The 71,741-nt window shown below is 45.1% G+C and overlaps 1 protein-coding gene and 1 pseudogene across 3 annotated transcripts; one reads left to right on the top strand and one right to left on the bottom strand.

Moving 5' to 3' along the window:
- Positions 1 to 30,011: 30,011 nt before the first annotated feature.
- LOC129495645 (60S ribosomal protein L9-like) lies at positions 30,012 to 34,039 on the bottom strand (annotated as a pseudogene).
- Positions 34,040 to 36,140: 2,101 nt separating this feature from the next.
- Positions 36,141 to 54,353, top strand: LOC129495647 (translation initiation factor IF-2-like). 3 transcript variants are annotated; one of them, XM_055303290.1, is made up of 2 exons: positions 36,141 to 37,050; positions 53,967 to 54,353. In XM_055303290.1, the coding sequence occupies exons 1-2, from the start codon at positions 36,605 to 36,607 to the stop codon at positions 54,106 to 54,108; spliced, it is 588 nt and encodes a 195-aa protein (XP_055159265.1). In that variant the 5' UTR covers positions 36,141 to 36,604; the 3' UTR covers positions 54,109 to 54,353. The 3 variants fall into 3 exon arrangements, 2 of the variants coding, with proteins under 2 accessions (XP_055159265.1, XP_055159266.1); XM_055303291.1 differs by lacking the exon at positions 53,967 to 54,353 and adding an exon at positions 39,471 to 39,932; XR_008661579.1 differs by lacking the exon at positions 36,141 to 37,050 and adding an exon at positions 53,005 to 53,890.
- Positions 54,354 to 71,741: the final 17,388 nt, after the last annotated feature.

The raw sequence follows: 71,741 nt of genomic DNA, 5'->3' as shown, positions 1-71,741 counted from the left end.
TTTGGGGGCTCTCTGAAATGTAGCAGGATCAACACAGTTGCACACAAAACAAGGCATAATCCACTGGGTTAAATTAACGTTAAATCAGAGATGATTGGATTAATTGCTATTACATTTTATCTTCTGTGCACATGTGCTGTTGGCAGGCTTTCAGAGCCTTTTTAAAATTAGCTTAGAACTGGATGGAAATGGTACAGGTGCAAATGATTTGTGCACTGGGTCTTTTAAGTACACAGTGGGCTCGTAAGAAGGTGCACTTTTTTTTTTTCCAAATCATATTTTGGATGTGATTTACGAAAACTGCACCAAGACTAAACTTGGCATCGCAATATAGAAGCTATAGATGTGTTAAACGGCAAAAGGACCCTGTTGGCTAGAAGATGACTTGGAAAGTGGATCTCCTTTGTATTGTGGCCTTGGCACTGTCTCCCTGTTCAGTTTGCTTCCTTTACATGCTTTTCGGCCCTCACGGGAGTCTGGAGGGTTCTGGAGTTTGGGGCAGCCGAGCACTTAGTGTGACATCTGCTACCCCAGAATATATTCTTCAAAAGCCACATCCCTTCCACAGATTTTATAGGTAAAATGTTGACACGATGGTTGTTAACAGGACGAATCTGGGTAGCAGAAATAGTGTGGAATATGCAACTGAAATATGGAATGATCAGCTGAGGGGCACAGAGTAAAGATAATCAAAGGCTAGTATCCTTTTATGTGCTCATTTGCCCACCAGCCGGCGGCCTAGGTTCACTGCCAGGCTGACAGTGTGAAAACCTGCTAAACCACTTGGAAGAAAGCATTAGGTTTTTATGTTTTAGGAAATGGGTTGAATCAACAGCTCCTTTTTAAGACCGCTGTGTGCACAGCACTATACGCAGGTACCGTAGAGGAGACAAGAATTCCATTCTGGGGCTGACCATATTTTGGATAGATGCAAACACTTGGGTGAGAGCATGGGCTCTTCTCATCCTTGACCCATTGATCTTTGCCGTAAATACCGGGCCCAGGAGAGCAAGCCATGACTTGGCAACAGGATTTCCCCCTCCTGGGCAGTCTTCCTTCCTCAGGTCTTTTGCATCCCATGCCTTTGCCTCTGTCTTATGTCCCTGACCTGAGTGTCTTGGTGTCTTTTGTGGCTTTGTCACCCTTGCCTCTACTCTAGGCCGTGTCAGTTCCCAAAAGAAAGGGTGTTATGATATATACAAATGTCCAAATGCATCAGTTGGGAATTGGGCTCATAGGAAATCTTTTCAATTTATTAAAATCATTTCAATTATTTACATATAAGTATGTATGTATGTATCACCTTTTAATTTATTCTTTTGAAAAGGTAACATATATGTGATTAAGTTCACATGATGCCAATAGCTACCCTGAAAAGAAAGTTTCTTTCCCGTCCATGACTGCTAGAGTTCCAATTCCTCATTTCAGAGACAACCACTGTTGTCTGGGTTTTATATTTTAGTCGTTTTTCTAGAAATATTATATACGTATGTAAGTGCCTATACATGTGCGCTCTATCTTATTTTTACAATGAAATGATAGCATCTCTGCACTCTTCTATATTTCCTGCTTACTATTTGCTTAAATATATGGTGGAGATTGTTCCCTCTTAGTACACGTAGAGATACCTTATTCTTTTTAAAATTTCCATCGTGTTCCTGGATGTGCTGTAATTTATTGAGCCAGTTCTCTACTGATGAGCAGTTAAGCTGCTTTTCTGTCTTTTGCTTTCATAAATAGTGCTTGAACCTAATTTTTAATATGCATTATATCTAGACAGCAAAATTCCTAGAAATGAGATTTTATGGATATTATTACATAATTTCTATTTCTTTTTGCATGAAGAAAACACACTTCAGAAAGGGGCGCAAAAGCACATGTGCAGCTCAGTGAGTCATTGCCAGTGGAACACCATATAATCACGGCTGAGGTCAAGAAAGACTATTGCCAACACCCGAGAGAGCCTCTTCCTGGCTGCTTCTGTTTCTTATCTGTTTCCTTCTTTCACTTCCTTTTTATCCTATAGTTTTTCTTGCTTTTGAACTTTGTATAATTGATTTACACAGCGCTATAAAGTGGATATTTGTGTTCCCTCCAAATTCCTATTTTGATACCTGCCTTCCGATGTGACGGTGTTAGAAGGTGGGGCCTCTGGGAAGTTATGAGGTCATGAGGGTGGAGTCCTTATGATGGGATTAGTGCCTTTTTAGAAGAGACCTTGGGGAGCTCCCTCACCCCATATCCATATGAATATACTTTTATTTTCTCTGAAAAGTTTGTGTAGTATATATTTTGATTAATAGTTCTTTCTCAGATGAATCTTTTGCAAGTAGTTTCTTCCAATCTGTGGCTTGTCTTCTAATTCTCTTGAGTTGTCTTTTGCAGAGCACTAGTTTTAAATTTTAATGAACTCCAGCTTATCAATTATTTCTTTCATGGGCCATGCATTTGGTGTTGTATCAAAAAAGGCATCATCATACTCAAGGTCATATAGGTTTTCTTCCATGTTATCTTCTAGGAGTTTTATAGCTTCACATTTTACGTTTTGGTCTGTGATCCATTTTAAGTTAATTTTTGTGAAGAAAGTAAGGTCTGTGGATACAGGGTTTTGTTTTGTTTTGTTTTGTTTTTTTCCATGTAGATGTCTAGTTGTTCCACCATTTGTTGAAGAGACTATCTTTGCTCCTTTGTCAAAAATCAGTTGACTATATTCATGCGAGTTCTTCTCCTGAGGTCTCTATTCTGTTTCATTGATCTATTTTTGTATTCTTGTAATACTTTACTATCTTGATGACTATAGCTTTACGGTAAGTCTTGAAATTGGATAGCATCAGTCTACCAACTTTGTTTCTTCTTCAATATTGTGTTGGTTAGGGATCCCTGGGTGGCTCAATGGTTTAGCGCCTGCCTTTGGCCCAGGAAGTGATCCTGGAGTTTTGGGATCAAGTCCCACATTGGGCTCCCTGCATGGAGTCTGCTTCTCCCTCTGCCTGTGTCTCTGCCTCTCTCTCTCTCTCTCAGGAATAAATAAATAAAATCTTAAAAAAATATATTGTGTTGGTTATTCTGAGTTTTTGTCTTTTCATATAAATTTTGGAACCAGTTTGTCAATATCCATAAAATACTTGCTGGGATTTTGATTGGGAGTTGACTCTATAGATCAAGTTGTGAAGAACTGACATTTCTGACAATATTGAGTTTTCCTATCAATGAACTAGAATATCTCTCCATTTATTTAGTTCTTCCTCATATAGATGTATATATTTTGTCAGATTTATACGTAAGTATTTAATTTGGGGGGAGGTGCCAACACAAATATTGTTATGTTTTTAATTTCAAATTCCACATGCTCATTATTGGTATATTGGAAAGCAATTGATGTTTTTATATTAATATCCTGAAACCTTATATATATCCTGAAACCTTTTTATATTAGTATCCTGAAACCTTACTCTAATCTCTAATCACTTACTTGTTTTAGGAGGTTCTTTTTTTTTCTTTTTTTGTCAATTCTTTGACACTTTTTAAATTTTTTTTAAAATTTTTATTTCTTTATGATAGTCACACAGAGAGAGAGAGAGAGGCAGAGACACAGGCAGAGGGAGAAGCAGGCTCCATGCACCGGAAGCCAGATGTGGGATTCGATCTCGGGTCTCCAGGATCGTGCCCTGGGCCAAAGGCAGGAGCCAAACCGCTGCGCCACCCAGGGATCCCTGACACTTTTTACATAGACAATCATGCCATCCATGAACCAGGAGAGTTTTATATCTTCCTTCCCAATCTACATACATTTTATTTCATTTTCTTCCCTTATCACATTAGCAAGGCTTCCCAGTACAATGTTGAAAAGGAGTGGTATTTCATTATACTTTCAATAATATCTTCTTAAGATCTTTTTTTTTGCAATATTATAATCTCTTTAATGTTTTGGTATGTTATTTATATCTTTTCTCTTTTTTTCTTACTCTGTCTTTGGAGAATGTTATCAAATGTTTTGATTTTTATAATGAAACAATTTTGGTATTGTCGATCCTCTTTATTATATATTTGTTTTCTATTTTCTTAATTTCTATTCTTTTAAGTTCCTTTTACTATATCTTTTAAGTTCCTTTTACTATATTTAGGTTTATTTTACTGTTTTAGCACTAACTTAGTGAGATGAATGTTTAGCTTATCGACTTTGTATTTTCTTCTTTTGTAATGAATACTGTACATTTCCCTCTGAGAATGGACCTAGCTGCATCTCACAGTAGTTTACCATCAGTTAATCAAGTAATAAGTATACTTATTATAAGTATTATACTTATTATTAATTCACACAGATATAGAGATTTTCTAATTTTGTTGTCGATGATTTCAAGCTTAATAGAATTATGTCATAGAACATATTCTGATCATTTTAATCCTATGCAATTTGTTGAGTTTTTTTTTTTTGTTGGCTCAGCATTCGATAAATTTTTATCAATGTATGGTATGTGGCTTAGAAGTTAGATTTTGTGGTTGCTGGTTACTGTTATCTACAAGTCAATTACTTAAAGTCTATTAATCATGTTGTTCAGATCTTCTGAGCACTTACTGATCTTTTTACTTCTACCATTTACTGAGAAGATTGTTTCCCACTATGATTATTGGCTTTTCTGTTTCACCTTGTAGTTCTGTTTTCTTTATATATTTTGAGGTTATGATATTAGGTAAATACAAATTAAGAATAGTTAAAGGGACACCTGGGTGGCTCAGTGGTTGAGGGTCTGCCTTCAGCTCAAGTCGTGATCCCCCGGGGTCCTGGGATTGAGTTCCGCATCAGGCTCCCCGCAGGGAACCTGCTTCTCCTTCTGCCTATGTCTCTGCATTTCTCTCTGTGTCTTTCATGAATAAATAAATACAATCTTTAAAAAGGAGAATGGTTTAACCATTTCATTGACCCTTTCATATATTTCCCACCCAGTCTCCAGTTAGTGTTTTATTTACTTTGATATTAGTATAATTTAATCAGCCTTTTTGCTTTATGATTGCATGTTGTACCTTTTCCATTCCTTTATTTGCAACTTTTTTCTTATTTTGTGATGTATTACTTATAATCATCATACAGCAAATTTTAGAAGTTCCATATGACCATTTTTGTCCTTTAATAGGATTATGTTATATAATCGCTGATACATTTATGTTTAAATTTCCCATGTTATATATGTTTTCAATTTACCTAACTTTCTTTATGCTCCTATTTTTTTTCTTTCTTGCCTTGTGTTTTGCTAGGTTATTTCTTAATAATGTATTCTTGCCCCTCTTCCCCCATCATATCACCTTGGTAGCTGCATCTATTCTTTCAGTGCTTATCCTGAGGCATACAATATTTATCCTTAAATTATCAGACTCATATTGTTTGATTCTTTTTATCCATTTTCTTGATATGAGAGGGATCTTAAAATACTTTAAGTCCATTTACTCCTCTGTCAACATTTATACTATTTTTTGCCTTGTATCTCAATTCTTGTGCACTACTGTTTTGCCTTTCTGTGTTTCATGTTTGTTATTTTCTTCCTTTTTTTTTTACTTTCAAAAACAGAAAAAGAGACCCCCTCTTTACAAAACTTACATTCCTGTTGAGACAGTCAACATACACATAAATAACCAAAATGGATAGCATGTCAGGTGGTGATAAATATTTCAGAGAAAAAGCGGGGAAGAAGGGCACAGAATGTTGGGAAATGGGTGGAATTTTAAATGAGGGTAACTGGGGAAGACCTCCTCGAACAAGTGAGCTTTGAGCAAAGACCTATGGAATTGTGAGGCTAAGCCATGAAGAAATCTGGTAGTAGGGTATTTCCAGGTACAGGGAATTGTAAATGGAAACTCAGGAAGAATTGCACCTGACACATGCTAAGATCAACCAGGTGGCTGGTGTGGCTGGAGGTAAACGAGTGCGGGAGGGTAGAAGTCGACGATGAGAGGGGTAGTGATGATTTTATAATGAGGTAGTGAGGTGGGCAGGTGGGATGTCTCTAGGGCCTTGTCGAAAAATTTTTGGCTTATGATTATGACATAAAAGCCAGCTTAAGAGTAGTGATGGGAGTTGAATGCAAAATGCAACTTACTTGTTTTCTTTGAGCTTACATTTTTAAAGGGCTTCTTATATGCCAGGTAGTGTATTAAGCACCTTACATGCCAAATTTTATTTTATATTCAATGTAAGAAGAGGGTAGGTTTCACACAGGTTATTAATCTTACCCAAGCTTATAGGCAGCAATGCTAGAAGTCAAGGCCATGTGGTTTCTTAACCATAATTCTATATTTCTTGGACTCTTATTGTTTAATGACAGAAAATTTACCACTTTATCTGGAGAGTTCTGGCTCTGAACTCTGTGGATGGGCTTTCCCACTTCCTCTTCTTTCAGGACACAGAACATTAGCAAATGATCCCAAGAGACTTGGTTAGTTTGCCATGTAGGTCATTTACCTGTTCTCTGTTTTAATGACACATGCTACACATATGATTTTGGGTCATTTTCTCTTTTATAAGCTATTGCCAGTATACAAGAATGGACAAAGACACCATGGATAGATAAATCCTAATTAAACATCATTACTGGGGAGCCTGGGTGGTTCAGTTGATTAAGCATCTGCCTTCAGCTCAGGGTCATGATCCCAAGGTCTTGGGATAGAGCCCAGCATTGGCTCACTGCTCAGCAGGGAGCCCGCTACTCCCTCTCCCTCTCCCTCTGCCCCTCCTCCACCACTCGTGCTCTCTCTCTGGCTCCGCTCTCTCTCAAATAAATAAATGGATAAAAAAGAAAAAAAAACATCATTATTTAAAAGAAACCATGTCCTATAGGGGACATTGGTATGTGAGTTATTTTAATCTACTATAAGATCTTTCATCTACATGAGGGACTGTTATGTCCCTGTTTTACTTTAGGTAATACAAAAGAAAGAACCAAATGGGTCGACAATGCAAGAAAATTTGTCCCTGAACTAATCCAATACTATATTTATATGTCACAAATGAGTAGCATATGCATTCTTCAGTTTAGCATCTCCGAGGGAGGGGTGTTGGATAACCTGACCCCTGTGGAACAGTCAGGAGGTTGGGCGAGTCATTTTATTTTGTACACAATTTTGCTGGAGAGCTGCAGATTTATTGATGTAAGGTAAAATATTAGCTGGCAGGTAAAAATAAGCCTATTAATTAATGTGATTAGAACAGCAGCTGGAATGAATTGCAGTGTTTGCAACATCAATGGAATTAGTAGACCTTAAAATATTCAGGGAATCAATTAAAAGTCTTCTCTGGGATTCAAAAAATGTGTGTTCATGCACTTAACTTTAAAATGAGCACCGGGAGAAGAAATGGCCAAACCTTCTGTTAGAAAAGCGTTTAAAGATTCCGAGGGCGTCTGACTGTTCCTGGGCCCAGCCAGCTTCTGAAGGAAGCCCTGGTGGGCTGAGCAGCAGGCATCGTGGAACGTGGGCTCCCGACTTTGCTCCTGAGAATGAAACGAGAAGCACGTGAGAGCAATTGAAATGGGCGTCCTGGCCACACTCCCTGAAGGTTCTGTAACCTCGTTAACCTTTGAGAAGAGCACAGCTTCCAACCAGGATGAAAGACTAAAAAAGAAGGTGATAGTTTCTTAAATGTGCTCTTTCTCATGGTCACCCCAAGGACCTTGAAAAGTTTCAAGCCAGAAGTTTTGAGCTGAATAATCTTGTATAAAAGTCCTTGGGAAGAATTAATTGGACAGCATAATATATAAGCAACTGAACACAGATATTATCTAGCATTCCCAAAACTAGATTAATTAACCTCCATTTCCCCACGCTTACAAATAAGCTAGATAGGCTCTTTAAAGTTATGCTTTTATGTTTTTACCTCCAGGGAAGAGCCAAGGGACACATCCATTGTCCTTATTGTTCTACAGTCCAAAGTTGAGTTTCTCATCAAATTAATGTAAAAGGTAATAAAGCTGAGGAGATGATTTAGTTTAGGCCATGGTTGTCTAAGACACCCATTTGAATTTGGGGGATGCATTCGTGCCCTATTTCATGTCTAAATCTAAAAGATATGTACCTGTTCATACATCTTCCCCCCTACCCCCTCATCCTATCAGTAGGAAGCTGGGCAGGGTCAGAAATCCCACAAGCCACAATTACTGCGTTTGTGAAGATGACTTCAGGATTTCTGAACCTGAAAACTTTACTGGATTCTTTTGCCCATATGGCTTCAAGTTTCATTGTTACCCCTATGCCCAAGTAGTCAGGGTCCTGCCTTGATCCCAATCACTTATGGACATCTTCTGGTTGCTCTTACTGGGGACAGAAGACAGTGAGGAGATGGCCAAGGAGCTGTGCCCACCCAGTGCCTAGCTCCTCTCTAGACCATACTCTGGGGGACTCAAAATTCCAGCTGAAACCTGTGAGCTGCCTTTCAAGGCAACAGTTTGTCCTTACAAGGGTGGACTGTGGTGCAGTACCCATGGATCTAAGGGGTTGACAGTGGGGGGAGAGTGAGCATAAGGAGGAGGGGTGAATGGAGCTTAGACATGCAGGATGCACCCGGGCCTCTAGGCTGGCAAATGATGGGGGCTAGGGAGGATGGGACGACTGATGCTTCCTACACAGTTAGGGAAGCTCTATCAGTCCCGGCCTTGCTAAATTGCTGCAGCCAGCCATGATCACGGCCACATGAGAAGAACTGGCTATGCCTTGGATCCCTTAAAAAAGGCACCAAAGACGCAATTGGCCTTCTCACCAATATTCTCCTGCTGGTTTCCTCAAAAACTGAAGTACCCACCTGGCATTTTGCTGCAGTGTCAGAGACAACAGGGGGGTAATTGTACTATTTATTCTACCTTTGTTCTAGTCTCAGCAACTTGTCTCCTACTTTAGCATCTCCCGAGGTTTCTATTTGGATATTCCTTTTCTGTCAATGTCTCCCTCTTGTGATCCAGGCATCATGTATCACCTCTGTTCCCACCACAACACTATTCAGGTTTTTTCTTGCGGTATAGCCCCAATGATCTTCCACTTCAGCCGCACTGACGGCTTCTATTATATTTGCCTTAGTCTAATCCACGAGTGCTTGTGATGATGACGATTTCAGGTAGAAGGGGGGGTGCCGTGGAACCACACTGTGTGGTTTTTATGAATAGCAGAGAGGAGAGAGAAGGGAAAATCCAGTGTATATTCTCCAGTGGAGACTTTGAAACCACAGAATCTCGGCGCTGCAGATTCTTTTAGGGTTTTTGATATCCATCAATTAACCATTTGAAGACCCATAAGAAGAGAAATACACTCCCTGTGTGGAGCATGAAGGAGAGAAAATTATTATTATTTTTTTCTGACAAAAAAAATAAAGAGTGGGTAAACATCTTAGCCAAGAGCTCAGATCCTGATGTGAGGACGGGGATAGGTAGGTAGGAGGTAGGTTTAAATCCAACCAATTCAGAAAACAAGATGAAACAAAATAATTTGAGACCAAGAAAGCATGCACAGTTGAGTAGCGAAAACAATACATTGAGCTGTCATGGGATAAGAGGACCCACTTCTGTCTCTCATCACCAGCTGCCTATATGACCTTGAGCAGCTTACCAACTATGTTCGCCTCTAGATGCCTCGATTGTACGATGGGCATGAGGTCTTCCTCCTGCCTTACAGGGTGCTTGCAAAGGTGTGGTGAAGCAGGGCCTCTGAGAACACGGTGTCCCCTGGAATGTGCTGTGTTTCCGTGTCAGAGCCCCATGTGCCCTCTGCAGCTGAGACATGTGACGAGTCTCGACCCAGTCGACCCTGGTACACACGCTGGTGCTCATGCTGTTTGCTCTGGTTTTCCCCACAAGCTGCATGTGGTCCCCAGCCTGTACAAGTTTGCAGGCTGAATGAGAAGAGGGCGGGAAGACATTCTGCTGTGGTCACACAATCCTCTCTCTCACGTTCAGTTTTATTTTGCAAATAGAGATCCACTTATACTCTGGTGAGCCAAAAAGATCACACCAGCTCCTACAATGGGAAGGAAAAGTTCTATATCTCCTCAAGAGGCCTGGTGGTTTGGGGGCCTGGGATAGCAACTTGGCCATTACCCAGCTGTGATGGGTCTCGGGCATCATGACTTAGTCTGCCTCCCTATTCCCCTCTTTCCTCAGCTATAAAATCAGTATTTTAAATGACATGATTTCTAGGATCTCTTCCAGCTCCACTTCCTAGGATTCTAAATCTAGCATACACATGTGTTCAGGTCTTCTTTTTCTTTTTAAAATGATGAAATAAGTAAAAGAAAAACCAAACAGAACCTAAATAATCAAAATAATTAATCGATTAATGAACTATTTTATTTACTAACAATTGTTTCTTGAGTATCAACTTTATGCTAGTCTAGGTACTGGGGATATGGGGAAGAAGAGAAAGAAGATCCCTGCTTTTCCAGAGCTACTCCTTAGTGAGAAAGACAGCAAAGAAATAAGTGAATGAAGAGATATTGAATATATACACATGCTGTAAAATTGGAAATGTTCACCAATGAACCATACATTACCCGTCTCCCAAATCCCCAGATTTCTGACCAAGGGTCACCCTTTTGAGTAGATTTAGAGCATTGGGTGTGCCTGGGTGGAAACAAGGAGGGGAAAATAAAACTGAAAGGGGCTTAGAGAATTCTGAATCTTTGAAATCATTAACTCTTTCAATTTTGGGTAGCAAAAAAAATCTACACACAAAAATGAGCAACTCTTAGATGCAACATCGATTAGACAAGGTCTGTCTATGGGGAAACACTGAATAATATGGTCATTGACGTACAGTGGGTCACTATTTAGGCATTCATTTGCATCTTGACGCAGTATATTGCTGGGAGAAAGATCCTAAATGTGATGGAACTAATTTGAAATCTTACAAAGCCTTATTAGCACAGTAACACAAATCACTATATACTTAAAGTTTAAAAAATAGAGAGAAAACAATACATGTACAATGCTAGTGAATAAAACAGAGGAGTGAAAAGTACGTAAGAAATGGTTTTGAAGGGAGGCACCTGGGTGACTCAGTGGTTGAGCATCTGCCTTCAGCTTGCGGCGTGATCTGGGAGTTCTGGGATCAAGTCCCACATGAGGCTCCCTCATGGAAGCCTGCTTCTCCCTCTGCCTGTGTCTCTGCCTCTCTCTGTGTCTTTCATGAAAAAAATAAATAAAATCTTAAAAAAAAAAGAAAAAAAGTCATAGTGGAAGAGTTGTAGGACAGCCGGGAAGAAGGCGAAGATCAAGGGAGGTAGGAAGATGTAGATGCTTCAGAAAGAAGACCTGATACACAACTAGGAGATAAAGAAGTCTCCGAGATCTAATGTGCCTGCACAGGGATCATGGACAACAATATTGTATCATAAGCATATAACTTGCTAAGACAATAGATGTTAATTATTCCCACCACAAAGAAAGAAATGATGCTTCTGTGATGATAGGGGTGCTAGCCAACCCTCCAGAGACCATCATATTACCAGATCAAAATGTATCAAGGCAACATGTTGAATAACCTCAAGCTTTACTCAGTGTTACATGTCCAATCTGTTTCAGTTAAAAAAAAAAAGAAAGAAAAGGAAGAAGACCTATCTAAAATTCACAAGTTGTGAGGAGAAAAAGGCAAGACATGGAAGAGCGAGGAAAGCAGGTAGGGCAAATTAAGATATTTTTCTGATGGCCAAGAAGAAGGAAAACCCAGGAAACTGCAATTGGTTTGGGGAAGCAGTGTGACCAGGGAATGGTTGGTCCTTGGTGCAGGTGACAGACTGCAACCTCCGATTTACACATGAGAATCTGTGGGAACCAGACATTGGTGTGCTAGGGTGTGCCAAGCTTTTGGACATCTGCCTTGGACCTACCAGCATTTTTAGCCACACTACATCTTCTTTTAAGAGAAGCTTAAGGCTGTTGTTTTGCATTTGGCAAATCTACCGTCAGGTGTGGATGGCTCGCTGATGTTTTAGGACCAGCAACAATCTATTTTCCTCACCAAATGCTCAATGAGAGGTTTTATACATATAAGATGGATTTAAGAAATTTCCCTGCAGAGGTTAATGTGCTTAAAGGTCAAGACAGGTGGGGGTGTGTTTTGGAAGAATGTAATATGAAGCCTTTAAAAAATATAAATTTGACAGGTCTTTGCCAGCTTTATTGTCTCAAATGTAATGCTTTACTTTGTGTGAGATTCGTATGCCAGCAAAAGAAATCATTACTGGTACTTTGAAGAGAAGAGTTGTTCCTGAAGCTCCTGTAATGCTAAGAGTACGATATGCACGGACAGCAGCGAAGCCATAACTCAGTCTTGTGTGATTATGATGTTTAAGTAGAAAGCAAGATTCGGGGAAAGTGTTTTGCAACAATGTCCTCTCCAAATAACAGAGTATTTACTGGTTCACCAAGAAAACGCCAGTGTTCAAAAGGACTGTGGGTGTCACACGCAATTAGTGTGTCTACGAAGGCTCTTCTGCAATTCCCAGAGAAGACAGGAAAATGTTATATAGAATGTGAAATGTAGGGGTCATTTCAAAAGTAATGGATACTGACACAGAGCTACAAACAATTGTAAGGTTTACACATCACTCAAAGAAATTGGATTAGAGCCAGAGAAAAAGATGTTTTATATTACACTTAAAAAAAAAATCTCGAGGGCATTTGGTACAAGACAGCGTAATATCTACCTTCTTTTGAAATGTGATGTACATGAAGGCAGAGGGCTCTGTATCATTTTTTGAGGTAAGATGTTACCATTTTGAGCATATTTCTTTCCAAAAGACTTCACACTAACAATACCCTGTATGTATTAAAATGATTTACAAGTCAAAGTGCCTAAATCCTAGTGTTCAAACTGTCTCTGTCTTCTGCTGAGAGCTTGCTCATCAGATGAATCTCAGCCTTTGTCTAAATTCTCAAAGAGGAGCAGGCTGCCATTTGTTTTTCTTGGAAGCGCATTTAACCAGTCTGGTGTTCTGACTTAGTCTTGGGATAATATTTGTGGCATCGGTTGGCTTGGGAGAGTGTTTGACTCTCCCAACAAGGAACTTGCCTCCCTATATGTGGACCTTGTCATGCTTTGAGTGGTGGCTTCCAAAAAGATAGGTTTATGTCCTAATTCATGAGATGAGATCTATGGATATTACCTTATTTGGAAGAAGGGTCATTGCAGATGTAAGTAAATTATGGACCTTGAGATGAAGAGATCATCTTGGATTTACCTGGGTAAGACCTAAGTCTGTTGCCAAATAGCCCTTGTGAGAGAAAGGCAGAGGGAGACCTGAGACAGTAGAAGAAAAGACACCAGAGGCTGGGACAGTAATTAGACATAGAAGAGACTAGAATGCTGTAGCCACAAGCCCAGGAAATCAAGAAATACCAGCAGCCATCAGACACCAGAATAAGCAAGGAATGATTCCTCTGAGAGGCTTTAGGGAGTGTGGCTTTGGTTTTGAGCTTCTCGCCAGCAGAACTGTGAGAAAATGATTTTTATTTTTTAATCCCCCCAGTTTGTGGCAGTTTGTTACATCATCAGTGGGAACCTTACATAACCTTGAGCTTCTGTGGTTCCTACACACCAAAGTAAAAAGAGGGTGCTGTGTGGGACATGGTCCAGCTGTGCTTGTCCTCTATCCTTCTGCACTCGAGATGATGAAAACCCATTGGGAAGAGACAACAAAGGCAGAGAAAGTAGTTCTAAATTCCAAATCTCAGACTGTAAAGGTATCTTTAGGTTTGTGGTGTTTTTTTGTTTTGTTTTTATTTTTAAATTTATTTTATTTATCTATTTTTTTAAAGATTTTATTTATTTAATCATGAGAGGCAGAGACACAGGCAAAGACACAGGCAGAGGGAGAAGTAGGCTCCATGCAGGGAGACTGACATGGGACTCGATCCCAGGTCTCCAGGATCACACCCTGGGCTGAAGGCAGGTGCTAAACCGCTGAGCCACCTGGGCTGCCCTTGTTTTGTTTAAAGTTGGCTCCATACCTTGTGTGGAGCACAATGCAGGGGGGCTCAAACTCATAACCCTGAGATCAAGACCTGAGCTGAGTCAGATGTTTAACCCATGGAGCCACCAGGCATCCCAAGGTACCTTTGGTTTTGAGGTGAGGAAAGGTACGAACTATTTCTTTTCTTTTTTTTTTTTTTTTTTTAATTTTTTTTAATTTTTTTTTTAATTTTTATTTTATTTATGATAGGCACACAGTGAGAGAGAGAGAGGCAGAGACACAGGCAGAGGGAGAAGCAGGCTCCATGCACCGGGAGCCTGACGTGGGATTCGATCCCGGGTCTCCAGGATCGCGCCCTGGGCCAAAGGCAGGCGCTAAACCGCTGCGCCACCCAGGGATCCCCGGGTACGAACTATTTCTATCAGCACACTTACCACAGTATCTTTCTGCTTCCTTTGTCCTCCTGTCCACCAGTGTGGCCTTGGGGAACAGGAGAGCAGGGGAGACACAGGAAGAGGAAAGAATTAGAAGGGAGTAAGGAGTAAGCCGAGCATAGTAATGACTCTTCTTCAATAAGAATGTATAATGGTTTACAGATGAAGAGATCCTGAAAACACACACACACGCAAACTAGACACACACCCAGGATAGATGTTAATTCGCAATGGAAGGGTTCATGTGGCTTTTGCACCTTAACATTTGATGAGGTAGATAGGTTAGACCAGCAAATTAAGAGAGAAGATATTTCTCGGTCTTGCCAGGTTGCTTGCATGAAGATTCACAACGATGACTCTGCATTGTATCATTTAATTGTGGAGGGATGATTTTTTTCTGTCCTGCACAGTTTGGAATATATTATTTTGACCCTTATTGAAGTCATACACTGTTCTTGGTTCCTGGTTCTCTGTTCTCTCTCTCTCTCTTTTTTTCCCCTGTAGCCATACCTTTCAGGTAGGGTTCCTCAGGGTTCCCTTAAAGGGAATGGGCCTCGGGATGCCTGGGTGGCTCAGCGGTTGAGTGTCTGCCTTTGGCTTAGGGTGTGATCCTGGAGACCCGGGATCGAGTCCCACATCTGGCTCCCTGCATGGAGCCTGCTTCTCCCTCTGCCTGTGTCTCTGCCCCTCTCTCTGTGACTCTCATGAATAAATAAATAAAAATATTAAATAAAAAAAGGGAATGGGCCTCTTGAATTTATTTCTGGGTCTCCTCAGTGAACTCAATTTAGAAGGTTCATTTAACCTATTAACATGTCTCTTGACTAGTGCATTTTACTTTTTGGCCCCATGGATTTGAGTCGATCACATCCTAATGTGTTATTAGGGAATTTGCCTTCATGCAGGCTCCATAACATAGCAGCTCTGGTCTCTTAAGTCTAAAGTAATGGAGATCCTCTACGTGAAGAGATACGGGTGTAGACAACCCTGCAGGCTCAGTTGAGCTGCCTTGTATCCACGAGTGACCATGAGAGGACTGGGAAAATTTGAGTTTGCACCGAGGGCTTTGCTCTGAAGGTAGCTCCTTGTAAGGAAGGACTGATAATAAGGCTGTGCTGTCAACAAGAAGATGGATTCAATTTGTTTCAGTTCAAACAGTTGTAGAGGTGATTGGCTGAGTCAGTACGTCGCACATGGCCTTGTGGAATGCCCTCACGGAGACACACAGGTGCCCCAGAAGATGTCTACTCAAACAGCTCAACTGCCATTGCCTCGACCTCAACCTTAAAGTCTCCCTGAACTGTCCACCATTTTTCTTGTTCTACTGTGTTCCTCTATCCACCTGCCACTTTGACCAACCCTAGCCATTCAGCAGTGATGTCAGGCCCTTGGCATTTTGTCAGGGTTATCTGTCCCCTATCTCTGCCTAACTGAGATCCTAGCCATTTCAAGCCTAACTCAAACCTCCTAAACACAGTTACCCTCTTCTTCTTCTGCAGGCACCCATGGCCCACTCCCGAGGCTTCTCTCTGTCCTTCTTTCATTTGTCCCATTTCACAGCTGATCCTTTTGCTAACTGTACCTCACTGGAATATCACTTCCTGAGGACTTGTGTCCTCTTTCTACAACTCACAGTAACTGATGGGGGACTGTTTTTTGTTTTTTTTTTTCCCGTAACTGGTCGATATACATTTTAAAAAATGAACAAACAAATGATAGAGGAATAGATGATTTGGACAGTTACAAAATAGTTTTTATTTCCTGGAGTTGCTGGAGGATGCTGAATGAACAGTTGCCAGGAAGACCCAGAGATCAAGTCAGTGTTTGAGAATCAAGAAAGCCATTTGTTATTCTCTAAGCATATAGACAAAAATGTTGGAACCGGCTAAGGATTTACCTCGGACAGGTTACTTTCAATGGGAAAAACAAAGATCATTACTGCCAGACTCTTAATGGTTTCAAGTGTCTTGCTTGGGTGTGGCCACAATTTCCTGGCCTGTCTCCACCCTTCCCCGGCATGGCCTCCAAACCACAGTCCTCACAAAGGGATATTTATAAAATGGAAAGCTGACCCTGCCTTGATCCTGCTCTTAGGATGTGAAGTCTAGACACCGTGGCCTGTTGCGTAAGGCCCTTTGTGACCTTCCTCTGCCTTTCTGGTTGTGTCTCTACAGATTTTTCAGCTCGCCTTTCAGATTCACTGCTTATTCTCTGATCCCATGCTGTCTCAGGCCTGTGTTCTGTGAGTTTTTTTTTTTTTTTTTTCCTCCTGGAACTTTCTCCCTCTTTTCATCTTTCAGAATAACTCCTTTCTTAGCCTCTCAGAATTGGTTCAGGCTGAGTGTGTTCTCGGTGCCCCTGCCATCATCACACTTTTTAGCTTAGCATTTCCTACCCAGGGTCATTGTAACTGAGGTCTTTTGTCTTTTTCCCCATAGAGGGCTGGGATCATGCCTCAGTCACAAGTCTGGAGCTGTAGGCATCTCAGCCCAGGGGAGCAGTGTGAGTAGTGATGCAGATGAGGTTCCCCAGGAAGAACATGTGGATGAGAAAGAGCATCAGGCTGAGAAAGGAGACCCAAGGAAGACTAGTTTTTACAGAGTCAGTGGGAAGAAAAGTACCCACTGAAGGAGACCAAAAAGGAAGAGGAGAATCAGAGGGGATCCGCATTTGGCATCAGAGGAAGGAAAACGTTTCATATCGAAAAAGAGTTCAGCTGTGTGAAGTATGGCAAAGACTTAACTTGACCGCTAAGTAAAGATTGAAGGGTACCCGTTGGGTCTGGTGCTTCGGGCTCATGGGTGGCCTCAATAGTACACCACAGGGTCTGTCTCTAGGGGCTAGCACGCACCTTAATGTCAATACATCTAGCAGAACAGATCATTTTGACTTGAGATTTTGTAATGCCAAGGTTGGCATATCTACTATGCTTTTGTCATGAGGGACCCAGTCCAGGCTCTCCACATGAAGAGGTATTTGGTGGAAGTTTCTGTGCTTTGGACATGATCGTCATCCTAGCTTCTGTTGAATGCTCTAGTCTCAAACCCCTCCTCAGATTCTCAAACCTCATCTGCTGGCTGGCCCTCAGCTGCCACTGAGACAGATTGGTTGGTCCTTCGTGGGTCTGTGCGATTTTTGCCACCGGAGGCTGATGGGCGGAACTCCTGGGGCCTCTGGCTCCTCTGGCCACTTCAGGCTTGGATGCAGTGGGCTGCTGGGGTCCTGGAATGGGTCTCTTGAACAGCTTCTGAGGAAGCTGGGCATCGTGACTCGGGGTCTGGAGGGAAGAGCCCCCAGTATAATGAATCTGGGAGATAAGAGAGGGAAGTAGCTATGCAGCGGAATTTCCCCCTCCTTCCTCCTTGAAGTGACTGCCTTGAGCAGCTTCGATACACAGCCTATCTGGAGGCATCCCAGGTGGCTGAGTCGCTGCACCTGCTGAGCAGCCAGCTGTGTGTCTTTGAGGCTTCTGGTAAAGCTGTGGCCAGTGCGGTGACATGCTGTGGCTCTGTAACCTTCCTTGTCACACTTCTCCTTTCATGAACTCTCCCTGCCTCATGACTCTACCTTTCAAAGTAGGCCTTGTTTTCAATATCCAGGCTCTATTTTCAGTGGAGCCCAGGCTGAGATGTCTCCTTGTTTCCCCTTCCCACTTAGGATGCTGGTGACTGTGACAATACCAACAGCAAAGCCTAGACTTCTCCACCCAGTAGCTGACCTGTCCTGTCCTTCCTATCCTCATGGCAGTTGATAGAGCAAGGATGTCACATGATTTGGAAAACATGAATAATTGTCCAGGACTCATTTTGACTCATCCTGCAAAAGTCAGAAAACTGTCTTGAATAAAGAAATTGCTTACTTGGGGGATGAACCCAGGATCCACATGCCAGCTCATCACCACCAGGGCTGACTGACTTTGCTTGGCTGTAAATGTCAGGAGAAGGGTGTTGTTCAAACGTCAGGAAGAAGAGGGTGATTTTGTCAAGACTCCACCAATGGGTTGAGTCCCCTGTTGGCCGGGTCCTGTCTGCACAGATGTGAAATTGCGTTCTTGTGGAGACAAGGGTCCTTTAGGTGAAAAGTAGTAAATATTATCTTCCTTAAATGAGAGGTTGTTAGGATTGTTACTTAGGCTTTTGGCAACCCCGTCCCTCTACCCAAAAGTGAATCTGTATATTCTATAGGAGGAGGAATCATTTAAATTTTGGAATCTGGAGCAAATCTCTCAGCAGCTGGACACGAGCTGTAGAGGAGGTAAAGCTTCTAGCTCTCTTTGTATGGGGCCATAGATTTTTGGGAAAAAAATAAAATCAGTAAGTGCCAAAGTCTACTGCTAGGAGTTTGGTTATGGAAGTTAGGATACATAGGGTGATCGCTAGTGGAGGAAACTAGGTCAAGGTTCCTACCTTTTTGAACCCTTTCAATATTGGGGGGACTACTGTCTGTCTACAGGCCGAGGGGAAGGGCCTATCTCTTGAGTTAGGGGATAACCACAAAGAGAAAATGTCTCCCTTGTCAGCCAGGTGACTCTCAGGCTGTCCTGTGAGTTCTGCAATGTATGGTCACCTTGCACCAGCACCCCCCCACCACAATTTCCTTTATAAAGTGAGGACACTGTCCCCCCAGGTGGTCTCCAAGGTGGTTTTTTTAAAAAAATTATTTTTATTTATTTATGATAGACAGAGAGAGAGAGAGAGAGAGAGAGAGAGAGAGAGAGAGAGAAAGGCAGAGACACAGGCAGAGGGAGAAGCAGGCTCCATGCCGGGAGCCAGACGCGGGACTCCATCCCGGGACTCCAGGATCGCGCCCTGGGTCAAAGGCAGGCGTGAAACCGCTGAGCCACCCAGGGATTCCCCCTCCAAGGTGGTTTTGATGAATGAAGGTTTCCTGGCCATTCATATGACTGCGTAAGTCCTGTGTTGACATGGTCTCAGGTCCTCCACTGGATTCCAGAGCAAGGGTAGGCATACTGCTGATGACTTGTGTTCTGACGTCAAGGTTACTGCTCTGAAAACTCCACATGAGGGAAACATCAGGGTGGAATGGCATCAAAACATTTTTCTTTCTTCTTTTTTTCAACAAAACATTTTTCAAAAGGACTACGTGGATCAGTTGGCCGCACAGATTCAGAAGTCCTGATGTGCCCCAGAAAGAGCACCCGAGTGTCGATGCATAGAGATAAGGTCAACCTGAGACAGAGACAGAGACAGGGAAGAGGGGAGGAAGAGGGAGAGGGCAAGAGGAGAGAGGGAGGAGGACGGGACGGAGGGAAAGAAGGGAGGGAGGAAAGAGAGACAGACAGATAGATAGGATCTAATGCCTTTACCACAGAAACAAGCATGAGCAACACCAGGTTGTGTTTGTTCCCCAAGGGGCAAAGCTACGCTAACTCTCTGCCTAACTCTCTGCCTCTTTACAATTCCGTCACAGTTCCCCATTGCCTCTCTGCACCCTGGTAGGAAAACTACGCAGCTAGAGCCGTGCAACTTTTTCTTGCTTATTCTCATCCATTGTTCCAAACAGTTTCTGTGACTATGTGAGGGACCATGTGAGCTGAGATAACCTCTCAAGTGGGGGGGAAAGCACCTATGATGTGGGCAAGGTGAGGTGCTGGAGCCCCTGGTTTGATGCACCTGGACTTGCTGCACTTGGACAATCCACCAGGCACTGCACCCTCTGTGTGCACAGCAGTGGATAAGACTAGCGGGGGGCCCTGAGCTCATAAAGCTTCCATCCCCCCATCAGGCTTTCCCCTGAGGACACGATTACATATCCTGTGTCAGTGTTGAATGGATCTTTCTCATTTTTCATAGATAATTTGGAGGATCAATGTAGATTCCATCCACTCAATAAACAAACATTTGTTGGCTACATACTATGTACCAGTGAACCTTCCCGGTGTTGGGGATGAAAGGTCATATAAGACAGACTCTGTTCCACCTCCTTGGAGCTCATGGGCTATAGGGTGGAAAACAGAGATGGAACACATAATTGCAACTGGCATGGTAGGTAGTGTGAAGGACTATGGGATATCGAGGGGCGCCCACAGGGGTATTTAACCAGAGGTCGGGGAGCAATTTCTGAAAGACTCATGTTGAAGGGGATTAGAGCTCATTCTCAGTTATTTGAGTTTGGGAGATTTAATGCAGAGTAAAAATTTTAATCTCTCCTTTGACTTCACTGCTCCCACCTTGTCTGGATGCAGGTTGTCTCTTCAGGTGCAACCAGTTGCTGCTTTCCAGGGAGCTGGTCATCATTTAAATGTTAATATAAGCAAAACATTATTAGGAAGGTAACTTTGATGCAAATAAATATATGGAGAGTTCTAAAGCCAAATACTAATTATTTAAAAATCACCTGCCGGGTTCCATGACCCCTGCCCCTTTTTTATGAATATGGATGGTTGAGAACTGACTGCAAGATACAATTTCTAGCAGCTAATTGATCTCTCCCATGGACCAATTTAAGTTGTATTATTCGTGCTTGATTCTTAAGAGAGAATTAATGTTTTCCCAATTACTTTGCTGTGCATCAAATGAACGATATCCTATGACGTTCCGTGAAAGCATTTCTTCAACTCCAGCTTGAGATGCTAATGACTCGCTTCCTGGGACTGCTGGCTGGCTGATGCTGTGATGGCTAGGGACCCAATTGGGATAGTTTGTCAAATGGGGGAAAGGTAGCTAGACTTTGGGTGAGCAGGGATGGCAGGGCTATGAGCTCAATTAAAACCTGATACTTTGGACTAGCTTTGCTTTCCAAGAAGCAGCTAGAACAAGGAATGCAGGCATCACCTTATCCAGTTGTGGATACTATGGAGAAGCCAAGTCCTTGGAAGGTTAGTAGCCAGGAGTTGAGCATCAGGAAATCGACAATCAATTGAGTTATTTGCATTTTATGCCAAAGCATGCATAAAGGTTCGGAAAACATGCACACCACAATTCACTAAAAGAGTCCAAATAAAGTCAGGATAGAGGTGACCTCAATGAGCCATCAAGTTCTTAAGGTGTTTCTATAATCTAGAAAACCATATCCTGAATTTGAAAGCTAATTTTTATCTTCTCCCCATCTAAACCATAGATGTTTCTGGAATCACATCCAAAGGACTTTCTGGAGCATAGATCAGTCTGCATCCCACCACTTGGGTCCACTTTCAGGCAGGATTGACTGGGCCCTGACCAACACTGTGTCGGAAGGGGATATAAACCAGATCTGAAGCTGAAGTCCCAGGCTGTCCTGGGCTTCCAGAAGTTCTTGGTTTGGAAATAATTTTAATCTTTTTTGTGGCTCTGATAAAAGCTGTGGATTCTTTCTCAGTAAAAGGCAAATGGACATATATACATAAAATGTTGCTTGGTCTCTTTAGGACAATATGGGCATTGGATTGAAAGCCTTTGGCTATGAGATAAAATAGAGCCCAAATAGCTTTTATTCGGACTGGAATATTTTCATGTTGAATCTTGTTTGCTGTTGACCACAGGGGTCTCAAATCTTTTGTGGAGAGTTCTTGATCCATTCTATTCACTTTGATATTTGTGATTTCTAGTCACTCTTAGGTAGGTAATAAAGGCTCCTGTGGTCCCATTCAGTCCCAAACACAGTATCAAATAAATTCATAATATATTAACTCTGGTGTCATAACAATGAAAAAAACCCCCACCTCTGACCTCGATTTATTGTTAACCTCTTTCCCCCTCAAAACATGGAATGGGAGCTTGGGTCTCTTTGAGACTAGAGACCCAGAGTTCATTACCAGGCAAGGGTTTTGACTTGGCTTCTTTTTTCCCCCCTGTGCATCCTGGTTTACTCTCCGTCATCCTGGAAGCTATGATTTCTGAGCCTTGGGGGTTGGAACAAAGTGAAAAAGAGGAAGAGGAAGGGAGGCAGGAACGATTCCATTGGAAGGTGCTGCTGGGAGCTGGCTTCAAGCTGGTGGTGATACCACTGCTTCTCTAGTTACAGGATTTAGCGGACTCCGTAAGAGTAAATGGAAGTAAATTTTGGGTGGGTTTGGGGAATTACCACTTACTGTGGTTGAGGATCAGTGAGCTCCATGAGGAAAAGGATGTGGCCTATTTAATGGAGCTGAGCGACCGGGGAACTGACACTAGTCACTTTATGCATTTCTAGATGGATGGGGGGAAAAGCATAATGAGGAGGACTGTAGGCTTTGGCAAAATAAACTATGTCGAGACCTGCCTTTGCCCTTTGCCAGTTGTCGAACCGTGGTGAGTCCTTTCTTATTTCAGCTGTTGGTTTCCTAACTAGGAAAATGAGCATAATAACAACCTCTTGTGGCCGGGCTGGATCATCAGAGATGATGTTGATACGGTGTTAGTAGGCACTCAATGAATGGTAACTATTCAGATTATTTTGAAGACATGCCTCAAGTCCCTTTGGCACGGAAGTCTCTGAGCTTGGACATCCACACCCTTCCTTGGTCTGTAGCAAACATCCGACGTGGCCTCCAACGCATTGACCGCTTTGAGGAGAAACGTGGTACTCAAGCTGAGGTTGGTTTCTCCCCACACATGTGGTTTCTCACAGCTCTAGTGTGTGGCTCGGGTCCTGGACCTCGCCCAGGCAGTATGCAACATGCTGATGTCCCATGGGTGCTGTGCTGGAGACAGAGGCGCCCTGCACACAGACTGAGGATCATGGAGTCAGACCCGCTGGGGTGGCGGGAGAAGATAGGGCCTGATGGGCTCCAACCCCACAGGCGGGGACTCACAGGTGGCCCCAGGGGCATGCACAGTGGCTCAGGTCCCAACCTGCTCCCCCAACTGAGCTCTCCGTTGGGGTGAGGTCAGAGCCCAGGTGTATGAGCCTCTGGTCCCGCACGCCACACGTGGAGAAAACTGCACCCTTAGCTTTGCGGGGGAACCAGGCAGGACCTTCAGGAACCGTCACTGCTGTGACTTATTAGAGACATTTGCTCTGAACCCTTTGTCCTGCGTGGCTCCCCTCTGCCCTGCTGACTTCCTCCCCTTCTGTCACCCCACAGTCTCTCACGACACCTGTGGCCCCAAAACCTTATTTTTGGACATTGTTTGCTCTTTGGTATTTGTTGGAAACTTCTTTCGTCTCCCCTTCAGGATGGATCTGAAATTTTGCACACCCCTATTGTCAGAATTCAGAACATTGGATCTCATGAGTCAGAGGAGCTTGCAGAGGGAAGCGGTTTTAGCTTTTCCCTCCCTCCGTGGTCTCCACTGTGGTCTTGTACAAGGTGAATTGCCCCTCCTGGGCGTGCTTCTCCTGTAGCACAAGTGCTCTGGTAGTGAGCAAGGTGTCTTGCTATGCATTTCTTTATCTTTGATCTAGAAAAAAAGAAGAAAGAAAGAAAGAAAGAAAGAAAGAAAGAAAGAAAGAAAGAAAGAAAGAAAGGAGAGAGAAACAAAAGGAGAGAAGGAAAATGAGAAAGCAAGTAAGCAGGGAAAGGAAAATGTTTAGGGTTTGTTCTTGACCTGTTTGTTCCTCGATGGAAAATACATTAAACATTCTAAATAGACCATGGAGTGAGAAAAAAGGCCCAGATTGAGAGGTAGAACTCACTTTCCACAGAATTCAGACACACATCCTCTAGAAATGGTTCTGATCCGCTGCGAGCCGTTTTGTCTATGACTCCCCAGCCTCTGTTCCAGCCAACAGCTGCTGGCAATTTTGCAATGAATTTCTCCTTTAATTAATCAATTGGGGTCCACATGGAGGAGGCCCGTATTTACTGTGTCAAAATTTTGACAAAGGCGCGCATGCAAGGGAATCAGGCGTGCACAAAAAAAAAAAATCCAATTTCTTTTTGACCGTATTCAAACAGTAATCAGAAAGCTGCGTACAAGCAACAAACAACTGCCTTTGCATAGGCAATTAGTGTGGCATTCCTTTAAGGGGGGGCATGCTCTGGTTACCCGAGTAAACATAACAGTACCGTAGGATCAAGAACGGGATGATGTGTTTAGGGAAGAGAAGCCAAGTGCCTAAATCCAAGAAGCAGAGTAAGCGAGGGTCCGTCTGTCAAAGAATGAGGACCATGGAGGGAAGGAGGTCTGCCCCGATGTAAGCAGGAGCCTAAGCAGAAAATGTGCACTCGTTCCAGAAGCGCGGTTGACATGGGACGCTTGTGCTGACGGTGGGTGGAAGACAGTGGGGAACAGGGGGGACACGAAGCCCACATCCTGACATGCTCCAATGCACGTGGGATGCAGGACAGGCGTCAGGGGATTTGGTAGCATCCTGGAAAAGCCAGATTTCATCGAAGATAGGGGTGTTCAATGAGAGGGGTGGTCCGTGAGGACTCCAGGACACGTAAGTGTTTGTTAACAGGGGAAGGGCTTCCAGATGGAGCACCTGCACCTTGGGATGGGCTGTGCTCCTCATTAGTTGCCACATGCCACTATCTGTGGCAATACACGTGTGTCAACCTGTAGGTCACCGGTACGCGTGTGTCTAAGGTCTTCTCATGACTTTGTCGATCTTATTTACGAAAACAAAGTTTCCGCAACCTCAACGCATTCGCTCAGGCTAGAAATTTTCTCTAACCAAGATAACCATTTTTTTGCTTTTTTTTTTTAATCATAAGCTGTATTAAAACCAACAATGTGAAAAGGAAGAAAAAAATCACTGGAGAGGCCACAAGACACTCTCCAGACAAATATTATCCGTATATAGATGAGAATTCTGAGCAAAATGCAGGAAGGTGCTCAGAAGATGGACTTGTGTAGCAGCTACCTGGATTTCCAGGGCTTGGCGATTTCATGGTTTCTACTTTTTCTAAGCCCTAGTCTCCAGTGTCAGGCAGTGATTGTGGCAGGGGGCACCTTCCGGCCACAGGGCGAAAGGGGGAGGAGAGGCGCAGACTCCTGCCGGGGTATTTAGGGGACACGGCCCGCTGGGTGGGGTTTTATCTTTTTTTTTTTTTCCTGTTTCATGTATTGTTTCTCCCTCGTTAGAAATGACACTGCTGACAGTGTTCTTTCTCGGCAGTTTACATGCCACAGAATATGCTGAAGTCGTCTGGCAGCTTCCATGATGAGGGTAATCATCCTCGCAGACGCCAGCCCTCGCGCACCTGCACCCGGCTCCTGCCCCCTCGCTTTACTCCAGCTCCGCAGGCCGGACTGCTTGCTTGCACGCGAGTGTGCAGCCAGGGACTTGGGAAGAAAGGTGGAGACTGAGGCGTTGCTCGCCCACGAGCCCACGAGCCTCCTGGGCTGCCGGGGGTGCACGGAGGCTCCCACATAAAGAGTGATGGTGCAACGTCTGGGGGTACAATGAGAAGACACGGACCCTTCGCCCTCTGGTGGCTCACACCTGAATCAGGGTCAGACCTGCAGGGTAGGAAGCACCTGCCCTGTGCCGGAGCACCTCCTGCTTCTTGTGCAATGTTCTCCGGAATGCCACCCTAACATCTATCCCAGAGAGAGAGAGACAAGGTGCTGCATGCACAGGGTCCACTGCACGTAAGCAGGAGTGACTGAGCATGTGGCGAGCCCCTCATCCAGGCACCGCCCCTCCAGCCAACCAGCCACGGAAAATGTCTGAGATGAGCACGTATTTTCTATTGTTACAGAAAACATGTGCTCTAAGAATTAAGGGGGGGAGGGGATTGTTAGCCGAGTGACAGGTCGGAGGCCAGATCTGGGAGGAAAGGTGGGCTTTACAGAGGGATGGAGAAAGGGGGGTCATGGGACAGCCGTAGCTTTTAAATTCTTCCAGCTTATATGGGATGTGGTTGCGGTTAGGAACCCGTGTTAAGTCACAGGGCTCTCACTGAGATAGGATAGGCAGGGGCCGGGGTCTGGGTAGGTGTCGCTATGGAGTACATTTCCGTTCGAGCAGAGACAACTCGGATGGCAGGAGCAGACCTGAAATGAGAGAGAGAGAGAGAGAGAGAGAGAGAGAGAGAGAGAGAGAGAGATGAGAGTGGGGCAGGGACCCATCACCCCAGAAAGGAGAAATCAGTTCCTGAAATATTAAGGGTTGAGATGTTGTTTGTAGAAGGCTCGGAACATGACAACGGCGTTGGCAGGTGTAATTTCACCTGCTTAACAGTTGTGCAGGAGCTTAAACAAGAAGTACCTGTATGGGACCCCGCAGCTGGAAGGCCACTGCGCAAAGACATGAGAGGACCAGTTCTGTTTTGAGGGCACCATGCGTCCCCCTCTTGGGTTCTATGACTTTATCTTTAATCTACATATATATATATGATGTTATTTATTTATTCATGAGAGACCCAGAGAGAGCCAGAGAGACAAGCAGGGGGAGAAGCAGGCTCCATGCAGGGAGCCTGATGTGGGACTCGATCCCGGGACCCTGGGGTCACGCCCTGAGCCGAATGCCGATGCTCAACCACTGAGCCCCACCAAGGGCCCCAAATTCCCCATATATTCCTCTGTGCTACTTGGAACTGCTAAAAGTTGACTTGGCTACGTTGTTGTCTTGCTCCACTAAAGAATACTCTTCCCTGTTAGAAACACTAGAGAATAGGCTAAATGGTAGAGGCCTACTGGTGTTCCGTTTGGGAAATGAAGTTCCTAGGCCTCTGCTCAAGCACCTGAAATCCTTTGTGGCAGAGGGGGAAGCATCCTCCCAGGCCCCCGGTGGCCCGTGTTTTACTTTCCCCTCCCACCACCCTGCATCTAATGAGCTGTCCCACCTGCAAAATTCTTCCTGTCGTATTTCACACTTTTCTCCTCCTGTCGGTGCTCATGGCAACTTTCCTGTCTCAATCATCTTGGCCTCTCACCTGGATACCAGCACATCCTCACTCATTCCCAGCACCACCATTTGAGCATTAAGGTGGGAAGCTGGGATTGTAACGATGCCACGAGACACAGCCCTTGCTTTAATTTATTTTTTAAAGCTTTATTTATTTATCTGAGAAAAAGAGAGAGAGAGAGAGAGAGAGAGAGAGAGAGAGAGAGAGATCACGTGTGGGGGGCTGAGGGGCAGAGGGAAGAGTGAGTCTCAAGCAGATTCCTCACTGAGTGTGGAACCCAACTCAACCCTGCGCCTTAACCAAGAGTCACACGCTTAACCGACTGTGCCATGCGGGCTTCCCAAAGCCCTTGCTTTTATTTATTTTTAAAACATTTTTAATAAAAGTTTTCTTTGTTTCTTCATGAGAAACACAGAGCGAGAGGCAGAGACACAGGCAGAGGGAGAAGCAGGTGAGACTCGATTCCAGGACCTCAGGACCACGACCTGAACCAAAGGCAGACACTCAGCCGCTGAGCCACCCGGGTGACCTTGTAAGTACTATGTTTGACCAAAGAAGCTGAGATGTTTCCAGCACTCAGAGGAGGGCCACCCAACCCAGGCAGGGGCTCAGGAGCGACTTTCTGGGGAAGAAAGGAAAGCTGTGCTAATCAGAGAAAATAGGGTGGGAATGGATGACCCATGCCAAGGTTTGGGGGCATGAGTGAGCCTGACACGTTTGGGGAACTGGGGAGTTCTGAATACCATAACCCTAGGAGAGGGGCATGAGGGTAAGACAGTAGCTAGGCAAGTAGGCACGACTGGGCTGTGTTGGGTCTGCATTCCATTCACTTGTCATTCAGTGGTTCATGGTTTTGAGTGTTGACTATGCACAAAGCAAGAGACTAAGCTTCCCTATGTTAAAGGCAGCTGAGAATAATTATAAAAATTTGTTGATGAGAAAGATCACAGGTGAGATGTAGTTGGCCCTTGATGCAGAGGAGAGACTGGGGTTCGTGCTGACTAACGCATTGACTGGTGTCATCTTCATGCCCCTGCCATCCTCAGGCTCCAGACGCAGAACATGGTGTCACTGATGGTCTGCACCGAAATGTCAGGTTAACTTTCCTTTCCTTGGCTGAAAATATAAATGTAGGAAGGATGATAGGGCATTCAACAGTGAGGAAATGAGTCAGGGACTAAGTAGAAGCAAGCAGGATGGTTGAGCAATTTTCTTAAACGATATATGAAAGGAGAATCTTGAAAAGGAATAGGGTTTGACTTGACTTTATATTCAGAACTTATAAAAATGCCGGGCAACGTGCACTCAGCGGAGCATTAGTGCATTAGGAGCCATAATCTAGTTGAGTTTCTAAAGTAACTCCAACCAAGAAATGAAAAATGAGGGTGTTCGATTTCTGCAGAATCAATTTTTGAAAAAAAAAAGTAGTGAATAATGGATGCAATAGAATGGAATAACTGAATAATACAATGGGAAGGAATTAGGAACAAAAAACGGGAAAAGAAATTGCTTGGAGACAATCTGATCCATGGCAAAGGGTTATAAACTATCATTTTTAGCAATAAAGGTACTTTGGGGCCAAGGAAAAGAATAAGAGAAATAAAAGATAATTTAAGATGAAAAGAGAGAGAGAGAGAGAGAGAGAGAGAGAAACATGTGAAATATTAAACACTCGGGCCATGCAATATTGAAAAGACAGAACAAAATTAAAATAATATATAAACTTTGACAGTTTCCACTTAAAAAAAAAAAGCCCTGTTGCCTCAGCCTGGCTCTCAACTGCTGATGCCATCCTGGGGGCCCTGGCTCCAAGCCCTGGGGACAGACATGGGGGACAGGTGGCAGGCTCCCCTTTATCTCCCTCTTCAGGGAAGCTGCAGGTAGCCTTTGCTTCTGCACCCACCACTCCAGCCGCGCAGTGGGCTGAGATCCAGTGCTCCCAAGGCAGGGTGGCCAAGGTTCTGGAGATGAAATAATGAAGTGCATCCATGGAAGAATGACTAGAACAAGAGGTACGATCCGGTTCTTCTGGGACCTGGGTTCCAGTGCCAACGAAGTCTCTTGCCCCTTTGATCTTTCCTCTACCCCGACCTGGGTGTCAGCATCCCCTGGGAACTCGTTAGAACGTGCAGATTTATGAGGTTCCCATCCTGGACCTCTTGATTCTGGATGCGGCCTAGGAATCTGAAGTGCGAGAACCTCAGTTCTGTTTCTCGGACCAGTTTGTGCCCATCGTTCGTCCCTACCCGGGCCCAGGCCAGAGCGGGGCACTTTGCCCATGGGCTCTTAGTGCTTGAAATGACCTCAGGGAGGATGTCCTTGTTGCTTCCCATTCTACAGAAGATGGGATGGAGGCTCCATTGGAGAAGGCATGTGTCCAACATCTCAGTGAGCATCAGTGTAAGAGCTGGGGTTTGGATCCAGACCTGGCCAATGCCAAAATCTGTGCTCCTTTCTCTACACATTGTTGTGTTCTCGGAGTACAACCTTTCCTTTTCTGTCTTTAAAAAGATTCTGTTTATGTATTTATTCATTTAGAGGAGCAGAGGGAGAGAGGAAGAGAGAGAGAGAAACTCAAGCTGAGCACGGAGTCCAACATGGGGCTCGATCTCATGGCCCTGAGATCATGACCTGAGTCAACACCAAGAGTTGGTCACTCAACCTATTGAGCCACCCAGGCGGCCCCACCACAGCCTTTTGTAATTTAATTTTCCATTGCATGGCCAACAATCTGTCCTGTAAGTCTCCTCTGTCCCACCTCAGAGTATATCTGCACGCATCTGCCCCTCATTGTGCTGCTTGGAGAGAGGGAAGGAGGCTCATTTCCAAGGTTGACTCTTCCACTCTGCTCTTCATCAAGATTCCTCTTCCTTCCTCACTGTCTGCCATTTTCTGCCTTTTCCTATCCTTTCTCTTCATTAGCCCTTCTCATCCCTTGGATCTCTCCCAAAAAAGACTTGTCTCTTGCCTCTTTTTTCTTTTCTTTCTTCTTTTTTTTTTTTTTTTTGCCCCAAATCAGTATAGTTTTTATTGCACCTTTAAAGTATCACAAATAAGTCTGAAAAATCATCTGGTGTCTTGCTGTTTCTGTACCTTGACAACTCAGATCTTATTCACCACCCTGCTGAACTGTTCCTTTTTCAGAAACATAGATACCATCCAAAAATTTTCTGATATCCTTGTTTTAACAGTTGTCGTTTGCTGAGTCAAAGGAGCTGAGTTTGATACAAGTTCAATGTTATTTTCCTTCAAGAATTAACTCATCTTCTTGGGCTTGAGATACAGAACAAGCAACACCTGGCCTCATCTGAACCCTGCAAATGTATTTTTCACCCAAGAAATTTCAGATTTCAACAAGAGAACCATTCTCCTGGATAACAACATTGACGGGGAAGTGAGCACACGCCGACCTCACCTTGTAATAGCCCAGTGTAAAGCCCTTGATCGTGTTCTGTGGGTGACTACAGACAGTGCAAATGGTAGCCACTTCTTTTCCATTTCCACATCATTTGTGAACTCAGAGCCTCTTGTTTTTCTTTCCAAGAAGACTGAGTTCTACATTGATGTGATTGAAGCCCCTTCGCAGTGTTTCTCTGGGGCCCGCCCTTCATGATCACAGTGTGTCCCTTCAGGGGGATGTTGACATTTTCTGGAATGGTGACAGTCTGATTGCTGAGAATGGTCTTCACTCTCACAGTAGATGCAGCAAAGGGAAAGCATCTCTTGCCCTTTTTTTCTTTAACCATCAGACTCTCCCTTGTCTTCCCTTCTCACCTCATATTCTCTCACTGGGAATGTCCCCCAGTCTCAGGATTTTTCCTTGGATGAGATCCAAATTGGAGTCTCCAGTCCTGGCTTCTTTCTCACACTCCAGACCCATGGGTCAAGCTTCTTGCTGGACATCTTATCAACCTCAGCTCAGTGGGCCTAAAATGGATCTGATGGGTCCCTCCTCAGATCTGCCCTCCGTACTCTCCCCTCTCTTTCGCATTCTCTATCCATTCAGTTCCTGTGACCTGATAGTTATTTTTTTAAAAAAAAAAATATCCACCAGATTTGGTCTTCTTAGTTATATTCTCCAACTAAATTATAAGCTCTTTGAGGGAGGGACAGAATCTTATTTCCTTATGTCTCTACACCTGGCTCATTGCTTTGATATTATAGGTGCTTCCGGGATGTTAAGTGGGTTTGTAGAGAAATTATGGGGAATAAAAAAGTAGCAATATTTTTATTCTCATAGGAAAAGGAGAGAAATAGCAGGCACTTGTAAAGGTAAGTTAAAATAATTTATTGACAGCCAAGGTGACTGTTAAAATGCTTGCTGAATTATTAGTCCCAGGGGAGCAAAAGGAGGGAGACCTGAAAGACTTAACAAATAATGAATCAAAGGATGGTCCCTGTAGCCTCCTGTTAAGAGGCAGAGATATTTCAACATCTCAAGAATCAAGTACTACAATCTTTTATGAGACTAGAAAATCATTGTAGGTCTCATAAATTTCCCTCTTCTCATTGTTCCGAAGGCTTAATTTAGGATGAGTCACTCCATAAATCTAGACAAAGATGACTAATGATTATAATAACAATATCATAAATTATATAGTGCTTTCCCTCCAAAGCAAAACGGTATCTAATTTATTCTCACAATATTCCTCATTGGTTGCTAGGACCAGGGACGATTATCTCTATTTTTTGGCAACCAGGGGATGGAGGTGGGCATACCTGTTTATTCTGGTAGCATGCCATTTCCTGTGGCTGCATCTTCATGTCTAGCCAAGCTTACTCCGAGGGGATTAGGACTCCCTCCTCACCTTCATCAGTCTCCAGGCCTTTGCTTCATTTTTCTTTCCTTCTAATGGTCACACCACATTCCCGACCTTCTGTAATAACATGTTTTAATTTACTCATTATCTAACTCATTGACCGGGAGCTCAGAGAACCTAGCCATAAGGGAACTAAAAAAGGTTAAAAAAAAAAAACAACTATGCAAAATGAATTTTAGTCAGTGTTTTGATAATAATTATAATACTAGTTAACTCCCTTCTTATAATGGATACTTAAAGTTATGGCAATTGCAGGTTCCCTTTTTGATATATTCATTTCAGATAGCCTGCGAATGCCAATGAGACAGGAAATATGCATGTGTTTACTATATCCTCAGTCACTCTTCAGCAGGTGATACAAGATAGTAAGCACATACTTACTCTTTTTTGCTAGGTGACTTGGTTAAAGTCACAGATTCAGTAATGCTATGATCAAAGTTTTTGAGTCATTAAAATATCAATCCAAATCTTTTGATACTCTGTTATGTGGTCCATAAGTGTGTTCTTTTGTTAAAATTTAAAAAAAAAAAAAACCTTTACAGACCTTTACCTCACAGATGAGTTAATCTATGAACAATGACTTTAAGAATACTGCCCTTTATCAGGTATGTCATTTGCAAAATATCTTCTCCCATTCCCTAGGTTGCCTTTTAGTTTTGCTGTTTCCTTTGCTGTGCAGAAGGTTTTCATCTTGATGAAGTCCCAGTGGTTCGTTTTTGCTTTTGATTCCTTTGCTTTTGGAGGCATGTCTTGTAAGAAGTTGCTGCAGCCGAGGTCAAAGAGGTTGCTGCCTGTGTTCTCCTCTAGGATTTTGATGGATTCCTGTCTCACAGTTAGGTCTTCCATCCATTTTGAGTTTATCTTGTGTGTGGTGTAAGATTTACCCCTAAGATACAAATGCAATGATCTAAAGGGGCACCTGAACCCAATGTTCATAGTAGCAATGTCCACAATAGCCAAACTGTGGAAAGAGCCCAGATGTTCGTCGACAGAGGAATGGATAAAGAAGATGTGGTCTATATACACGATGGAATATTACTCAGCCATCTACTATTTACACCTACATGGATGGAACTGGAGGGTTCCAAGCAAAATAAGCCGATCAGAGAAAGACAGTTATATGGTTTTACTCATAGGTGGAATATAGGAAACAGTGCAAAGGACCATAAGAGAAGAGAGTGAAGACTGAATGGGAAGTCATCAGAGAGGGAGAGAAACCATTAGAGACTTAAAAAAATTTTTTTAAGATTTTATTTATTTATTCATTAGAGACACAGAAAGAGAGGCAGAGACACAGGCAGAGGGAGAAGCAGGCTCCCTGTGGGGAGCCTGATGTGGAACTTGATCCCAGGACCCTGGGGTTACAACCTGAGCCGAAGACAGACACTCAACCACTGAGCCACCAGGTATCCTGAGACATTTTCAACTACAGAAAACAAACTGAGGGTTGCTGGAGGGGAGGTGAGTGGGCAGGTGGGGTAATTTGGTGATGGGCACGAAGGAGGGCACGTGATGTGATGAGGCACTGCATGTTGTTATATACAACTGGTGTATTATTGAACACTACATCTGAAACTAAGTATGAACTGTATGTTGGCTCATTGAATTTAAATTAGAAAAAGAATAATGCCTTGGTTTAAAAAAATGTTTCTTTATGGATTCAAATTGCTTTGCGTGTATTATTTTAAATGACTTCATAAGATGGTAACGAAAAGAGCAGTCATATTCTTGTCTCTCCCTTCATAGATGGACTTGATAATTCTTCCATTCGATTATTCTGAAAATATTTATTAATTGCCAAGTATATGCCAAGAACCCCTCGGTGTGCTGAATATATGGATGAACCACACTGTCCTTCTCCTTGAGGAGCTTAGAGCTTAAAAAGAGACATGGATATGAAGCAAAGAGACACATAGAGGGATGCATAACTGCAGAGTACAAGAAGTGTTATCAAGAAAAAGAATTGAGAGGGACGCAATGTACAACGAAGAGTCCAAGAAGGCATCTTTGAGAAAGACATTTGTTGTGGGATCAGAGGCTAAGAGTTAGGCTGAGCGGCTTGCACAGTAGCAGCTCGTGTGAACCATGAGCACGTAGCCAGGAACCTGAGCAGGCCATGTGGCACTGGTGGAAATAAGAGGGGAAGGGGTTCTGAAATGAGGCAGGGGAAGGGGACGGGGGTAGGGGTGCTGCCAGATGGTGTGTCATCTTGTTGTCCCTGCTAAGGATTTGAGATGGTGTTTTAAGTGCAAAAGGAAACTATTTAAGGGCTTAAGTGGAGGAGTAGAATCATTTTTTTTTTTATTTCAAAAGGACCATGCTGTCCTTTCTGTGGGAGCAGAGGTTGGAGAAGTACAAGAGAGAAGGACCAATGAGGAAGCTCTCCAGTGAGTACTGGGGTGCTCACTGTAAAGGTGAGCAGATTTCAAATCTATTTTAGACTCAGACCCATAGGACTTAGTGATGAACTGGGTGGAGCCAGGGTGGGGGATAAAGGAGATTGAGATGCTCTAGGTCTCTGAGTCTCTGACTGTCTCTGACTATCTCTGAGCATCTCTGACTGTTGGAGCCAGTAAGAACCTTAGGTGCTACCTGACTCAACTCCCCATTTGAGGGCAAACAGAATTGAGGTTCCAAGACGTGAGGTGATTGACACACACAAATAGTCATTGTACTGCAGGTAGAGAAATGAGTGCTCTTCAAGGTCCGAAGAATGAGCCAATGGAGTTAAAATAGTCTACTTATATTTAATTCTTACTTCTAGAAAAATACCTGGAACAACTATTATGAGAAACCCGCCATTTACTCTATAGATATTTACAGTAGGTCTAAGCATGCGGGAAAAAGTTCCCAGCAACTTTTCCTGTGGGTTTAAGTGACTCGTCAGGTGGGAGAGCCACCTCCTCATCTGGTCGGTTTCACAGGGCCAAGAATGCCGCAAAATCATTCCTTGAGGTTCAGTCCGAGTTTCTATTGTCCAAAGACAGACATTTGATTTTAGTTGGAAATATAAAAGAAACCACTATTTCCTGATTTGCTCCTAAAAAAGAAAATAGGGTGAAGGCTTTTTCTTTGGGTGAAGTATATTCATGCATGCACTTTTATTTTATTTTATTTTATTATTTTATTTTATTTTATTTTATTTTATTTATTTATTTTATTTTATTTTATTTTATTTATTTTATTTTATTTATTTTATTTTTTTGTTTCTTTTCCCCGATGCAAAAAGAATTGACCCCTTAGAAGTGAATCCTGCTCCTTAGCCCTGTTTGGGCAATGTGGCATATTCTTTGAAAGTTTGGTTATTTGTAAAAATGAGTGATACTTGTGAGTCAGTCTTTTAGGAGAATGGGGTTTATATTTAACGGTAATAATAAGTCTGTTTTAATGATGTAACCAATAGGTACAGATCCAATCTATGTGCCTTGAGTCAGACAGCTCCCCGTGGTAGAGCTGAAGTTCAAGCCCAAGTCTATCCGATTACAGAGCCCGTGGTCAAAGCCATCCTTCTGTGTGTTTGTTCACACCTTCACTACATGGCAAGCAGTCGTGGGCCAGGACTGTTCCAGGAGCTGGGATCCAGCAGTGACTAAAACAGATGAAAATCCCTGCTGATCATGAACTTACATTCTAATTTGGAGCAGAAAGGGATTAAAAATAAAGCATAATAAACAAGTAAAGCATAGAGTGTGCTGGAAAGCGATAACTGGCACGGAGAGAAACGTCTCTGGGTGAAAGGAGGTGGCTGCACTTTCAATGAGAAGGGTTGAGGAGGGCAACATGAAGAAGGTAGCATTGGAGAAACGACTAAGCCCTGTGGCTGTTGAAGGGAACAGCCTTCTAGGCAGAGGGAATAACAATGCGAAGGCTCTCCTTCAAGAGGTGCCTGGTATGTCTGAGGACCGGCAGGGGGGCCACTGTGGCAGCAGTGGAGGGAGGGTGTGGGGAAGGGTCTCGAGAGGCCAACGTGGGGCTGGGGAGGGTAGGAAATGCAGGCCGTGATGGAAGGCCACAGGGTCCTGCAGGGATTTCCAGGCCAAGGTACTTAAAAAATAAATAAAAGAAATCTTGTTTTGTCACACTATTGCAAGGTGAGCCTGGTGCACGTTGTGCTGGGCGCCTCCAGGAATTGGTTCATGACACTGGTTGCTGCTCTCTGGGAGCCACCGAAGACGGAGGGCTGTCTCAGGAAGTCGGTTGTGTGGCTGACCTTGCAGTAGCCAAGGGTCAGAGAGCTTGTAGTCAACCTTGCAACGAATCTGTAAATCCAGTTTTCCGGTGCTTCAGGGTTTCCCCAACTTGGACGTGCATAGAAATCACCCGTGCACACCTTATTTTTAAATGCAGGTTCTGATTCAGTGGGTCCGAGGCGCAGGCCCTGAGGCTGCCTTTCTAACAAGCTGCCCGGGGAGGAGCGGGTGCTGTGGCCCGGGGTCGGGACCTGGAGAAACAGGGCCTTAGGCTCCGCCGCAGACCTCCTGGGGCCTCCTTGCGTTCTAATTGGGCTCTTGGTCCAAACCCGGAGTCCACCGGGTCCCAGACTATCGTCCTCATTTACAAAGGAAGGACTCGGAGCTCCGGGGGCTGCGATGACCTGGGCAGAGGCCATGTGGCCCCATGACAGAGGCGTGACTTGCATGTCGTTCCCTGGCTCTTCTCCAATAGCTGCCCTGGTGGCTTTTAAGGTCTAATGCATAAAGGCGCGCTAATGAAGGCTTTTGGCTGGTGGATGTCGTGTGCGCTGGTGCACACATGCGCTCTCTCTCCTCACACACATCCACACACCGGTGGGGGAGCGAGGGGGTGCCGAAGCTCCTCTGCAGCTGCAGCTCCCAGAGGCCCGCCTTGGCAGTGGGGCATCACAGCACGCCCTGGAAGTGCTCCCCCCCCAGCTGGCCCGCACCCCGGGGGGGGACGGCTCCCTCCCACCCACTTTGCTCGCAAGCTAAACTGCGTTTCTTCCAGCTCTGAGATGAGATGGGAAGTACTCCGCTCGCCAAGGACAGCCCGGCTCTCAGAAACCGTGCACTGTGGCCCCACACCGGGCCCCAGCTTCCCGCGACCAGCAGAAATCTTGAAGCATTTCCAGCCGGACCCTGGGAGAGGTGGACCTGTTTCGGAGCCGCAGGATTCCAGGTTAGAGAAGGGTGTCCCCCACGTGCCTCCCAAACGCCGCAGCAGCTGTTCGGAGGCCCCCACCTCCCTGGGTGAGCCCTGGCGGCCTGCTCAGGCCGGGCCCTCGGGGAGGCCCTTAGCACGCACCACCCCCACGCTGAGAGCTGGGTGCAGGGACTCATGGGACTCACGCCTGCCCGGCTGCTCCCACTCAAGCTTTGCTGTGCACTTTTTATTAATGTTTAAAAAATCGTGCTGCCTCTCAGCTTTTCCTGCAGATGATGGTCAGAGAGGAGCTAACCTCCTCCATCGTCTAGAGCCCCCTGCTCCCCAGTGGGAGACACTGAGGTCCTTGGTGGCCGCGCTGCCCCCTTCCCTCTGCCCGACTGTCCAGGCTGAAGACCTCTGCCCATGTCCCGTGCATTCCCTAAAACCTTCCTGGGACCCACCGGGGTACGGGGCTGCTGGCTTTCCCCGCTCCTGGAATGCTCAGTGTCGTCACTCATCATGAGCCCTAACCCTGTGCTGTCTGGGACGTTGTGGACAACGGTGCCAGCAGCGTGGACAGTGGGATTACCCTTCACTCACACGGCGCTCAGCACTTTGTGCGAATCCTCCCCTTTACGCTCAAGAAGAACCTCATAAAATTGGTATTATTGTCCCCATTTAAAGATAAGGAAATCAAGGTATGGAGAAATTAGGGTTTGCCCAAGGTCACACAGCTGGCTCATAAGTCAGAGAATCCGGGCTGGCACAGGTGTGCTTGGACACCTGGTACCTGTTAAGTAGGTAAAGGTAGCGCCTCTTCTCCTGTTATGCGGAGACAGTAGTCAATGAGCGGTGATGAACAGCAGCACTTTAATAAACCTCCCTGGATTTCGAAAAAACTACCCTGGACATACTTCCACCTTAATATCACTACCCGTTGTCACTACCTCTAGTGCCAATACTGCTACTATTTGTCCCCCCGTTGGCATAGGTGGCTGTAGTAGTAGCTACGTTGTGTGTGTGCATTTCAGACGTCGTTGGGGGAACCACCAGTTTCTATTCTTAGTCATGGGATTGGGATAAATGCAACCTCCTCATTTACCCCCTTCCTCTGAACCTGGCGCCCAATCCTTACCAATAGAATATTCCATACTCCTGTACGGAGGGATGGATCCGAGTCCAGCCAATCAGAGACTGACATAGGAGGACAAATTTGAGATTGTGGGTACCTAGAATGGTAGGGGCCTGAGTCCACTGGGGGCCACCTTTGCCCCTAGGTAGTAAAGCCAGCCTACGAAGAAAGGCAGCACGGAAGAGGGTAAAGTGTAGAGATAAGAAACATAGACCTTTTTTTTTAAGATTTTATTTGTTTATTCATAAGACACACACAGAGAGGAAGAGGCACAGGCAGAGGGAGAAGTAGGCTTCCTGTGGGGAGCCTGATGTGGGACATGATCCCAGGACCCTGGGGTCGCACCCTGAGCCGAAGGCAGATGCTCAACCCCTGAGCCACCCAGGTGCCCCAAGTGACATAGTTTTAATGATAGATTTGAACCCCCGGATCCAGCTGGGCTTTATGCCTAGACTTTTCAGATATAAGAACAAATAAATTCTCTAATTTTGTGTAAGCTATTTTTGAGTCAGATTCATCCTCTCATAATTGAATGAGTCCGGACTCACCATTCGAAGAAACCTCCCATTAAAACGAACACTAAAATTGGAGCCCCCTGGCCCCTCTGCCTGTAAGTGGCAGTCATTTGAGCAGCAAGGGTCTGCTCTCCTTGTTATCCAGACCACTGCTATTCAATAGCATCTTCTGTGATGACTGGATTATTTCAGAAATGATTGAAGACCTGCATCGTCTGAGACAGTAGCTCTTAGCCACGTGTACTCCTGAGTGTTTGGACAGTGGCTAGTGCAATGAAGGAACTGAAATTTTAATTTTGTTTGTTTTAAACTTAAATGAGCACATGTGCTAGTGGCTATTATATGGGCAGCAAGTTCTAGACCACCTCTGCTCTATATGAATGAGTAGAGAAGCCCTAGATGACTCCGCTGCAGCAGATGGAGTGGCCAAAGAATTATAGTTTCTATCTCTGTTTTCGCTGGGTTCCCAGGTGTCCTTTGGTCTGTGTGAATCCAAAGCTCATGCTCTTCCCCCTGGAGGAGGCTCAGAGAGGGGGATGACTTGACCAAGTCTTCTAATGGCAAATGCCTCAATGGCTCTGCTTATGCAACGGCGGATGAAAGAAAACTCTCACTCTTTGACCATGGCTACCCCGCTCTGGTCTGTCTACCCAGATACCTGCTGTGAAACGGACCCCAGGAAGTCACTGTAGCTGTAACTCCTTATAGTCTAGATTGTGCCAACACTTCATGGTGAGAATAAAGAGAGAAGAAGAGACATGGCAATATTCAGATTGCTCTTGTTTGTCTTCTATGTCTTTATCTAGGTTTGCAGAAGGCGGAGGCCAACCTTACTCAACTAGAAATTCATTTAGTCATCAAGAGCTTTTGGAGGCAGGTGGACCAACTTTAAATTCTGACTCCATCACTGGACACATGTGAGACCTCCATGGAGCCATTTGTGGTCTTGGAATGATGAGTTTTTGCAACCAAAAATAACTAGGGCCATAGCATCGAGCTCATGACATCTCAGTGAGTATTAGGCGAGACAGTTCACATGAAAGATGTCGCTGAGTGCTCTGCAAATGCCCTCCACCATGCCCATTTCATATTATTACTGATATCTATGGGGTCGTGTTTTCAGTAATGAAGGGCACAAAACACGTTGGTGATTCTTTACAACTTTCCACACCAGGGCCCCTCACTAGCCTGTGACACCCTTTCCATCTGAAATTTTGCTGAAAGGCTGAACGACATTCGCCTCCACAAATCACCCAGTCTTAACTGGGGTAAAGTAAATGGAGAGCCCTGGTCAGAAAGATGAGTGTCTGCCCGGCCTAATGACGGCTCTTCACTGCTTGGCAACTTTCTTTTCATCTTTCAAAGATGTCAAGGGTTTGTGCCAGTGGGGTTTAAAAATAAATCCATGCTCTTCATTTCCCAAAGGCTGAAGCACTGAACACCTTCACGATGACATGAGGCCGCGGCTCCCCTGCAACCCGGGCGAGGAGGTTGTGCTGCCACCCGGGCTGCCTGTCTGGCTGGGCTTCAAACTACTTAAGACTGCAGTTCGGGAGGCATTTATTCCAAAAAATATTTATTGCACGCCTCCTACTTTCCAGACTTTGTGCTGGCCGCTGAGCATACAGGAAGAAAAGGGACAGCCTACAGCTGCCCTCCTGGAGTGTATAGTTCATGGTGTCGCCTGCTGGCTCACGATGGGGGCTATTTTAGTGCCCCATTTACAGGAGACTGGTCATCTGCCCCCAGTTATTTCCTTGTTAGGACAGCACCGTTGGTGCAGCCTCCAGGTAAGTATAGGTGGTTGGGAGGACATTACGTGATTCCGTGCTGAGGCATCTCTTCAGTTGTTTTTTTTTTTTTTTTTTAACTATTGGTCCTTGCTTTGAGTTTCTTTCTTTCTTTTTTTTAAGATTTTACTTATTTATTCACGAGGGACACACACACACACAGAGAGGCAGAGACCCAGGCTGAGGGAGAAGCAGGCTCCCTGCAGGGAGCCTGATGTGGGACTCGATCCTAGGACCCCAGGGTCACACCCTGAGCTGAAGGCAGATGCTCCACCACTGAGCCACCCAGGTGTCCCCATTTCTTCAGTTTTTTATTTTCATCAGGCAGAGAGAACATTCCTATGTCCACATAAAATAGTGGAAGGGCCGGAGTCGCGCACAGCGGGCACAGTTCTGCACATTAGGGGAAGGAGCCTCGCGAGGCCATATTATCACATCCTCTGCCCCGTAGGCTTGAGTGGGCTCATTTTCCCCAGACTTGTCGGTCACACTTGCTTCAACGTCAGATGCAAGTGTCCCAACCCCCAAGCTGTGGGAAGCAGATTCATGGCCATGGTGGCTTGGGAGCCGGAGTGCCCGGTTGCCGCCCGTGTCTTGGGGCCAGAGCACCGAGCCCAGGCGGGGGCAGCCCTGGGCCGAACTTGGGCAGCAGCGAGCCTCTTCCTCGGGGCGGCGGCTGCCCCCAGCAGCTTGATGAGGCCACGGTCCTGTGCATGGGCCCAGGCCCTGAAGCTTCTGTGGGGCATCCACGGTTCCCGGAGATGGACAGACGCACAGCCCTTCAGTTGGCTTGAGTTCCTCTTACCTGAGTGGCCGCTGGCTGAGTCACTGGCCCCGTGAAATCCCAGGGCCGACTACGCCCATTTATGGGGATGGTGCTGGGTGCTCCTCCACCTGCCGCGCCCAGGTGGGCAGCACACCACCTGCCACCTGCCAGGTGAGCCTGCCCCCGGCTGGGGGAGCCTGCCACCTTCCAGGTAAGCCTGCCACCTGCCAGGTGGGCGCCCGGGGGATGTACAGTGATGACGACAGACCCCAGATCAGGCCGCAAGGCCCTGAGAGAGCCAGACTGCGTGCAGGCCGTGCTGTACTGGACCTCGAAGCCCTAAACCCACACTATCTGAGGGAAGGAGCGACCATCCACCTCTTTCTTCATAAATGCCAGTCAGTTAGATGCTGGAGGCTCCGGGGCAGGGATGGGGGGCAGGGATGGAGGACGGGGAGGGGGACTGGAGCTTTAGTTAAAATAAAAAAATAAAAAACTATTGTTTTCGGCCCCTGCTTGATCCTGCAGGGACCTGCCACTCCACTACAGCTTTCGAAAGCCAGATGCCGTGGGGTAGAGCTCACCAGCTCTACGCCCTGGTTAACATCTTCTCTGACCTCACCTTCCTTCCTCTGCCTCCTCCACACGGGTTCTGCTTCTGAGCTGCTTTGATGAAAAATCCATCCCCTGCAAGTTCCCGCAAAACACCCAACCTCACAGCGCCCCGTTTCTCTATCACGTTTCCCGAAGTTTCTAGGTCGTGTTGCGCAGATATGGTTTTGCTAGTATCCTGCCGGTGGCCCTCAAACTCCCGGTCCCCTCCCATTGCTACGCAGCCCCAGACACCCCAATCACACGTACTTGCTCCCTGAATCTTCCAGAAGTCCACGTGTGAGCCCCCACGGGGATACCCATCTGGTGGCTTCCCCACGGAGCACAGGCGTTCTCTGTCACTGTTCCAGTCTTCGGAAATCCGATGGCTAGAGTCCTCTCCATTTCTGCACTCATAGAGGTCTAACAGTTTTATGCACATTGTCCTGTAATCCTTACAATCACTCAAGAAGTGGATGTTTTGTCTTCATTTTATGATGGAAACACGGACTCTGAACATGATTTGCCCACGTTCTCCCCGGGGCAGCCGTGTTGGGGACCTTTGCTCCTCACCCAGACTCTGACGCATTGCCTGCTCCCTCCGGCCTCCCCCGTGGACCAAGGCAGGTGGCGCAGAGAAACAAGGGGTTTTTGCTTAGCCAGGTGACTCTATCACCATCCTCGTCACCCCAGGGCAGTGCTGTTGAGACTTTGGGTGGGCGATTTGCTGCAGGGAACTGTCTTGGGCATTGCTGGGAGCCGGGCATCCCCGGCTCCATCCCCAAAACGCTGGTGGTGTGCTCCAGGCATGGTGGCAACCAATGAAATGTCCCTGAAATGTGTCCCTGAGGGTCCCTTTTTGGGGAAGGGTGGTTCCTACTCCATGAAGAAGACAGATGATCCCTAGGAATCCATAGGCTGATAAATCCTCCTTGCTGTACTAATCAGTTAGTTGGAAGGTGGATAGGAAGAGAGCAGCCCCTGCTAATGGTAAAACAGCATCACGAGGCAAAAGGGTCAAGAAAGAACAGAAGAGAGTAGGAAAAACAGAATATAGCCCTGATTTTGACACACAGAACCTATGGAAGACCCAGGTTACAAGGCCACTGTCACCCCTGGAATTTGGCTGCAGGTAGAGTCCAAGGTGGCAGGGAAGCAAGGCCAGGAAGTGGTGCTTTGGGAAGCAGTGTGAAGCAGCATATAGAGGTGGACAGATGACTGGAGGAGAGGGAGAAGGGTCCGGATCTGCTTTTGGCTGGGTCGCAGGCCACCATGTAGTCTTGAGTACTCCCTTTCTCACCTACAGGATAAGAGGAGAATGAGATCATGGGATGACTAAGAGTCTTCTTAGCCACGTGTCTCAGTTTGGGGGTATTTAGGGGATCAGAAATGCTGGTCATTTTGTTTACTGAGAGTTCTTAATACTTTGGTTGCTGTGTACGGTTTAGCGGGCTAACGACTTCCATACTTCTCAGTCACTTCAGCCTGAATCATCTGGATCCCTTGGGAGGAAGGAAAGTCCAGGTCCATGATTTGATTCTGTTCAGAAACCATAGCCCTCGGTCCCAGGCTCAGGGCCTGTGCTGTCCTATTTATTCCTGCTGGCAAGTCACAGGCTCCGGGTTAGGGAGATACATGATCTTAAATGTTAGCAGAGTCAGATGTGCTCAATGGAAACAGTCTGGCTAACTCACAACAGATTCTCAGCCCTCTTGGCTGTCCTCCAGAAATCATGTCTGGTCGGATTTCTGCAACAGATCTGATAGTTGCTGACTTAGAGAACGTGGAAGCTGTTTGTGAATTCATGGTGAATGGTCCTAATTCCAGACACAAATTCCCATTGACAGTGAGAGGCTAGAAATGTACAGAAAATGCATTGAAAGCTTATTTGTGAAGTGTGTGTGCATGCGTGTGTGTGTGTTTGTGAGAGAGAGAGAGAGAGAGAGAGAGAGAGGGAGAGAGAGAGAGAAGGAGGGAGGGGGACACAGAGAGAGAGGGAACCAGAGTGTGTGAAATATAGGTTGGTAGAGGCTAGATACCTTCTAAGTGGAATATTTTGTAAAAGGAAGGAATAGACTAGAATGATGAGCTCTAATGATTTTCTCAACACAGAACAGAACATAACCTCACAAGACATCACCAAAACAGCGTGCCCTTCCAGAAGGCCAGCATGTAACCTTTGATGATTGACAGAAACAGGGTGGGCAGACATAGGACATAGGAGGGGTGGTAAAATTTACCCGAGTTTACAGATCAGTTTCCTTTATTTTGTGTTCTAGAACATCAGGGAACCATTTTGGTACATGATCAAACCATTTTCTAAGGATTTTTTTTTTCCATTTTGATGCACTGATGATTTTTGTGTTTTTACTTTTCACTACATATTTCATAGAACCTGGCCCTGTCTCCGCTACCACGCACAGAGCTCTCCTGTACGAATGTGTGCATGCGTGCAAGTGGTGCAAAAGGTAATTTGTGCAGCTAGGAAAGATGGGAACCGGCTATTTTAATCTCTTTTGCAGATTTGCTACTTGTGTGCCAAGTGACAATTCTAAAACAAGAGAGGAAAAATAATATTAATATCTAATAATTGACTGGATTATAGATATAATATAGATAATTGCCTTATTGCCCGTTGGTCAGATTTCTGCTGTTAAGCTTCTCTATGGAAACCACTTTTTAGGGTGGGCAGATGCAGGGATATAGTTGAGTAGACACGTACATTGTTGCTGCTTTGAAGACTAGAGTTTGAAGAAACATCTTAATTCTCAGTATGAGGCCAGGGAAATGAAATTGCGAGAGTCAGCTCTTAGACGGGTGATGTTGAGAAGTTAATTTTGGAAAGCTAGGACTTACCTGGTTTCACTGGTAGGACATTTTTCCCCAGTTCATGTTGTATGAAGACTATGGGAGGAGCCTTTAGACATGCATTTGCTCCTTCAGAGGACAGGCGGGCGTGAGTGCTGGTAACATCTAAATGGAACTTTCTTTCAAGGTGTTAGGATAACTTCTATGGTTCAGTCGCCTGACCTATTGTACACAGAAACTCTTTAGTTGGTAAAAAAAAAAAAAAAAAAAAAAAGTCCAGTAAGTTTAAAAACAACAAATCAGGAATCTAATCGTTTGAGTGTCTTAATACTTTCTGGCTGTCTAATGTATATACCAACTGTTTCTAAATGCAGTGGCTTAGGATGACTTAGCATTTCCTGTCATAGTCGTGTGGGTTGGCTGTGACTAACAGAGGACCCTGTCCTACGCAGCGTCAACGGGATGGTTTGCTCTTGAGGTTCTCCCGTCTAAAGGCTTGAACAGGTTGACTCACTCGCACGGCAGTGGATGATGGCCATCGGCTGGGAGTTTAGCTGGGGTTGTCCCCTGGAGTACCTACACGTGGCTGGAGCTTCTCATGCTCATGGGGGTTGGGCTCCCCCAAGAAGCACCTTAAGAGCTAGCCTTCCAAGAGAGAGGAGATGCAAGTCTCCTTCTGATCTTGCACCTTAGCTCCCGGGATGCCACCTTTGATGCATTATCTTGGTCAAAAGCAAGTCAGAAAGGACAACCTAAGTTTAAGGGGAGGGGAAGTAGATCGCACTCCATCGTAGGGAACCCACAAGGTCATGCTACACAAGAACGTAGGGAATAGGCGACGTTGCTGTGGGCATCTGTGGAAAACATGATGTGTCCTAACACTTTTAACTCAATACTGAACTTGTTTTATGCATGTGAATGAAGACTTTATGTCTAGGAAATCACATTATCACTGTAAAGACCTTCTTGGGAAAAGGCTAATGATAAGAAGATGTAATCCAGCAAGATACAAATGGAATGGTGGAGCGCTCTGACCCATGCTGACTTGGGTTTGAATCCTGTCTTCACTCTCCGAAGACCTGTGGGACATTGGTCAAGTGCAGCTACGTAATTTAGGGGGCCCAGTGAAAAGCGAGTGGTTTTTCAAAACTTAGTAAAAATTTTAATGTAATGGCATCATGATGATCATTAAACCAAGCGTGGGGTCCTTTTCAGTGTAGGTCCCTTGGTGACTGCACAGGTTGCTTGCCCGTGAGGCATCCCTCAGGCTATATAACTTCTCTGAACCTCACTCATATCTTCAAATTGGGAATAATACTATCTTATAGGGTGAGTGTAAAGAAAACTTGAAGTGATTGTGATGTAACAGTATGTATTAAGCTTATCAATATGCTTTCTAAGTTTATTAAGTTCACAGAAGGTGCTTAATAAATGACTATTAAAAGTAGCAGTAGTTGAATTAAAACATAAATGAGAATTTATGTTCTCATAAATTCTGTATCTAAGTCTTTGGGGGGACTTAGATCAAGAGGTCTTTTTTTTTTTTTTTTCTTAATTTCCTGTTCAAAGAAATAAGAGCTTGGTTGCAGGCCACATGCATACCTTGAATCTATCCCTGAGTAGAAAATACATGAAATTTAGAGAAATGCTTGACACATGCTCAGTCATTCTCGTTATAATATTTGCAGTCATAAAAATGTCTGCTCTGATACTTTCCAACTTGAGTAGAATTTCTTTTCCATGGAGTACCGTAGACAAGTGAGGTTCCAGGTTTCAAATTTAGACATTTTAGTTACTTGAACCATTGAAAAGAATGTTTTATATCGAGAGCAGAAACTGTATATTCCTCTTTCATATTTAACAGCGGAAATGATTGAAGCTCAAATGTCATCTTCAAACTCCAAAAACACCTTTGGGAAGAGACAACGCTAAAGCTTTTAAGTCCTAAAGGACATTTTAAAAAGTCACAAGCTTAATGAAAACAGGACCATGCATTTTCTGAAAACAATTGCTTTGACATATTTTCCTTACCTGGAAAACTGTTGGGAAGTCATAGGTTGCAAGTGAGATAGCTGGTGTATAGGTCCCTGTTCCTAGTGAGTTATCAACATGAGGTTTCAGATGAAGTAACAGGGAATCTAATATTTTATTCAAATTTAGTTATTAGGGGTGGGAGGAGATAGACCCTATGAGGTGATTCTATTTTCTTTCCTTTCATTGAAAAGTTAATTCTCTTTGTTCCCCTCTCCTCCCTACCACCCCCGTCCTGTGATTGACAGTGTCAGATGTTTCTTTGGTGACTTTCACCCCTAATTCATAGTGGTACTGTCAAAATCTGGCCAAGAATCCATGTTATCAGTCTTCTGCCTTCTGCTCGAAGGTCCAGAGGACATATGCCTCCGTGAAGTGGATTGTGAGGATTTGGCAGGAACTTCCTACCCAGTTCATGGAGAATTGGATCCTCCTCATAAGATGCCTAACCCAGAGGCTATAGGGGCACAAACTCTGTGGCCTCTGGGTAGTTAAGGATGCACTCCACCATGCAGGGTGAGGGTCTATATGACCAACTCCATCCTTTCAGAGGTCGACTCCAGAAGATCTGAGCCAGAGCAAACCAAAGGCCATTAAAATGCTCTTGTCTTCCTCAAAAAAGATCCCTGTGTCTTTCTGTTTTATCCCAGAGCCTAGCTCTAGGTTATCCACTGAGGCTCTCCAGGACCCCAAAGTCTGTCTGCTTGGTTGGCGGCCCCTCAGTTGTGCTGCCTGCTTTCCCTGGAGCTCTGCTAGTGGTCTGTGTCCTCTCGTGCTGGCCTTGCCAGTATCCTTACACCTACAGATGTCATGCCCACCCCTACTCACCTACCTGCAGTCTTTGGGATCCCATTGACCTGACCTCAAATGCAGCACCTTGTCATCTCCCCTCAGACTGGTGACAGCTTTTTATTTCCATATACGTTGGCCAGGTGGAATCTTCCTCTAGGAGCCTGTTATGGGTGGAGCCTGTTCCCCCTCACATTGGACTCAAGTCCAAAACCCCAGGGCCTCAGAATGTGACCTTATTGGAAGACAGGGTCTTCATGGAGATAATCCAGTTAGATCGGGATCATCAGGGTGGGCTGGAATCCAGTATGACCGGTGTCCTTTAAAAAGGGGGAAATTTGGAGATAGACTAACATACAGGAAGAAGGCCATGCGTACACGTAGGTGGTCATCTACAAGCTGAGCAGAGAGGCCTGGACCAGATCCTTCTCTCACAGCCTGTAGAAGGGCCAACCCCATGAACACCTTGACTTCAGGCTTCTGGCCTCCAGAACTGTGAGATAAGGCAGTTTTGTTGCTTCGGCTCCCCTGGCCCCTGCCCCAGTGTACGGTACTTTGTCATGGCAGCCCTAGCAAACTCATAGAGGACCCCGTCCTACACAGCCCTCAAAGCCTTTTCTGGGCTCTTCTCGAGCATTCAAAGGTTCCAAGCCTGTGTGGTGGCAGTCACTCTCTCTGCCAGGGAGCATGTTGACATGCGTGTGGTAAGGTCTGTTTTCTGTGTCCACAGCACAGAAACGTGTTCGGCCCGTGCCTTGCAGGTCTCTTGAAACCCGCATCTCTGAAAGGGCTCCTGGACTGATGTCCACATCTCTAGTTGTCTGTCCCACTTGATCCTTTCTCTGAGGACATAGTATTCAGGCCTTGTCTCCAGGCCATCTTTCCCTCTCTTCACTGTCTGCCTCCTAACTGGAGTGAATGAAAGCAAGTCGCCCTCGATTCCCCTTCAGAGAGGACCATTGCCAGTGTCTGGCTCGGTTGCTTCATCAAGGAGGGTGACAGTGAGGCCAGTCATGCCATCAGGGCCACAAATCAAACGTGGCCGATTCGTTGCAGTCATATACAATATTGTTTCCCCTGCCCTCCCTACGAGCAAGTGGTCAGAGCCGTAATTAGTTGTGATGGCAGGTGGCAGGTCTACATCACATCTTGACGTTGGCTTTTAGCTATTTTTTTCTTTATAGCTGCCAGTGTGCTCAGTCAAATACCTGTCTGTCATCACAATCAGACAGGTCTTAATGTCTCTGCATTACAGAGGAGGACCTCGGCTCCCTTCCAGCCCGTTTATTATGGTCCCAGCGTAGCATTTTATCACACATTCCTTACGCATAGCCTCCTCTCCACCACCACGGAAATCTTCCAAGTTGGCAGCTTTAGTGTCTACTGCCATTAATCTTCACTAGGCTGGGATCACGGGGCAAAGGATGATTTATTGCAATTACCTGTTATAGTGCAGAGCTCAGGTGAGCTGGGCTCACACACATTTACTGGGCTCCCTTCCATTCTCCCATAGCCAAGGAGTAAAACGTGTTTGCTTTGTTTCTATGTATGTATATCTTCTTGCATTTAGCCCATCAAATGTTACTTAATTAACAGAGAGGTGGAAAAATAGATTTAGATGGTATTAGGGTTACGTGTAGACGTGGTGAAGCCTGGCTGTTCGAAGCCAGAATGACACTGACATTTGACAGTCCATTTAATTTCTTTGTTGTGTCTGCATTTTAAGAAACATCCAAAGGAAATTCGAAATTGCACTTACCTGCCACTTTCTGCACCATCTGTTCCAGGTGATTAAAACCAATCTGCATATAGTGTGTTTCATTTTCAATTTCTCGCTCCCTGGGAAGGCATGGGGCAGTGCATGAAGTGGATAATGTGTGCTTGGGTCCCTCTAGTAAGGAGAAACGTCGGAGTGGAGGTGGACTAAATAGCGAGAAGAAAGTTCCATGATAAGCTCTTTATGGCAGAAAAAAGTGTGTTCCTAAGAGCAGTCCATTGTTTTCCCATTACCAGCTCTGATGGCAGCTTCCTGTCTATTCAAAGTTAAAGAGCTCCAATACTCTCGTGTCCCGGCCTAGTGGAAAAGGGACAATTTTCTGGAAGGATCAATGGAATTAAAAAACATTTTTGCTATTGTATCTGGGCTCTGATTCGTTGGCAAGTTGGAGGTGGTCACACTCTTTGGTGACCCTATTACGGACAATAAATCATGTGTCTCCTACTGGAGTTGGGAGGAGTGGGATAAATGATCTCTTCCCCCCGCCCCCAACATCTGATGAGGCCAGCTGCCAGGTTGTAAGCACCCTACACAGGGGCCCAGGTGGCCAGGAGCTGGGGGTGGCCTCTGGTCCACAGCTGGGAAGGAGCTGGGGTGGCCTCTAGCCCACACCCATGAGCTGTAGAATCCCACCAGCAACATGAACTTGGAAGTGGCTCTTGTCCAGTGGAGCTTTGGGACGTGCCCTGTGCATGGAGCTGGGACAGGCCCTGAGCCCGGACACCCAGCCAGCCACCCCAGGCCCGATTCCCAGGGATGGCAAGGTAGGGCGAGCTCTTGGCTTCAGCCCTTAGAGCTAGAGCAGTTTCCTACAGAGGCACCCATCACTGATGGTGCAGGAACCTCACACACAGGAATCACTCTGGCTGCTGCTGTGCAAGGGATTTGGGGAAGGGACATTGGTTTTGCAATCCCATAAGAAGTTCCAACCAAGACCAATAAGGAGGTTAGGATAAAAAAAGGTTTAACAGGGACACCTGGGTGGCTCAGTGGTTGAGCATCTGCCTTTGGCTCCAGGTGTGGTCCTGGGGTCCTGGGATTGAGTCCCGTACTGGGCTCCCTGCATGGAGCCTGCCTCTCCCACTGCTTGTTTCTCTGCCTCTCTCTGGGTCTCTCATGGATAAATAAATCTTAAAAAAAAAAAAAGGAGGGGGTCTAACAAACCTGATGGTGCAGATGCCAATCAGAGTAGCCGGTTCACCCAGCAGGCTGCTGGAGGCATGTGGGGCCTGGTGGTTCCCTGGAAGGGGTGGTGGGGTCAAGGCCATGGGGTCGGGGCCACCGGTGGGGACCCTGGGGCCAGGTGGTTTGCCTGAAGAGGCAGTGGGGCCAAGGCTGTGGGGTTGGGGCTGTGGGGTCAGGGCTGTGAGACTGGATAGTTCGCGGGAAGGGGCAGTGGAGTCAAGGCCGAGGGGTCGGGGCCACGGGGTGGAAGTTAGGGCTGCGGGGTCCAGGTTGTGGGGCTGGGTGGTTTGCGGGAAGGGGTGGCAGGGTCGGGGCCGCGGGGTCGGGTTCGCGGGGTCAGGGCTCCAGGAAGGGGCCATGGGAAGGGGCAGTGGGGTCAAGGCCGCAGGGTCAGGGCTGGGGGTTGGGGCCACGGGATCAGGGCCGAGGGGTTGGGCCGTGGGTTTAGGGCCGCAGGGTCAAGGCTGGGGGTCGGGGCCGCGGGTGTAGGGCCGCGGGGCTGGGCGGTTCGCGGGAAGTAGCCGCGCCGTTGAGCCGCGGGGTTAGGGCCGGGGTCGGGGCTGCGGGTTTAGGGCCGCGGGGCCAGGGGGTTCGTGGGAAGGGGCCTCGGGGTTGGGCCGCGGGGTTGGGCTGTGGGTTTAGGGCCGCGGGGTCAGGGCCGGGGTTTGGGGCCGCGGGTTTGGGGCCGCGGGGCTGGGCGGTTCGTGGGAAGGGGCTGTGGGGTCGGGCCGCGGGTTTAGGGCCCCGGGTTTAGGGCGCGGGGTCAGGGCCGGGGTCGGGATGCGGGGCAGAGCGGTTGGCGGGAAGGGGCGGCGGGCACGTGGGTCGGGGTCTCGGGGGCAGGTCAGAGCCCCGAGGGGCGCCGGGGCTGGGGGGCAGGGGTCCCGGCCGCGGCCAGAGCAGGGGGCGGCGGTGCGGGGCGGGGACCCGGCAGGACGCGGCGTGGCCGAGGCTCCCGGGCCGCAGGCACCTTCCCTGCAGCGGCTCAGGCCCCGAGGGTCCCTGCAGCCCCGGAAGCTCGAGCAGAGCCCGGGCGGCTGGCGGGGGACGGGGGACGGGGGGCGGGGGGGGTGACCTGAGGTCGGGCTGCGCGTGACCCCGCGGCCCGGCAGCCGCTCTCGGTGGCGGGAAAGCGGGAGATGGAGAGCTGCGGGCCGGTTCCTTTCCTGAGTCCGGCGGCCGCGGGCTCGGCACAGGCCGATGGAGGCGCAGCTCGGGCCTGACAGGCCTCCGCCGACTCCCCCTGAGTTACAGGAGGTGAACCAGGCCCTGGAAGCACCGGTGTGTTCTTAGTCTTCTTTTTCTTTCTTTACCTTTTTTTTTTTTTTGTAAAAAAACCAAACCAGGCCAGGCTCTGGGATCACTTCCTAGGTTAGCAGGGCCCGGCCCACTTTCCTTCCTGTGAAAGGGGAGACTTAAAAAAAACTAACGGGGGACAAGCCTCCTCTACCCTCCAGCCTGGGCCTCTCCCCCCACGGAAGCCCGGAGATGCAACGTGTTTGCAAGGATTTGAGGGACTTCATGTCCCCAGGGCAGCGACTGGTTTTCCGTTTGAGTGTGGACCAGATAGTGCAAGGGCCACGCTCTAGGGACATGAATCCACAGGGAGCTGGGGTGGGGGGTGGGGGAGGCCCCTGTGCCCCCGGAGCAAGATACATGCGGGCTGACCTGGGACCCCTTCCCAAATGTCTGCTGGTCCCCAGACCTCCCAGCCTTTGGCTCCTGAATAGCCAAGGGCCAGCCCCTGGGGCAGGACCCACCTTTCTTAGAATCCACCACCAGCTGGTGCACTGTCACCCCCATCTCACTGGACCCCGTCTCGGTGTCCTCCAGCTTGCCACCCTCAGCTCCAGGACTCCCTGGCTCTGGCCAGCTGCCCTGGGTTCCCCACGCTCCGAGTCTGCGGCTCAATCCCTGACCTTGCATCACTCTTGTTGCGCACGGGCCACACCTGGGCCACAGCCCCATGAGGATCTGCCTTCTCCCCCCCCCCACTGTCGGGGCGCCTGGGCTTTTCACTCCCAGCATGCTGCACCACTCGATATTTTAAGCTGCTCCTGATGCACCCCATACCGACTGAACTGACACATCTCTGTCATGCCCTTCCCTGAGCACACCTGCCACGTGGCTCACGGGCTCTGGAGGCAGGCTGCTGGGTTCAAACGCCCACCTCCCTTAGGCAAGTCACTGGACCCCGCTAAGCCACACATCCCATGGTTGACATGGAACTGTCTCCAAGTTGTAACTTTTTTCCTTGAGGTGGGAATCAGTAATCCCTAAGTCACAGGGTTGTTATAGGATTATGATATTATATATATATATATATATATATATATATATATATATATATATATATAATGTGTCACACGCTGACTGGTCCCATAGGAAGCCTTCTTAGAAACTGGCCTGGGCATCTGTGATTTAATACTATTCCTTTACCACTCATGTTTCTTTTATTTTTTAAAAAAGATTCCATTTATTCATTTCAGAGAGGGAGCATGAGTGGTGGGGAGGGGCAGAGAGAGGGGGGCAAGCAGACTCCCCGCTGAACAGGGAGCCCAACGTGGGTCTCTATCCAAGGACCCTGGGGGTCATAATCTGAGCTGAAGGCAGATGCTTAACCAGCTGAGCCACCCAGGGGCCCCTGATATTTCTTTTAATATTAGATTATTTTATCCTTTTTACGAGGTAAGCACCTGGTTATGAGGTAAGTACCATTATTCTCTTTCTTGCACAGGAGAGGTTCAGTGGCTTGCCGGAGCTCAGACGTCTATTGAGGGAGGTTTGACGATAGATCTGAATCCAGAACCTCCCTCCAGGTTCTCTTAAAACAATGCATGATTTGCTCTCTCTTCATCTTTATTTTGGCCAAGAGCTGATAAAGTATTTATACCTCACATGGTTTACCCAAACAAAGGGACAAGAAGAGAGTTGGGAAGTCAACACAGGTGTCATTAGGCGGATTATCTGCTGTTGGCAGCGATTCTCCCAGACGTCAACAAAACAGGCTCTGCAACAGAGCGCATGCTGGTAGTAAACCCGAAACCAGACCATGCCTTGGAAGATCAAGAATCGAGGCTCATGGAAGGGAGCCATAGTTTCATGAATCCAACAGATGGATAAATAATAATTGAGATTTAGATTTAGGATCTCTTTAATACCTGTATTGGTTCAAGTGGAAATGTTTAACACTTCAGCCAGTTGGAGCAACCGTACCATAAAGATCCCATCTATTCTGAAAACCTATCCCCGTACCCCCCATGTCCTTCTTCTCACCTTTGGGCCAAAGGTGATGTTACACTTTCACCTGAGGGGGCGCCCACTATGTTTCGTGTCTTCCACATACCTTCTTGGTAATTTGAGGTAAAGAAAGAAAACTCAGCGTATTTTTCTTAGATCACATCTGAAGTTTGTTCGAGGGGTATGATGACATCCGTGGCTTGTCCTCCTGTGCGCTGTAGTGCAATGGGCATCGGCAGGTTCCCTTGGGTAAGCTGCCCTTGACCTCAGTTTTGTCATAGAAAACGTGAGGAACTCCCGAATTCAGAATCTCTTTCCTTTCTAGACTGTGCTGGGGCCACAGCAGGAACGTGCCAGCTAACAAAGAACGAAGGGATCCCAGAAGTAAACTGTGCAGAGAGTCTTTCCGAACCAAGAGATCGACATTCCCAGTTTATGAAAAGTTGCTGCCAAAGCAGAAGATTTAGATCACATGTGGGGCCTGCGAACCAGAGGCATATAGGTCTTACTTGATCGTATTTGTTTGGCCTACAGATAGTTTTAAAAATAATTTGAGGGCCACCTGGGTGGCTCAGTCAGCAAAGCATCTGACTTTGGGTTTCCCCTCAGATCTTGATGTCAGAGTCTTGAAATGGGGCCCAAGTTGGGCTCCAGCTTGAAGATTTTCTCCCTCTGCCTCTCCCCACAATTGCATGCACTTGCACTCTCTGTCTCTGTCTCTCCCTCACACACACAAATAAGTAAATAAATAAATAAGTAAATAAATCTTTAAAATATTTTGAATTTCATTGCTGATATTTGTAAATCAGATTTATATGAAAAATAGGAGATTCTGGTGTTGGGTGGGCCTACATTTCCATGGACAGTAATTAGTTGGGCTGAGTAACTGCCCTTTAGGCAGTGGCAGGCTCCCAGTTCCACCCAGTCTTATCGTCCCCTACTTCTCGGGATTAGTGCACTTGCTACTATCTTGACACTCTATTGCTTCGTTATACTATACTGTTTTTTCTTATACTATATGATTTTTCCTGTACTCATCTCATATGCATCACTGTGGACCTCATTTGTGACCTCTGCACTAGACAAATACTAAATAGCTATCATTCAGAAGTGTGGAGTCCACATATCCAGCCTAGGAGAAGACCTACTTGATGAGGAGGGTTACTTACTTGCTCTACCCAATGTGGGTTCCAGAAAAATGATGGCAAAGGCCATTTTGGTTCGATCCAGTTGAGGTATCTCTCCTAAACACTTGAAAGGATTCTTTTAATTTAGGAATTTATAAGGACAGCAGTATGTGTGAGTGGAAAATACCAAACGTGGTATGTTGAATGTACTTTTTGAGTATCTGAATATTTATCTATAATACCTACCATTGCTCTGGGCCTTACATTGTACTGAGCATGTCACATCGGTTATCTCATTAATTTCTCGTGATGTCCCTGTGGTAATGCTCTGATAACTGATAATATGAATATCAGATAGAACTCAATATTAGCCAATATTTTACAGATGAAGAGACCAAGGAACTGAGAGAGTTAGTGGTTGTCCACGTGGCTCAACGGGCAAGTCCCAGAGCCAGGGACTCCAGACCAGCAGTTGGATTCAGAGTCTACTTTCTCTCTCTCTCTCTCTCTCTCTCTCTATATATATATATATATATATATATATATATTTTTTTTTTTTTAAGATTTTATTTATTTAGGATTGCCTGGGAGACTCAGTGGTTGAGTGTCCACCTTTGGCCCAGGGCTTGACTCTGGAGTCCCGGGATCAATTCCCACATCGGGCTCCCCACAGGGAGCCTGCTTCTCCCTCTGCCTGTGTCTCTGCCTCGCTCTGTGTGTCTCTCATGAGTAAATAAATAAAATATTAAAAATAGATTTTATCTATTTGAGATATAGAGAGAACATGATGGGGAGTGGGGGGCAGTGGCATAGAGTCAAGAGGGAGAGGGAGATGTGGGGCTCCATTCCAGCCCCTGGATCATGACCTGAGCTGAAGGCCGATGTTTCACCGACTGGGCTCCCAAGCATCCCATAGAGCCCACTTTCTCCATCTGCACCTCCCTGTCGTCCTGTCTACCCGGGAGGAGGAATCAGTAGTGGCTTGAAAGCACTCCAGGAAGTCTCCTCAGGTGGGGGATTGGTGAAGGGTGACCTGAGTATAAGTCTATACCTACCAGAGGTGAAAACTATCAATCCACTTGCCTTCCCTGGAAAATCAGATCACGCCTGAGCCCTGAGGGTTCTGGCAGTGATTCTCCAGCTGCTTTGTGCATCACTGTCTCCTGGGGAAGATTGAAGCAGTAGATGTCTGCATCCTTGTGGGACTATATCACTGTATGAGCTGGTGACTATTGGTGTTTGGTGATGACACTTGGACCTCTCCACCATGAAGTTTGCTGGTCGTGCTGGTACGGGCAAAGATGCTGACATTGCTAGTGAGGGGGTCCCTGGGCTGCTGCAGAGGGTATGCTATCCCTCCATGATCTTCTGGTAGGACCACAGGACCAGTCCTGCTATGGGTAGTTGTTAGAAACTTAACTACCACTGCCCTGTGTCCTGCTGTGAAGGTGGAAGGCCTCCAACACTGTGTGCTAGACTGGGAACCAGTGTGTCACTGTGATTAAGAATGTGGAGCTCGGCATTAGGTAGACCCGCGTTGGAATCTCCATTTTGACATTGAATAGCTGTGCAAATTTGGGTTTGTTAATGAACCTCTCTGAGTGTTCGTTTTATCGTCTATAAAATAGGGACTAATCTAATTACCTGCTCTATGATATCATCCTAATGATGATTAAATAAGATGATTTTTTAAAAAAATCACACTGCACAAGATCTTCCTTATGATGGGGTTACATCCCAATAGAGCCATTGTGAAGTTGAAAATGTCGTAAATCCAAATGCATTGAATACACCCAGCCCACCAAACATCATAGCTCAGCCTATGCTGCCTTAAATGTGCTCAGACCACTTACATTGCCTACAATTAATCGGGCACAACCATCTCACACAGCCTATTTTATACTAGTTTGTTGAATAATTTCAATAATTTATTGAAGACTGGACTTAAAGTCAAAAACAGAATGTTGTGCAGGTACCAACAGGGTTGTCAGGTGTTAACCATCATGGTCGTGTGGCTGATTGGGAACCGTGGCTGCACCACCAAGGATTGTGAGAGAGGATCAGCCCACCCAGGAAATGGTCAAATCTCAAATCTGGAAGTAAGGTTTCTACTGAATGTGCATGGCTTCCACACCATCATAATTAGGTAAAAAAATCATATGTCAAATCACTGTAAGTCGGGAGCTGTCTGTACCCTGTTGCTGGTCATTTTTATTTTAAATATCAAGAGCAGATGGAAAACCTTTATGGGTCTCCTTTACCTGGCACTATCACATGTCTTTGATTTCAGCTCTCCCTGGATTGTAACATCATCCAATTTGTAATTTTGGGAGAGAAAAAGAAACACGCACACACTGAATCACTTACAAAGCACATCTTGATTTCAGGTGTGAAACTATGAAGAATTCTGTCTCAGAGTCGTGTAAATGGGATTTATCAAGGCTGAAATGCACCTGATCAAAAAGACTTGGCTCTATTACTCTACAAGAATAATATCCACAGGAATCGAGCCTAAGTGAAGACTTGGTCCTTGTCATTTTATTTCTTTTTTTTAAAGATTTTATTTATTTATGCATGCATGCATTTTATTTATTTATGACAGAGAGAGAGGCAGAGACACAGGCAGAGGGAGAAGCAGGCTCCATGCAGGGAGCCTGACATGAGACTCGATCCTGGGTCTCCAGGATCACGCCCTGAGCCAAAGACAGATACTCAACCACTGAGCCACCCAGGAGTCCCAAGAGTCAGACTTTTCATTGATTTGTTCAATTGTTATTTTTTAAAGTGCCTCTTTTGGGCGAGGTTCTGTGCTGGGCTGTGTAGACACTGGTGTATGATAACAGAGACATGGGACCCTTGCACCATGGAGCGTGAGCTTTAAAGCAGGGGAGAGGTAGTGAACAAGAAAACAAACGACCATAGAATTATCATTGGGGATAAGTGCCACGATGGAAAAGAGCTGGACGCAGTGGGTAATAGCAGAATGTAGGATGATGCAGGAAAGCCTCTCTCTGGGGTTGGCATCTAAGCTGGAAGAAGCCAGCAACAAAACACCAAGAGAAGGTTATTCTAGGATAAAGGAGTGTGTATATGAAGCTTCTGAGGTGGGTGGGTGGGCTTGGCATGCTTCAGACTTGGGAAAAAGCCATTGGGAAGGGGCACAGGAACCCAAGGGATTGTCTGTCTTCAAACTCATTCACTTATTATTTCAGTCATATGTTGAAGGGAACCTAGAAGAATAATTATAATCCAACCAAATATTTGAACTTCTGGGGAGAAACTGAAGGACATGGGGGTATGCAAGAACACGTTGGGGGAATTGGTCATCCTTTTCTTCCCATGGTGTTGCACAGTCACACATCCTACATGTGTCATCTGTGCTAGGGTTCAAGCAACCTTTGCCTCTCCAGGGGGAGGGGCCGGGGCTGGGTTTCTCCTGCTTATACTGACTTCATCCCAACTGTGCACAGCATCATTGGCTACGGCTACTGGATCCAATCACACCTGAAATAGTGAGTTAAGAGCATAGCAGAGTATGAGAAATTCCCCCCATCCCCCTGCAAGCTTGGTATTTGAAAGTAGTTTCTTTGGTGGGGGGACGCCTGGGGAGCTCAGTCAATTAAGCACCTGGGTGGCTCAGGCAGTAAGGATCTGCCTTGGGCTCAGGTCATGATCTCAGGGTCCTGGGATCAAGTCCTTCATCCAGCTTCTTGCTCAGGAGTGAGTCTGCTTCTCTCTCTCTCCCTATCTCTGTCAAGTAAATAAATAAAATCTAAAAAAAAAACAAAAAAAAAAAACAAAAAAAACGAAAATAGGTTTTTGTGGTTTTTTTTTGTTGTTGTTGTTTTGCTTTGTTTTTTTTAAGCTTTTCATTGATGTCTCAGTTCTCCCAGAACTGAGAATTGCTTCGTAGATGCCATGCTCTGAATATTTAGGGTGAAGTCTTTGTATGTGAAGTCTCAGTGCCTGACATGATGGTAGTAGGAGGTGGGGCCCTCATAGATGGATTAGTGCCCTTGTAAAGAGGCCCCAGGGAGCTCGCCAGGCCATCCCACTGTGTGAGGACATGGAGAGAAGGCGCTGCCTATGAACCAGGAAGGGGGCCCTCGGTCAAATGTAACCATGCCAGCCCCTTGATCTTGGGCTCCTTGGCTCCCAGGACTGCGAGAAATAAACATCAGTCATTTATAAGCTACCCACTCTGTGGTATCTTGTTACAGCAACCTGAACGATCCAAGACAATAGGTATTAGATTAAAAAAAAAAAGGCCTACTCAAGAAAATAAATTTGGGAGCTCTTGGGCTGGGACTGGTGGTAAACAGTGTTACAAACCATTCCAAGACTTCTTGGAGCCCTTCAGAGTCTTGAATTTCCTCAAATACTGTAATACACATTGGTATTTCTGTGGGGGTAGACCTCAAAGAAGAGGAGAAATTTCAAAGCGATCTTTAAGATTCCTTATTTTTATAAGATATCAAGAAAATACACAGTTTATTCTAATGTGTGACAGAATCAAGAGCCCCGGCATCAGACGGGAGGGCAAAACGAAGCTGCGTCATGGAACAGCATTGAATCTGGGACATGAAAGGCAACCATATTCTTATGAGTTTGGACTCAGTTCTCTTCAGAAATAAACTATGTCACCCAGGGTCGGGGGTACACCCTCTCCTGTGACTGGAATCATGGCCATGTTTGTGAGGCTGGGTTGTCTGAGAAGGAGCCCTGCCTACAGGCCTTCCCTGAAGATGGTGGGGCTGGAGAAGCAGGGACACGGTGTCGCGGGCAAGGAGGTGAAGCTGAGCCAGGCCATATGGTCAGTGCCACGGCTGGGCCAGCCCGCAAGGGCCAGACCGGCCTGTGAGGGATTGTCCTGTGAGAACCACATGCATTCGGCCCCGAGGAAATGAGGACAGAGAGTGTGCTCGGTGACTGACACTTGTGCTGATCGGAGCCAACAATGGATGTTGAATCACGTCTACACGAAGTTGATTAGGATGGATGGGAGCCTTCTAATGCCCTAAAAACATTCGGTTCAGGGCGAGCGGGACTTGTCCAACGTGCCATACACAAGGCTAGCTTCTGGTTTGCGATGTTTGTGACTAAATATATTCAACTGATCAGAGGCCTATAAATAGATCTTCCAAAGAAATCCTCTTTTCCTAACCATGCTCCGTCCCAGATGTCTCCCTGTAGCTGCCATTTATCCATTAAAATAATATGTAGGTTACATTTAAATATCAAGCTTTCTGGATTTAATGGAAAACATTAATTTTAGATGGGTGCCTCTGCCCCAACAGACCATGCACCTTGCTGCCACGAATGCATTAGAATTTGCTAGTGACGTTGGTGACCAGGCACTGCCTTCGGCTTCCCAATTCTGGTCGGCAGGGCATGAGCGTGGGGTTGTTCCAGACTTGGGTGTCGATCATTCTTCCACTCCCCAATGCTGCTCTCATTCTCCATGCCACGCTGATGGAAATACAGCCAGATAACTGGAAAACCACCAATGGCAGATGCGTAACTCGGTTTTCCAAACCAAGCTGCTTTCTGGAAGTAATAGATGCATATTGAGTTTGATGCCATCCATTCAGGATTGTAACATAAAAAGCAGGAAAAGGATTCTAACTCACTTGAGTCCTGCTCTGTCCCATACTACCCCCCTACCCACACACACACTGTGCTAGACATGGCCTTTTTATAACAAATTGCTAACCCCCAAGATGCTCGAGCTAACTTAGCATCATTAGTGAGTTAGTCTCTCTCACCCGCGCGTGCACATAACCACACACATACATTATAATCTTTTAATGTTCTGCTGGAAGGATTACTTGAAATTTTTTGCACAAAAGAATAATTATCACAGTTATGGTTATATTATAATATATACAAATGACCTTAATGTCATGTAAAAACGTATATCCTTAGGAAAACCCTTGCTTTAAGTCCTAACAGCAAAATTGATATTATGAAATGAGGTATTTCATGACAAAATAATGGATTCATTTTCTCACAATGCCCCACAAACAGTTGCTAAAATTAAATCATCCGTTCGCTAGTGACAATGATTTAAAATATCTCGCCTCAATATACTTTGTTATATTAGAGTATGTAACGTCTCGTATAGTTTCCTAGAGACTTGAACTATTTTATTTCATATATAAGGTAGCAATGAAAAAAAATTTTTTTGCAACTAAATCTGGCTTTTCTTCCTATACTTAGAATTTTGACATAAATGCTCTTTAAGGGGTGGAGCATGTAATTATATTCCAAGTTTCTCCTCTGATTTCCAAGATATCCTCTTGGAAGAAGACCTAAGGAAGGACATAGTTTGGTATGAAGTATGGCCTTGGCTGATGCTCTGATTTTTAGGACATGATTTGGAATAATTAATCGTGTTCTAGTGTTTTGATCAGATGCCAGGGCACTCTTGGGTGGTGAAAATGTGTCTCCTCTTCTGAAAACATTTCCTTTATGGTCAAGAAGCTGTCTCCCTCTTCTCTGTTGTTTATAAAGTCCTTGTGGATCCTTGTGGCTTTGGTTTTGGGAGGCCCTCCCCAGATTACCTAACAATAATGGCACCATTCAATTCCATACTTAGGTCTGATGAAAAGCATCAAAAACTCGGCAGCATAAAGAAGATTCAGGGAAGTATATCATTTAATCAATACACAGCCACACATGAAAATCTGGGGTCCCCTTTTCAGTCACCTAATTCTCTGATTCTAAAAGGAAAAAAAATCCAAATTATTCTGAGCCTGAGACTTGATTCACATGCCACTAAATTCAGCAAAATCTAGGATTTTGATGGATTCTTGTCTCACATTTAGATCTTTCATCCATTTTGAGTTTATCTTTGTGTATGCTGTAAGAGAATGGTCTAGTTTCATTCTTCTGCATGTGGATGTCCAATTTTCCCAGCACCATTTATTGAAGAGACTGTTTATTTTCCAGTGGATACTCTTTCCTGCTTTGTCGAATATTAGTTGACCCTAGAGTTGAGGACCCATTTCTGGGTTCTCTATTCTGTTCCATTGATCTATGTGTCTGTTTTTGTGCCAGTACCACAAGGTCTTGATGATCACAGCTTCGTAGTACAGCTTGAAGTCAGGTGTTGTGATGCTCCCAGCTCTGGTTTTCTTTTTCAGTGTTCTCCTGGATTTTTGGGGTCTTTTCTGATTCCACACAAATCTCAAGGTTATTTGTTCCAACTCTCTGAAGAAAGTCCATGGTATTTTGATATGGATTGTATTGAACATGTAAATTGCCCTGGGTAGCATTGAGATTTTTCACAATATTAATTCTTCTAATCTATGAGCATGGAATATTGTCCATCAAAAGATGAATGGATAAAGAAGATGTGGTGTATACATTCAATGGAATATTCCTCAGCCATTAGAACAATGAATACCCACCATTTGCTTTGACGTGGGTGGAACTGGAGGGTATTAAGCTGAGTGAAGTAAGTCAATCAGAGAAGGACAATCCTTATATGGTTTCACTTATACAGGGAATATAAGAAATAGTGAAAGGGATTATAGGGGAAAGGAGAGAAAATGAGTGGGAAAAATCAGAGAGGGTGACAAAACATGAGAGACTTCTAACTCTGGAAAACGAACAAGGGGTGGTGGAAGGGGAGGTGGGCGGGGGTTGGGGTGACTGGGTGATGGGCACTGAGGGGGGCATTGGATGGGATGAGCACTGGGTGTTATATGTTGGCAAATAGAACTCCAATAAAAAAATATACATATAAAAATATGTTTAGAGTGGGCCTATGAATTGGAGACTATAGTTCATAGAGCTGATAAATCTATTGAGAAGATGCCCCAGAAACTTTCAGAAAAGTACATCTTCTTTTAAGTTATTAAAGCTTTTTTCATATCACATCTCTAATGTAGACATTTAAAATTATTGGTCTTGAATGTCCCATTGAGCATGCTTTTTTTTTTTTTCCTCCTCTGTTTGTTCTGTGAGCAATAATAATGAAAATTTAGCCTAGAGTTTTCCATTTATTCTTTATTCCCAACCTGGAACCTGGGAGTTTATTGCTGTTTTACTTTGAATTATTCCATTCTGCTCGTGTTTATAAAGCACCAGCTGTATGCTCAGTCCCTTAGCGATGTGAGGAGTCCCAAAGGCATTCAAAACTTGGTCTCTGTTTGAGAATTACCGTCAAGTTGGGAGGCAAGACTGACTCACATAAAGCAACCGAGAGATCAGCCCTGTGATGTAGTACCAGTGTACATGATACAGAGACCTGAGTTCCATACACCTGAAATGTGGGCTGGTGGTGTCAAGACTGCTGGCACTGTACTCCCATGCATTTGATAGGCATTTATTAAATACCTACTGTGTGTTTGTAACTGGTCACCTCTCTTCTTGACTTCATTGAGGTTCGTGGAGAAAATGACCCAATTCTTCCAGTAGTTGTCCAAGCTGGACTTGATGTTTAGCAAATCTGTCACCATCTCTGAGTGGCTTGAATGTCGCCTCCCTAATAGCAGTTCAAACATTAAATGATTTTCATTATGCTACCCATTCCCTCACTCCTTGCCCTTGTTTTCATTAAAATATGGAGCAGAACGTTCTCTGATCTCTGCTCATTTGCTCTAGGGTTTTTCTATTTCTTTTCCCATCTCTTATCTTTTCCTTCTTAAGGAAAATGTGCCTTGGGCCTTTTGAGTTAACATGGTAATCATCAATAAGAAAAAAAAAAAAACAGGGAGTGGGTAAAAGCACAAGCAAGCATTTCTTAACTGAGGAAATCCATTTGGCCCATGCATACATGAGATGACCAAAGCTGAGATGCCCACTTGGCCCAGAGTCCCATCCCCTCTATGTCTTTGGGGACTTTGCTCCCATTCCCTGTCACTTCTGCATTTTCAATCTCTCCCCCTTCAGTCGCTCCTTCTCCTTAAGTCTTTACCATCCCCAAATCAGCAGATTTCTCATCGGTTCCCCAAAATGCTATTCTCTCTCTTGGCTTCTTTTTCTTGGAGGCCCAACTGCACTGCCTATTTTCCTGTGGCCTCTACAATCCGCATCTCCCTGCACCCTGGTTTCCATCTCAAAACTCCAGCCTTCTAACTCTTAATATGTGTAGGTCATATTTCTAGCTGCAGTGGAAATCATTGTGATTATAATAAGCTCAGCCCAGTGATCGGCATATTGTGAGCCTTCCATAATCGTTAGCTCTTGGATCCTTCACAAAAAGAATGTGACGACAAAAGCCATTGTCATCCATGATGGTGACCATAGAAATGCACGGTACGTAAGGCCAGTAGCAGACAAATTGAAACTCCCAAAGTAGCTGTCAGCTCAGGAGCATACTACCAAGGTCCACTAAAAGGATCTTCTTAGGGATGTGAAAATTAATTAATTAATTACTAACTATGTCCAGATCTCTGCCTTTTGGGTACATGATACGATGGCAGTTCTTGGCCTCCTGGGGTTGGTAAGGTCTTGTGACCAGTGGCAGCCAATGAGTTGTGAGCAGAGGTTACTCCTGGCTTTCTGGACCAAGCTTTGAGTGGTTGGTGCAGGACTCTCCTGAGTGCTCGTCTCTCTCTGCCAAAATGTTCCAGGTAATGGCGGCTCTGTTGGCCAGGCTTCTTGGCTCTCTAGACAAACGACGTGCAATTTTATTGTTTTTTTTTTTTTTTAGGTTCAATTTTATTTTACCACTTTTATTTATACCACTGGGTGAATCATGAAAGCTTACTAGGTTCTGTATACATAAAGTCATAGGGGGGCCCCTGGGTGGCTCAGACAGTTAGGCATCTGCCCTAGGCTCAGGTCATGATGTCAGGTTCCTAGGATCGAGCCCCAAGTTAGGTTCCCTGCTCAGTAGGGAGTCTGCTTCTCCTTCTCCCTCTCCCTCTGCCCCTCCCCCCTGCTCATGCTCTCTTTCTTTCTCTCTCAGATAAATAAAATCTGTTTAAAAAAAGTTATGGGACTGCCTCCCAAGGGTTGGAAGCAGCAATTTCTTACTGGCCTCAGTGCTTGACCACTAGCTACAGTACCCAGCTCCCTCTACGCAAGCATACAACCAGCCAGATGGAATGTTCCAAGTTCAGAAAGAATCCTTTATTATCAGTGCAATCGAGTTGGTTGTTACTTTCAGTTTATTCAAGTTTTACTCTATTTTTTAATGGTCAGCTGTTATTAACTTGGTTTCTTTGTATCAGTTTAATTGGCTGCAGCTTATTTAACCTGAATGTGTAGGTTGCATGTTTATTTCAACAGTATTTTTGGCCTCTAATTTTCTAATAACTCGACTCTAAAACATAATGGTATTATCATTCAAACTTAAATAAGCTGTATATTGTTCTTAAAGAAAATGTATACACACTCCACTGAAAATTCACTTATATGGTCACACTTTACTGGCAATGTGGTCCCTATAAATTTGTGCTACTTAAAATGCTTAAAAGTGTGAGTTAAATAGTTAGCATAGTAAGATGACTGAGCTCTTTCTAATTTATAGGGCATTTAAAATACACTTAACCTTATTTTGTGCTTACGACAATTGGGAAAGACAAGTATGCCCATTTACCAAAACTGTCTACAGAGACGGAGGTAGAAAGAACAGTTCAGGTGGAAGCGTATATTTTGTTTCAGGGAATAAACAATGAGCAATTAAATCATATTGCCAGCAATAAGTTTGCTACAACTTTTACATTGTGATCCTTTGTAATTGTTTCTCATGACTAAGCTTTGGACAGTGGGAAGGGTTGGTGAAATGGGTCACAGGATCTTTGACCCTGAGACTAGAATGACAACATTTGAGAGTGGCTGACCTCAGGCCTCGTTCGTGACCTGGTGAAAGGCTCACTGCCTGATGTCACCTTGTTCAAAACCTCATCAGGCTTTAAGGGTGTGAAGGGGAGCAAAAGGGGGGGGGAGTCAATTTGCCTTATGTGGCCCAGAGAAAGGTTGCGATTTTAAGCGATGGCCACGGTGGTAGGCAGGTGGTGCACACGACTGGATACTGGGTGGACGACAGCAAGAGGCTATAAGGAGTATATGACCCATTTAAAAGCATTGCAAACAATCAAGCAAACAAACAAATGACCCCAGACATAGCAAAACAGGCCTGCAGGCTGAATTCAGTGCTGGGATGTGCAGTTGGCACTCTGCTCTAACGGGCAGACCCAGCTGCATGAGAGAGAGAGAGAGAGCGAGAGAGAGCACATTGTAGGTATGTTGGCTTTGGCTCAGCAGTAATACTCTTTTTCCATGAAGCTGAAAACGGGGTGCATGTAATTTTGCTGGAGACACACGCCAAGATCTATTCATCCTTGATCCGAAGACTCCTGAAATGACATATTTTATTTTTCCTTGAAAGGATAAATATGGATATATCAACTTAGCCTTTCCCCCCCTCAATAATTTCTATCGTCTATGCCCCTCTTCCTTATGGTAGCTCAACCTGAAGCATTTGATGCTTCTGGTAAACCAGGACATACCTTGACGCACTTATTTGGAATCTTGAGAAAACAATTATTTGACCAGTTATTTATTTTTTTTCTTCTCATTTTGATTTCTCTTAGATTATTGGCAGGGATTCTCCAGTTCTATCAGCAGGTTATTAGAGAGGAAGTAGAACTGGGATCGGAGACTCCACGTGAAAGCAGGTGTAGATTATCTTCATTTGCTGTAAGCACCTCAATGTTTGCAGTTGGAAGATTAGTTTTCTTAGAGGGGGAAAAAGAAATAAAATTGGAGATTAGTAGTTCTGTCCTTTCTCTGCCATTCCCTCACCATTCTATCACCTCCTCCACGCAATGGGCCAATCCCTTCTTCTGTATTTCTTGTTCCACAAAATTTAACATTTCTCTCATCTTTGCTTGCCCTGGACTTGGCCAGTGACCACTAAGCCTTCCAATTTGTGCCGCCTTCAGAATTCGATGACTTACACATTTTGATCAAAGTCCATTAGAATCCAAACTTCATCAGAAAAATACTTCTGTGGCCATTCCTGCTTCTTTGGTTGCCTTCCTCTCCTGTTTTCCCTTTTGACCGTGTTTCACTTGCCTGTCAGAAGTCTGCTGGATTATAGACTCCCATCTGTAGAATGTAATGTCCACAGTAGCAGCAGTAATAGTAGTAATATCTACCATTCATCCCCCCGACCCCGGACATTTTGAAGTCTGCTCACTTAAAATCAAAGACATGTTGAAGTCCACTCACCTAAAATCAAAGATACATTACATTATGATTAAGCCTTTAGTTCTTTTGATCAGAATTCAAACTTACTGCCAGCCCAGCTGCTTTTGTCCCACATGAGGTCCAGGCTCAGTGGGACTCAGTGTGGTTGGGTAGGAATGGCCGGGCTCCACCTCTCATGAGCTGTGTGACCTTGGGCAAGTTGGCTAACCTCTCTAAGCCTCAGTAATGTTTCTGATCTGTGAAATGCAGACAGTGCCTACCTTGTGAGGTTACTGTGGCAGTTGTGTAAGAAATGCCTTTAGCGGAGTGCCGGTTACCATACAGAAATTCTGGAAGTGGCAGCCGACGTCTTCTTCTGAGACATAAAACTTCAGCAGAGTACGTTTACACCCAGATGCTTCACTGTTAACAGTCGAAGAAACTTCTAGCATCTGCTGACGAAGATGGTGGTGATGATGACTCCAACTACCATCTACGGGGACACGCACTCTGCATGACTGTTTACCGTCACGGCAACTCTGGGACACAAGCACTGCTCTCATCCCCATTTTATGATGGGGTAAACTGCAGCCTGAAGAGATGAAGCAACGTGCTCACAGAGGCAGAGTCCACTTCCAAGGCGATAGGTGCCCGGCTTTGAGGTCTGTGCTCTGATCATCAATGACACTTCCCCCCCCCCCCCCAACTTGTCCATGTCAGGTCAACTCTTGGCAAGTGTGTCCACATGATCCACCTGGCAGGTCTGTGTTACACCCACAGTGACACCACGTCCCTGCCCCACTCTGTTTACCCCAACCCAGTTTTCCTCCTGTGTCTTCGAGCTCTGCTCCTTGTGCGTGTACAGAACTGGGCACCTGCGAAGCCTCCACATAACATCTCCCTATAGTTCTGTACTTTCTGATGTAGTCACCATTCTGCTGGGTGGAAACCCCCCTTTTTGGCTTCACACTTGTCTCCATGACATCTTGATCCAATTCCGTAAGTTTCTAGCTCCCTTTGGTGATGCATGGTTTCAGTTTAGTAATTAGGACTCAGTCATGCTGATTTCTCAGTTTCAGTCTGATTTGATTCAGAGCTCTCTTCTCTCAGGACGGGGAAGAGCACCCAGCAGCAGGAACCCAGAACGGAGCGGATTGTTTTCTCTCTGCTCTTCTTTCCCTCTGGTCTGCACCAAGGCCTCTGGGGCAGGGAGTTGTTGGAAGAAGAGGAAGGCAGTCTGCCATTTTGCCTATTTGTGCTGTGATTCCTCTTCCACATCTGCTGGTCATCACCAGGGCACAGTGGGTGATGGCAATGGATTGTGATGGGGAATTTTCTGTGTCACGTCGGCTGGACTGTGGCGACCAGTTGTTTGATCAAACATGGGTCCAGATGTTGCTGTAAGGGTATCTCTAAGATGTGATTAACCTTTACAATTTGTGGACTTGAAGCAAAGCAGATTGTTGTCCAATGTCCAATGGGTGGGCCTCATCCAATCAGTTGAAGGCTTTAAGAGAAAAGACTGAGGTTTCCAAAGAAGAAATTACACCTTCAACTTGTAGCATAGAGGCTGTGCCTGAGTTTCTAGCCTTCAGCTCAAAACTGCAAGGGCAACCCTTGCCTAAATCACCAGGCTGTTGGCTTGCCTTGCAGATTTTATACTTGCCATCCCCAACAATCAATGAGCCAATCCCTCAAAATCTATTTTTGCCTCTCTCTCTCTCTTTCCCCCTGGAGAGATAGAAGATCTAGTATCTTAGGTTTTATCTCTGAAGAGAGGGGGGTGGGAATTGAGAGAAATAGAGAATCCTGACTAATACAGTAATAATCCCTTGACTGGAGTATTATAAAATGGGAGGTTTTTTTTTTTTTTTTTTTTATACCAGGAGAGGTTCAAGATGCTCCACTGGAGATGCTACAAGAAATTAGGATGTCTATCCATAGAGTTCATGTTTTTTTTTTTTTTATCCCAAAGAGAAAAAAAAGTTTCACTAATGTTTATTTTGTGGAAAAAAAATCCTTAAAAATATTTATTTATTTATTTATTTATTTATTTATTTATTTATTTATTTATGAGAGAAAGAGAAAGCACAAACCCAGGGGAGGGACAGAGAGAGAGGGAGAAGCAGGCTCCCCGCTGAGCAGGAAGCCCAGTGTGGGGCTCTATCCCAGGACCCTGAGATCACGACCTGAGCAGAAGGCAGATGCTTATTGATGGAGCCCCCCAGGTGCCCCTCACTAATGTTTAAGATGTGGTTTGGCACCAGCGCCTTGCCTGGATCCACATATCAGACGTCATATTCCACATATGAGGCCTGAAGGCTTGTGACAAGAAAGGACTATGACGGAGCAAAAAGGCTTGCCCGTGGTGCCTTCCCACATCCTTTGACTTTTAGCATATTCAGGTACTTTCCAGTGACCTATACACACACTTGAAGTTCAATGTATTTCTGGATAATATGACCTGACTTTAGCTAAACCAACCTTGGTATAGTGGACAAATGTTTTCAGATGATCTTCACAAAGGATTTCTGGGTTCAGGCGCGTGCTGGTAATGGTATGACCTTTGTGCCAGTGCTTCTTCACCTTGATCATCAGGTAAAGATGGAAAATCTGGGACGTTCTAATCAGATATGCCAAAGAGACTGCCAACAAGTTTTCTTGAATTTTCAAGAAGGTTATTAAAATATGGACTTATTGTCATACCTTATGTTTGCCTTATCACGTAGTTGCTCTCTATACATTGTAAGATAAGTAAAGTGTAAGCATCCCCTGGTCTAATTCTATTGCTTACATCTTTTATTCTCTGATATTATATAATTAGATGGAAGAAGACACAGATTTCAAGACGATTTCAAAGTTTTCATCCTGAGCAAGTGGATGAGATATGACATGGAAAGTTGAGAAGTAAGGGGTAGATGATATTTTTTTGGACAAGCCTGAGGTCAGAAGACCTCTAAGCAAAAACTGAATAACACACACACAATAGTACACATAGAGATAGATGCTTAAAGATGCTCTTCCATTTTGAAGATCTTGAAAAAAAAAAGGATTTATAAATTCAAATTTCTATAAGTTAAAGGTTATCCCCACAGCATGCTAAAGCAATGGAGTATATTATGCTCTTTAAAAATACAGATATTAACTACGAGTTCATTTATAAATGACAACCCATTCTGAGGGGAAAGGGTCTGTGCCAAAGTGGTGGTGCATAAAAAAATGCAAATACCATGCCATTGTAACTGTATATTTTGCAAATAAAACATATGATTTCCCTCTCATTTTTTTTTTTTTTGCTGCTTGTTTATAAATTTTACTAATCTGATATACTTCAAGTGCTTCCTCACAATAGGTAGTTGGACCAGGGAGAGTACAAAACGATAATGCCATTGTCAGCTCAGCATGGAGAAAATCCAGAGGATCCTTGGGTAAATCACCACATCTCAGCTGAGCCAGATGCATTTCATGCCCCTTGGAGAGTCTGGACCCACAACAAGGCCGTTCTTCGAGGCTAAGATCGAGTCCTTTTTCCCTTTGGCCTTTTCTTGCCCCTTGACTCTCCTTGCTAAGACCTCCTCCCTGCCCCATTCCCCAGATACACGCAGCATCAATTGACTGCCACAGTGCAGGATGGACAAACAAGCGAGTTGAAAATGAGTTGAGTCGACTGCATTGAGGGTTTGGGCCCCATCACGCGAACTAGTCTGAGCTCATCTTATTCTTTTAGCTTGGTCACAATCCACAAGTACATGACACAGCAGCAGTGAAGGGCCAGTGTCCTGTGTGGCCTATGCATATGCAGCCTGAGAGCATGGATTGTGAAGATCTAGTGCTCTCTCTCTCTCTAAAAAAAAAAGAAAGAAAGAAAGAAAGAAAGAAAGAAAGAAAGAAAGAAAGAAAGAAAGAAAAGAAAAAAGAAAACATCCCAAATCACACTGTAGTATGCGGCAAAATATCTGATTACAGAGTCTAAAACTGCTTTGTGTATGTAATTTTTGAAGAGAAAAAAATTACAAGCCAGCAGCAACGAAGTGCTTAGTGCAAGATTTCAGTTTTCAACCTTGCAGCTATTACATTTCAATCCGAGCAGCAGGAAGATTCTGCTGATCCTAAGCTAACGAATGTCAAGAAGAAAATGGTTTTCTTTCTTCTTTTAGCAGGTGGTTATTGTTTTAAAAATGAAGAGCCTCAAACCTGGCTGGAATCCAAGGCATGTCGCATAATCTTGATCTAGAGATCCGCAGTGCGATTCCCTAGCCCCCAAATATTTGATTAGAGCATATGTAAATCGTCCTGTATTCTTGGCATGGGCTGAATCAGGAATGACAACGCGGATTATGATGTTCTTATACAATCAAAGGTTATTATTACTATTTTTCCCCCAAAGGAAAAAAAGTTGTTTAGTCAGGAGATCTGATGCTTCTTGGTAGGGCGGATAATTTCTGCTGATATTCAATAAGGAAATAAACAATGAATGTTAACAGTTCATGACATTCTGTAAATGTAACTTGGATTGCCTTTTTTTTAAGATTTTATTTATTTATTCATGAGAGACACAGAGAGAGAGGCAAAGACGTGGGCAGAGGGAGAAGCAGGCTCCATGCAGGGAGCCTGATGTAGGATTCGATCCCAGGGCCCTGGGATCATGATCTGAGCCAAAGGCAGATGCTCACCTGCTGAACCCCCCAGACATCCCATAACTCAGATTTCTTGAAAAGTTGATAGCGCAGCTAATACTGGAATATGTAGCCGCTCGAATAACTATTAGCAATTTTCTTTATTGACCCCAATTTCTAAGGGCTATAGATAGCAACTGTCCTTCGGTC

The sequence above is a fragment of the Nyctereutes procyonoides genome, unplaced genomic scaffold (genome assembly GCF_905146905.1).
Source record: "Nyctereutes procyonoides isolate TBG_1078 unplaced genomic scaffold, NYPRO_anot_genome, whole genome shotgun sequence".
Lineage (NCBI taxonomy): Eukaryota > Metazoa > Chordata > Mammalia > Carnivora > Canidae > Nyctereutes > Nyctereutes procyonoides.
This window is presented reverse-complemented; position numbering and strand designations above follow the sequence as displayed.

Coding starts and splice junctions, on each gene's coding strand:
- LOC129495647 (XM_055303290.1), top strand. CDS start 36,605: ATGCATAAAGGCGCGCTAATGAAGGCTTTTGGCTGGTGGATGTCGTGT. Junction 37,051..53,966: donor TCGGAGCCGCAGGATTCCAG/GTTAGAGAAGGG, acceptor TTTCCTTTCTAG/ACTGTGCTGGGGCCACAGCA.